The sequence below is a fragment of the Physcomitrium patens genome, chromosome 24, assembly GCF_059467195.1.
Source record: "Physcomitrium patens ecotype Gransden chromosome 24, ASM5946719v1, whole genome shotgun sequence".
Classification (NCBI taxonomy): domain Eukaryota; kingdom Viridiplantae; phylum Streptophyta; class Bryopsida; order Funariales; family Funariaceae; genus Physcomitrium; species Physcomitrium patens.
The window spans coordinates 13,638,095-13,703,484 of record NC_143433.1 but is presented as its reverse complement, the minus strand read 5'-3'; the positions used below and the strand labels follow the sequence as shown (position 1 = coordinate 13,703,484).

Genomic DNA, 65,390 nt, shown 5'->3' with positions numbered 1-65,390 from the left:
TTTTTTTATAATTTTACTTTAATACATTGTCTTTTGACCATAATTTTTTGATTTCGGAAAATATCAAATTTTATGTACTTATATTGAAGATTTATTTTAAAATCACATATTCTCTTTAAATATAAAATCCCAAAAAACCTACAATTAAACTTCTTTTAACAATTTAACATATCTAATAATGATTTACTAATAGGAATTCTAACATAATTTTAAAATTTATTTATTATCAAATGGTGTTTGAGTTTTGATTACTCATATATCAAAATTTTAAATTTTCAGATAAATATAAGGATAAAAAATTTTAAAAAATAAAAAAAATTATATTTTTTATGTTTTTTTATTTTTTTTATATTAATCATTAATTTGACTAGAACTTTGGTTTCAAATTTTTTTATTTTTATGTTTTTTTAAAAAAATTCTAACTAAGCCATCTAATCCTTAATATTTTAATATTTTGCTATTTAATATTTTGTTTTAAGGTATTATTAATTCCACCACAATTATTTCTACTATCATCATAGCTTGCCACCTACTTGACATATTTTTTTAGTTTATTTAAAAATTCAAATAAATAAAAATGTCAACATTTCTTTATATATATGTATTTATTGTATTACAATGAAATGGTTGTAGTGACAATAGAAAAATTTGTGGTGGCATTAGGGGGAACATAGTTTCATACATCTTTGAATACAATTCATTGGTTTTGAAATCTTAATTATATTCCAATCTTCCCCTAGATTCATAACACATCTAAAAAGTATTAACAATAATATCTTCTTTCTGTATATATATTTGTTATTATATAATTAAGTGATTTTAGAGTTTGTTTTAAATATTTTTTTTGTTTGTTTGTTTTTTTGTGTTTTAGTGTTTTACCACATGCAAAAATCATATATTTTTGCTTATTTCTTTTTAAATATGTGTTTTTGATTGATTTTTACCATATACTACTCTCTCAAAAACTAATTTTTTAATTATTCAATAGACAATTCAAATGATGTGATTTTTTAATTTTTTAAAATTGTATTAATCAATGTAAATTTTTTATATGTAATATTTTTATTCTAATTCTTCTGTTTTTTTCTTCGTCAATGTGTTTTTTTTATAGTAACAAAAAACTTGCATATCATAATTCTTCATTATATTTTTGTTATTCTTACCAGAGACAACTTCCTGCACTCTACTTTAAATTTGCATGATTCTACTGATACAAAACTTCAAAATAAACATCAACAGCTACATATTTCACTTTCTATGGCATAAACTTAGTTTTCTCTTCAAATAAAATAGCAGTAAAAGAAGCCGTTAACTCTCAAAGTCCACCTTTAAACCTAATTTATCATAATGAATTGTATAATGCTATAAATGTACAAAAACATGCAAATTAAAAGGGATACTATCAAAGTATTCTTCACCAGTTAGTCAATTGTTTATATCCACAAACCAGATATTTTCAGAATCATGTAAATTAAAATATAGTATTTCTATGAAGAAATGTTTAAACAAATATTGGCACATGATGTGGGTTCAGATACTAAAACTGTTGTAAAAGGGGGGCTCATTCCCAGTTTGTTTGATTAGTACACTTGAGAAGCAGCTGATTGCTTGCTTGGGCCCTTTGTGGGGAACGGCCATGCCCATCACATGGTGTACCTACAAAATCAAATCCATGGATCTGATCCCCATATCTAACTCATGTGAACTTCATGTTCACATGCATGGGAACCAACCAACTATTGATGTTCCCATGTTCTAAAAACATGAATACCACACGCTTCACAACCCAACATTCCAAGTGGCAAAATTACAAATTGGAATTAGGGTTTTGGATTGTCTCCCCCCCTCCCCCAACTAGTGAAACAATTCTTTAGTAATCCCACTCACTTTTCTATATGGCCACCCATGTTCTTCTTATTTGTCAAGGAGTTGTTTGTTGGAGACATGTTTCAAACAAGTTGTCCCATGTGTTGAAGGTTGGATTGAGCAATTACTTCATGCATTTCAAAATGATTGTGATTTGGTAGTGAGTGGGGTGAAGATCTAAATGCAAAAAGAAAAAGAAAGTTAGAATGTCATTTTTCCTTTCCACATTTGTAGAACCAGACATAGTATATGTATATATATATATATATATATATATATATATTTTATTTACATCAAACTCTCTGCATTTTCGTTCGGTCTTACGTCTTATTTTAGTGCCCTCAGTTACATGATTGATAGAAAACATAATAAATATTATTTTTTGTGGATATATATATATATATATATATATATTTGTAGTTGGTGTTAAGGATGTACTTAGAATGATGCAGATAAGCAATTTTAGTCACCAACTCAATTTACAATGCAATGACAAAATCATTACATGCAAACTGTAAAAGATGCATCTTGCTCAACTAAAGAAAGAAATCGATGAATCAAGTTTTGAATTTCTTTAAACTCAATGTTAAATTAATTCTTGGACAATCTAATTCTGATAGGGTATTTTTAATTTCTACATCCCACGTTGAGAAACAAACAGACATCAGTATAAGTAAATGTAAAAAAAGATTTTTTTAGATTTGTAGTGAAATTTATCGGAGTGTTAAATAACCAGATCTAGTTGTAAAAACAATGATAAATCCATTTTTTTTTTAGAAATGTGTTTTCACAGAAGATTTATTTTTTCTGAGTAAATTTTGCATTTATCATTGTCTAGCATATTATGATTCTCTTGGTAGTACATACGTATAAAAATAAATTAAATAATAAAGAAAGGAAGAGCAACATATTCTTAAGTAAACATCTTTAAAGATGCATTTATCATTGTCTAACATTTTCTTAAGTAAGATTACAATATTTGCATGCATTTGAAAAACCAAATTTTGATTTTCTAAATATCTATGTGGAGGCAATGCTAAAACCAATATCAACACATACTCTTTCTAAGTCTTTTGACAAGCTTTGTTTTTTTGGACTTGAATTTTTTTTGTACTTTCATATGCCTCATCAATAATCCTGATAGTGGTTTTGTTTTAATTATTTCTTGCAACAACATCTTAATTTTTTTTAAGATGATATTTATTTTATATAGAGTACTTAATAATGTAGAGTATCAAACAATATTTTAGTCAAATTTTGATTTTATAATATTTAAAAAATGCAATAAAGTATTATACATCTAAAATAATACACAACATTATTACCTTGTTGAGGACTTTGTGACTTTGGATATTTTAATATACTTTACTAATTTATAAATTTCCTCATGAAAGGGAATAAATCTAATTAGAATTTATCAATGATATTATTGAAAGGAAATTAAAATATGCAGTTGAAAGCCAAGAATATACAGAAAAAGATTACAATTTTCATGTGTAAAACATTTAATTAGTGCCAATCAGTTAATATTTGTTGCAATTATATTATTCATTCCATTTGAACTGTGTCTTTATGGATTATATTTAGTTAAAAGATAGAAATAAAAGCAGATCATACATATCTACCTATATATATATATATATAGCATTACTCCCTTACATGATACAAACATGAGTTAGGATTCTGAATAACTTTTTCTTGGTGAAATGAATACTCTTAAGTTCTATTTATTTATTTATAATTTATATGAATTATTATAAAACGGAAAAAAAATCTTTATTGCAAATCTGTTATTAAGAGGTCAATAAAAAAACTAAAAAAAAAACTATATTCTGACCCATGTTGTAACATTGGATTGAAGTCTCTGTATACATCAAGTTTATATTACAATTGAATAATGTTCTTTATGGAATTGATATTAAAAGCTACTAAATATATGTGTGTGTGTACACAGTTCACAATACCACGTACAGGTATTACAGCACAAAACATGGACGCACCTAATATATATATATATATATATATATATACACACATATATTCATATATGTATATGTATAATTTTTTAATCGAAAAATACTGTAAAAATAATTCAGTGTTATCAATTGAAAAGTGCTGTTCTTTTCGTGAATTTTGTTACCTTAAAGTCGTAATTTGAGGCAGATTGACCTGTAGGCATTATGTGTTTATTTATGTGTTAGTGTTTTCTAAATGATATGGAAAGATATCAGATTTTCAAAACATATAATGTTCGGAACAATGTGTGTATATACATTGTAATTATTGGTTAGATTTGATGCTTGTCAGATGCTTATTTACAACAATACTTATAACAATTGAATGTAAAATAATGCTTCTTTCTTCTTTTCCCTTTTCTGAAAAGTGTTAGCATGTAAAACATTCGAAAGAAATATTCAAAAACAACCTGTATATTGGTTGAAAAAGCATTATAACATGAATTTTGGAAATAACCCATATAAATAAAACCCATTAGATTATTGAATAAGCTCTATTTGTCAATAAATAAAGCAAAGAAAATTAATGATTATGAAAAATACATTACTTCAAGAGTTTTAGGCAAGTTTTCAACTTTGTCGTTGATATGCGAGTATTATTCTATAATTAAAATATATCATATAATAAATGCATGAGAGAAACAATATCAAGTGGTAGACAACACTTCAAAATGTTTCTTGATAACAAGGATTTGGAAATTTCTGTGTATTGTAATGACGTTTTATTTTGTTTTATATTATGGATTTTTGCTCTGGATCTGACAACAAACCACAACCTAATTCATGTGTAAATGCACAAGAATCATCTAATAAAGTTCTTCAATATTAATTAGTATCAATTATATTAATTAGGTTTAATATTTGATATGTCTTTGTTTTTGAATGAGTCACAAATTAAACAACTCATTTATTATACAAAATCTACTTTTTACGTGATTTTATTTTTCAATGATATTATACGTTCATGGCATGTCAGAAAAAAAATTAAATTGTTTTATAAAGCATGGTGCTAAAATGAATAGTGCTCGGCTCAAAAAGCCCAATTACGTGTTCATGAAAGCCATTGTTGTCCAGCGTGGCAGCGCCGACGTGGACCAACAGGGCTCAGCTCAGCTCGAACCTCCCACGTTTCCAATGGCTCGGAATGGTTCCCTGACTTAGGGAACGTCTCTCTCTTGTGTGCCGTGGAGCTCGCTCCTCGAAATCCTAATTTTTAAATGAGGAATGCTGCTTTTTCCTCGTCAATGCTTCTCATCGGATCCGCGAGGGGTCCGATGGAGCTCGTAAACGCCGCCGACCGTGCTCCATGTCGCATGTACCTTAACTGCTACGCCCTTCCTCTCGCGGGATGTGATGCGGGATGGAATTTTGAGGCCTTGTTTGGGTGAATTTGAGAAGCTTCTCGGTTTTTCCCAGGACGTAGACTTGTGTCAAGAGGGAATTGAGTGGTGATTGGCGAATAATCGGCAGAAGAATGAGATTTTATGGTTTGGATCAGTACATTTACAGCCGTGTACTCCGTCATTGATCGCGAATGTATGTCAAGGTTCTGGATCTGGTTCATCCTTTTCCAGTCTTGTGATCTTGCATTCAACGTGTTATTCAGTCTGATTAGTGTGTCAAGTTTGCAAATGTAGGCTAGTGAATCGTTGTGCTAACATGTTCTAGCGTGCAAAATGTTCATTCCTCGAATGTGTTATTTTTTTCCGTTTATGGAAGCATTTGGAAATGTTTTGGTTCGAGTACAAGTGCGCCTTCAAGGTTCTTAGGAAATTCCGATTGTAATGGTTGGAAGAAGGGGTACGAGTTGTGCTGGATTGTGATGAATCTAACTCGTCTATGATATCATTCTCTGTTCTGTGCTTCAGGATGAAGTGCGAGGCCGGGGTTTGAACTTGTGAATCTATTATCCAGCTTGGTGTAGTAGTCAATCTTTGAAGATACAGAGAAGGAGATCAAAATTTGGTGAATTGGCCGTTATGTCGCAGCCTGCAAGCTCAGTGTCGGGTGATTCGGTGCCTGGATCGCCGTCCTCTGTACCTTTACCATCTCCTGCGTCAAATGTCACCCTTTTTTGGGGGGATGCCGTGATTCCCTTGGTTAACAAGCTCCAACACATTTTCTCTCAGCTGGGCAGTGCTTCCACTATCGACTTGCCTCAAGTAAGTATTCTTATCCCTTGGATAGAATGAACAATTTCAGTTCGATTAGACGTTATATGCCACTTCTTGCCCGGGGCTATTGTAGCTATTTACCAGCTAAATAATGCTGCATTATCTCCCGGGTTTAAAGGCTATTGAGAACTTCAACGAGCTTTTAATGTTGTCTGTAGATTTCAGCAGCATTCTTGAGGTTCGAATCCTCAATTATTTTAAGCGGGACTGAATTCTTTAGCTTCCTCATTTGTGGCTTAGGAATCTTCGTTTGGAACTACACTTTATTCCTCTCTTGAATTGCTGTTCATTGTTTCGATCAACAAACCTAATTTCTTTTATGAGCGAATTAGCAGTTTAGAAGTCTCACGGAATGCAGCTCTCTCTCTCTCGATATGTGTGTGTGTGTGTACATGGTGAGTAATTGTGCCGCACGTTCATAGTAGATTTTCTTCGTATTTCATACTCATTCATCTCAAGGGAGTTGCAACTTGCAGGTAGCAGTGGTCGGCAGCCAAAGCAGTGGAAAGTCTCGTGTCTTAGAGGCACTTGTAGGACGTGATTTTTTGGCAAGAGGTTCAGACATATGTACTCGACGGCCTGTAGTGCTACCGCTGGTACAGACCTCACGAAGGCCTGAGGATCGGGCTGAAATGGTAGAATGGGGCGATTTCCTTCACATTCCCGGTGGGCGCTTCACAGACTTTTCTGCTATCCGGAAAGAGATTTAGGTAATTTGGTCATATTTCTTTTCACACTTTGCGTAGGTTTTAATTTCTTTTAGTTGTTCAAAATTATAAATAGTTCATTGAGACATTTGTCGGCAAAGACTACCTAGGTATACTAATTTTATTTTGCTTGTTTATCTTCTTGGTGTACAGGCTGAGACTGATAGGGAGCTTGGAACAAATAAGGGAATTTCCTAGAAGCAGATTCGGCTTAAGATTTTTTCTCCTAACGTTTTGAACATCACACTTGTGGATCTACCTGGAATTACCAAGGTATCTGTTGGTGATCAACCCAATGACATTGAGGCCCGCGTTAGGACTATGGTTTTATCTTACATAAAGCACGAGACTTGCATCATACTGGCAGTCTCCCCAGCAAATGCAGACCTGGCAAATTCAGACGCACTGCAAATGGCACGCATGGCCGACCCTGATGGTTCGTTTGATCTTCCTTTTTTTTTCTTTGACGTCAATTTTCATCGCATTTCCTTAAGGTTTTAAACTGTGGAAATCTGAGCCAGTACCGCTAAGCGATGATGTTCGTGCTGCTCAAAATCAGAATGAGTGCGAGCGTATGCGGGGTTTGTAATGTGCATTAGTTGGATCTATTTTACATTCTTTTGTGGGACACCCAAAAAATATCCGCCTTTGTTGATATTGAATGCTACACTTTCGTGGTATAGAAAGTTATCGACGGCAAGTACGTAACTTACACAATCCATAATTCTCACTTGTAGGATCTCGGACGATTGGGTGATCACAAAAGTATGTCTTTTAAAATGATCTCATTATTTCTTTTAAGCTTTAGTGTTCTAGTATACGTTTAGAGGGCCTTTTTGGGAGTGTTTTTTCTTCTAAATGGAAGTATTTACATCCAAGTTACTGTTGAAATGATTTCAGTGGTAACCTTGAATGTGCAGTTGGATATAATGGACAGAGGAACAGACGCCCGGAATTTCCTTCTTGGAAATGTTGTACCATTACGGCTTGGCTATATTGGAGTCGTTAACAGGAGTCAAGAGGTACTTGCTTCTCGACCACAGTAATCCAGTGCACGCAAGTTACGATTTTAAATGCGAAGGTTGCGCAAACTTGAGGAGCTGTGATTAGTACCAGGATGCTTTGGTGTTTTTTATTTTTATTTTCATCACGTTCAATTTTTGGTGACACGACATGCAACTACTGAAGGACTTTCTCCTCGCTTATATTTCCACAGGATATTATTGCAAATAAGTCCATGCGAGATGCTCTAGTCTATGAAGAGAGTTTCTTCAGGAGCAAGCCTGTAAGTTTACATCACACACATACACACACATACACATACACACACACACACACACACACATATATATATATATATATATATATATATATATGTATGGCTTGTGTATACACTCGAAGAATTGACTCGTAGGCATGGGTAGGTAGTCTCTTTCAGATGATATTGTCGTGCTTCTTAATGTTCTAAGTGTTCTTTTTGGTACTTTGTGATTTTGGTCTTAGTTGTTTATTCTGTTGAGATATTTTGGGGAGTTATTCATATTTGAATATGCCTGTCTGTCTTGAGCGTCCATCATTTAATTTGTTTGTGTCTGAACGACCTTGGTTTGGGTAGCTTGTCAACTTAATTCTGCCGGATGACACTGAGTTCTTCGGAGTCTTATTTATTTATTTATCTTTTATGTTAGAGCCTCCAATGTATTTAATGTTAATTTATTTATTTAATGTTTAGTCAGGGCAAGGGGCGTTGTTGCTTAATATTCTCTCAAAGTATTCTCATGGTATTTAATACTACGATTATTTGCTGTGTTCCCAAAGTGTCTTCGTATTCTCATTAAGGCATTCATGTTGACCTCGTCAACCCTTGAAGATCTTTAAGCTAAAAAAATATTTTGTTATTCAGGCTTTCAATCTGCCGTTGACGGGAAGAACGAAGAAATGTCAACTACAGAACTCTCCGGGGGAAATTGAATTCATTATGTTTTTCAAGCTATTTTTGTAAGAAGTTTAGAGGTAAGCATGTTCCCAAGATTATGGACTAAATTCTTGTTCTACTGTCCAATTTCTATGATTGTAATTGGTGATGTGTTATAATGGACAATCTTCTTCTTTCTTTCTCTCTTCTTCTTCTTCTTCCCCTTTTATTTTTTATTTTTTATTTTTTATTTTTATTTTTTGGTATGTTTACTGCAATTCTAGTCCGTCAAATATGGTGGTTTGAAACTTTATTTTAGTTTATGTTATTTTTCATAATACTACATTGTAAAGCTTTCTACTTTCTTCTACTCTTGCTTCTGCTAGGGTACATGCGTCTGAATTATGTGTTTGCAAACTTATCATGCGCAGTATGCTGATTGACTTCGGCGTCTGACAACCACATTTTCAAATGTTTCGTGTATTCGATTAACTGCAAATATACCATTTGCAGTGAGACGGACGTTGTGCATGTACTGTACCATGGTTGAGGTGTCCTATTTGTGCATTTCCAAGGATTTCGTTTGATTTATTTCTAGCATTGTTCTCACTACAAATGAGTAGTGATGCTGTTGCTTATTCTTATAGGATCAGTGAACTTTGTTCTCATTTCAATTATGGCGGTTACAATGATTTTCGTGACAGGGGGTGGATCCAAATGATGATTTGAGTGACGATGATATACGAACAGCTATACAGAACGCAACAGGGCCCAAAAATGTACTTTTCGTACCAGAGGTAGCAATATTCTCTATATTTATTGTGTGCGCTTGTAGCATGTGGTTTTTCGACTTGTGCACGTTGTATAGCTTAAAATAATGTTTTGGGAAGGTTTATGCGCGAATGTGGATGTAAAAGTTTTTAAAAAGTTTCTGTGAAACTTTTTATCTCAGTTTTGTTTTGAGATAGTAATTGCACAATTTCTAAGCTGTTAATGTGCTGAAGTGCACATATTTGGCAAGAATTGGGAATAAAGTAAGATAGATCCATAATGAAAAAATAGGACTGGTCACGTCACCAAGGCTTTATTTCTTGGTCTTGTTGGTTTGTGCCATTAAATCATAGTTGTGCTTGATTCAATTATTGTACTCTGGCTCCTGCAGGTGCCATTTGAGGTGCTAGTGCGTCAGCAGATTGCTCGATTGTTGGAGCCTAATCTACAGTGTGCTCAGTTCATCTATGATGAACTCGTGAAGGTAAATCCTGGATTGGTAGTTGCAGTTCAAAATTTTTGCTTTGATGTTTGTTGCATGGATATGTAACCATGTACGCAAAGGCAACCTACTAGTTGTTAAGCAATTAGTTCTTGTTTTACACCTACGGTGTTCGAATATCAACAGCTACTGATGCCGCTCTTTAATAATGTTCAGCTATCTTTACTAATCTACTTTGTCATACCTTTTTAATGCCCTGCATATTACTGTGATATCATCACTTTTTAACAATATACTTTTTAGGATGATTTATGCAACATTTATATTTCACATAGATGTGAAACGCTCGAGATTCAAAGGTTTCCACATTTGCGAAGACGTATTGAGGAAGTGGTGGCTAGTTTCCTTTGTGAAGGTTTAGCTCCTGCAGAAACTATGATTGGCCATCTCATTGAAATGGAGGTAATTGATACTTCATTGCTAAGCACTACTTGGGGCTGTTATTCTTATGTGATTGCAGATTATTCTGTTTCAGTTTTAAGGCATGTCTTCACCCTTGTCCCGAAATGTAAAAGATATCTTGTAAATTACGGGAAGAAGCAAGGTTTGATCATGCTGTACTTGGCCAGTGCTGAGTATTATTTTACATTTGCATTAAAACTAATTCCGTGAAGGATATTTAATTACCCTTTTTTTGGGGGTATTTTCTGGTCTGATGTGTCGATTTTTCGGGTGGTTGGCCTATGTGGTGGTTGGATTACATCAACAAGGGAGTAGAAATAGCTTTGAATCAGCAAAGGATTGCTAAGACTCCCAAGGTAAGCATCATCAATCTTTCGATTCTTTTTGATGTATATAATGTTGTATTGTGAGTCTTCTTGTAAATTGGCTTAATGGTTCATAGAGAATTGTGAAGTTCTTACATCTTTCACGTGAATTTACTTCTTCACCAAGCAACTGAAACTTTTGTTTTGGAATTGGAAAGCTTGTTATGTGAAGGATTTGCATGAATGGAAGGAGCCAGGACCCGAGCGACTTCCTTCCTTGGGAGAGAAGCAAGCAAAGGCACGAGCAATTCTGGCTCGAACTAATGCTGCATCAGTAACTTCCCATGAGCCTGTAAGTGGGTATTCGGTTGTACACATATTTCCTGAAAGTGATTTTCTGGTTGAACCCTAGTGAACTTCAACTGTTTTACTATATGAGTATTCACACAAGAATATTACTCTATTTCATGTTGTGCAGGTTGCACCTAAGCCTTCAGCTGGATCACAAGAGAAGGCCAGCACATCTGATAGGTTTTCAAAGCCAACTATTGTCACTTATCTTTCTTGGATATTAAGCTGAATGTTTGAACACTAGCCCGTTGGTCATCTATGTTGATGAAAACGTCAATGTTGCACTGGTATCTGTGTTGTAGCTCCATTTGTTGAGTGTGGTTTCAAGTTTTCTGATGCGACCATACTGTTCGAATTTTCGTCTTATCATTGAATCATGATTGCTCAGAAATCCTTTTCTTTTCTGCTCAGGCTGTGCTGGATCTGGAAGCACCTGGGGTATATCTTCCATTTTTTCCAGCAGTGAAACTCGCTCACCTGTGAATAACAATAGTAAGGAGAATTCACCTATTCGAAGTTGCGCCGAACCTGCACAGGGACCACTGGAATCGTCATTTTCAAACATTCAGTTACGTGAGGTGGGTATCCTTACTAATGTTTTTATTTTGTTTATTTGTTTATTTTTTGTGATCATGTGCTAGTTTCGCATTTCACTTCGAAATTTATAACTTATTTCCGTTTCTTGTTATGGAATTATGACCAACATGTCTTTAGGCTGATGGTGTTTTAACGTGGACTGTGGGATTACAACTCTGTTTTGACTGAATAACAGCCACCAGCTACTCTTAGAGCGAGTGATGCCCAAAGTGAGCAAGAGACTGTAGAAACTGCTGTTACTTGGCTTCTATTAAAGTCTTACTATGACATCGTGCGGAAGAACATACAAGACTTAGTACCAAAACCTATCATGCATTTTCTGGTTTGTCTTTATTTTCTACTGTTTTTCTGCTGAATAGAACTGCTTCCAACCTATCGACCTGTCTTTCCTAGCATTTGTTCGATATCATATCTGGTTGTTTCATCTATAATTCACTTGTAAGTGGAAACTAATAACCATATTCTTATCCTAGGCTAGCTATGTGGTATTAAAGCCATTACACGTGCACATTGGTTACTTAAACCTATTGTTTTCTTTATCTTCCAGGTCAACCATGTTAAAAGGGAGCTTCATAGCGTATTCATTAGGAAGTTGTACAGGTGAGTAAACAGACCACTCTAGTATGCAGACTAGTCGATTTGGTTTATACTTGCATATTGCCAACTATTTATCCATCGCTGCTGATGCTCAGCGTTAATTAGATCTGAAATTTCTATCTTAAATCAGTCTTTTTTTCTTCTCATTATCATGCTCAGGGAAAACCTGTTTGATGAGATGCTTCAAGAAAAGTGGATATTGCTGTTAAGCGAAAGCGCTGTAAGGAGATTTTACGAGTTTTGCAGCAAGCTGCTTGGGTATCCTTCAGTTCATCCTATTTTCGAACTTCTGTTTTCGGTAGTCATTTAATAATAATTTTTGAAGAAATGCCTAACCTAAAGAAATAATTAAGATTCATGATCTCTTAGTTTGAATCCACTTCCGAGGAATCAAGTATAGAAGTAAGATAAGATTTGAGTCTTAAGAATGCTAAAGTTATAAGCAATGAAGGTGAATATGTCGGATTACCCTGCTTTGTGTTGGGCTTTGAGCTTGGGTTTGTCCTGTTCTATAGTTTGGCCTCACAAGGAGTGTCGTTATGGTTGACTCAAGTTCCTGATTGGAGTCTGGACATATATGTCAGTAGAACTAGTAATGGTCAGTATGTTATGAGTTCCTCTTCTATCAGAGTCAATATGTGTAACTGAGACATATGGGATTAATAACAAGCTATTGCTGATGGACCGTTTACATTTTGAGTGCAGGAATTGGAGAGTACTTTTTTATTGATTCCAGGAGTTTATACCACAATTTTGATACGGGACAGTGTAGATAATTTTATGAGATTGTCCTTCACAATCGTCTGGATATCGCTGGCCAGGCTCTAATAATAGAAATGAATCCTGCAATAGTTCCTTGGTTCGATTCCATTGTCTGTCCTGATGAAAGTGCATCCTTGGTTGAATGTCGAATACGGTAGAGCCTTGCAGGACTTCCGGTGAATCTGACCCATCTGATAATTGTTTGCTCTGCTTGATGTCTAATAATATAAACCCTAAACAATTCCAAGAATTATGTCTCAATCTAAATAAGAAATCTCAACAGTCTTACATCTTTCATTTAAAAGCAAAAAATCTCCAATTTCTTTTTAAGAATACTAATATAAAATTTAGAAATCGAATATAAAAGTGGATTTCTTTGTGCTCACTTCTTCCATACTAGGAGTAGTAGACTGAAAAAATGGAAGACAGAATTTACTAAAAAAATAGACGAACAACCCCGCAATAAGTAATAAACATAAATCAAAACTTTGAAATCAAATGATCATAATAATAAAGCTTAGGGCATGTTAGAGTCTTCCAATAGAAAGCGCTACATGTCGACGAATGAATCGTCGAAAACTGCTGCGCTCCTCAAAGATCGCCCTCATCGAGTCAGTATAGTTCTTTCAGTTTCAGAAGACTAAAAGTATTTATTCGGGTTGTCGGTGACCTCGTGAAATGTGCCCCAAAGAGTACATAGCCCTCCTCAGTGTCGGTTCATGGGCGGCGGATTGCAGTTCTTCCTACAGTTGTTCTTTCAAAGGCATTCCTCATACATGAGGCCAGATGCAGCGGGTACACTGTATTCCATTCTACCACAGCCTCGACTTGCCGCCATGTTCGAATCGACCTCTCTGCGGGAACCACAATCGCGCTTCCCACAGTTTGTAGCATTTCCATACCATTCACAAAAGCTGCTGCAGCGCGGGACATGTACCGACGGTGGGACTGATCAAATGGCTTGTTGAGCAGGCTGATGCTGGAGCAGCACCTCAAGAGCCCCTGCAAATTCGGTTTCTATTTCCACTCATGCATCCACGTGATTCCGCTCCGACCCCAATGTAGCCGAAGCCAGCAATCCAATCCCCGACTTGATCTCGACGATACCAAACCGGACCGACACTTATTGCAACTCCCCCGTGGATCTTTCCAAGTTCGTCTCGAAATATGAGCAGACGCTCAGATTTCGTGGCTTTGCAATAAACCAGTAGAATTCTTTTAGTCGTTCATAATTACAAGTTAGCAGCCGTGAAGCTGCTGCCTCTTGGGAACACAACACCCCCTACATTCCGGCAGTTGACTGCAGAGGATTGTCGATCACCAGGGCCTGGCTAATTGTTGTGTGACGGACCTCAAGATACTATCTAAGCTTGAGCGCACTGGGATTCCGAATTCCGGGGGCCGGATCGCCGCCCAAGTCCCTAAGCCCGGGCAAGTCGCTGCGGAGGTCGCTGGTTGTGGAAGTGTGTGCAAGAGCTGGGCCGAATCGTGGTTGCTCCTCGTAGAACTGGAACACTGCCAGATCCTGTCGATTCGATTCTGTGACCTGACTCGATTACCAGGTAGCTGTAGTAGCTGCGAGGACGAGTTGATTTACTTTAAACTCGGGTGGATAGGTCCTGGCATCGGCGTTGGATCGGTTCATGCTGCGGTCGATAAACCCAACCGACCGGAACTTGGTGGGAGTTCTGCGAAAGCCACAATCCGACCTATGCTCAAACACATCCCGGTTCAGCTCCCGTCCGTACCTGGGTGCCGCTTGGATGGGGTCTCCACCTCGACGACCCGTCATCGCTCATGGGACTCTTGCTTGGCGGCCTCCACTTGGAGGAGCCACCATCGCCCATCGGGGTCCTGGCGGGAGGTCGCCATTTGGTCCATCGCCCCTGATCGCCATTGTATGCGCTTCGTGACGTTTCTTCACACATCTGGAGAAGCCTGAATGGACAAACTCCGACAACGGTTCTTGAATCTTGCAGAGAGGGGCTGGTATGTGATGGCTGTGATGAAGTTCGTGACTACGTCGAATGTCTGTCTCGGTTGCTGTGAGTTGAGATGAGATTGGAGGCGGAGATGGAATGATTTGTTACATACCCAACCTCGGAGACCTTGTTTATAAGGTTTTGATGCACTCGCCTTCATTAGATCCAGGCTCCAAGTCGCTGGGGGAAACACGGTCGGGTTCGTGTTACGCGGAGTACATAGCTCCTGCGTCAAAGCCCACACCCCTTAGCCGACAGTCTTCCACCCACTGAAGCGGAGCTCAAGAGTTGGGATTCCGGGGCTGGAGGGACCGAGGGGTTGAATATTCTCGATGCACAGAAACACGAGATCAGGCGTCATCCTAGACGATCAGAGACCACAAGCGCAGTCTCCAGCACGAGCCGGTCGCCGCCTTCTTGGTCCGTATTTAAATAGCTAGATCCATTTCTTCTACACCTTGAACGAAACCTGATTAGTAAACAGGTTGAGAGAGAAGATGGTGGAACGACGTTGTAGTAACCAGTTCCGGTAAAGAGTCAGTCCGACAGCCGCCGGGATGATTGTCAACGTTCTGGTATTCCGTTGTGATGACACATGATGCTGTTGTGGCTGCGATGCAGCTGCCGGGGAAGCAGTCCGACACTTTCTGAGCAGCTTTCAAATGCTTCTGAGATTGAGTTTGCGTAGTTTAGGTCGAGGTATGAGTTGACGTTTTCCTTTCGATCATAACGTCTAACTTACTGCAGGTCCGAGTTCACTCCGTAAGTCAAAAGAACCTCACGAACGTCTGCTGTGACTTCGATTATATATAATAGTTTATCCCAGTTTTGAATACCAACATAATGAATGAACACGAATTCCAAGGGACCTATTTTTGTTGTGGGACCGATTTTGTTTCTTTACTGCAGGCTATTCTGAAAGAATCTGGGTCAAAAACCGGATGTGTTCCCAACCAAGTTCTGTGTCGAAATTCCGGAGTAACTTTGTTGTCAACTGTTGTTGACTCTTGGTGGCACTTTCGCAGGTCTAGCTCAGGCCTGCTTTGTGTCGTCCAAGCTCGGAATGGAGGGAGCGCCTGTCCCATCATGTCATCTGGGCAGTGTCGCCTAACCACCTTCACTACGCGAATCCTTATGTGTTACGCTGCGTAAATTGGATGGGAGTGAAATGGGTGAAATACTTAGAGAATGAAAGCAGGGAAGATTGTGGCTCCGAATCTCTGCAGCAACGGCATGATTCCTTACTTGCACATCAAGAATGCGGCGGCAGGGGGCAGGTTTGTCTTTGTTAGTGTGTGTATGGTGTGGGTGGGCACGTGGGTGATGAATTGGGGTATATAAGTAAAGGAATATGCATCTTGGAAGAATGAGGAATAAGCGTGGTGCCGAAAAACTCGGAGTATGCTTTTGTGGTGCATGTTTCAATTAGTCGAAAGTGGGGTTTGTTGGTCTTGGTACGGGTCATCTTTCTACTAGGGTACTACTTGCAGAATGAAGGTTTATGCACCATGGTTTGAGCTACAGTATGCAGAACTTTGTTCACATTGCGTGTCCATACCTCTGGATATGACAGTCTCCAGGGCGATCGACGAGTTCAACGCAGGATGTTCACATGGCGAGCTAGTTTGAAGCTGTGAAATGAGAGGACTGGATCTTGGAGGCGAAGGTGGCAACTTCAGGCACCAGATGCTGATGCCACTAATACCTATTCAAACGCAAATTTCAGCTTTGATGATGGTTATTACTTTTCTTCTCTACTTTTGAAGGTTAACTACTACTTGTGCTGAAATGCCTCCTCTGGACAACAAAGTCTTTCCAATGGCTACCAAGATACTTGAGCTTGTTAAAATGTAAAGGATCAACAAACTCCCAGAAGTCGTCCCATTCTAACACACCGTGAAGTCTCCAATTTTACATAATGTAGTTCGAGGCTCCTACAAGCCTATCACGTTCTGAAATGGCAGTTCCTATCTCTAAGGTCATTTTGACAAAAGTAATTTTACAGACAGTGTTGAAATCCCTGTATTCATTCAAAAGCATAATATCTAATGCACTAGCTAAGCACTCACCATAGAGTACTATAATTCTAACATCTCACCCTAGAGAGTTCGAAGAGTTCAATCAGCACACCAAGCGCTCTGATATCATATAGTTTATATGATTAACTAAATAGGAAGAAAAATGGGTTTTCTAAAGTACACAAATGATGAACAAATGAATGGTCCAAAGATAAGACGAGTGGGTTACTATTAAACAAACTTAATTTATCTCATCTGTAGCTATGAGTGGCTAAGTTTTATAGTTGAGAAGCTGTTATTGAGAAGGTGTACAATGAAGTGTGGACTCAATGTCATCAAACCCAAAGCCCTATATTGACCCGAGTAGATGTTGAAATGCTATACAAGATGCTTTGAGAACCTTAGAACCTCATCAATCAGACCAAAAAAACTCGCATTAACTTGATACCCATTAAAAATAATTTCTTTTAGTACTATTGAACCAAATAGTTTTATGCGCAGCAGACCAACAAGTGTAAAAAAGAAAAACAATATTAGATTAGAATACAATACCTTGACATTCAAAAGTAATTGTAAGTAAATATGTAATAACAAAATTCAAGACAAAAATAAAGATAATCTTAAGTTAGTTTTTATATATACAAATTGTAAATTTTGATGCTATTAATGAGTATTTTTTGTTAGTACACATCTATTATCTCAATCTTTTACAAATTTTCAAGTTTATAATTAATTTTTTCCATTAGGTAGTATGATATATATATATAATCACTCAAGTGTTATGTGATTTTTTAATTTTTAAAGTTAAGTAATAAAAAATTGAGCAGATATTAAATATGAAATGTTTTTTATCTAAATTTGGAATTTCTTAGTATAACATAAAACAAAACTTTAAATATATTCTATCATTGGTATATCAAACAAATGCATCATAAGTCTTCTTTTAGAACGTAATAACATTAGGTTCTTTGAAGATATTCTAAACATTCTTAGTATAATAAGAAGCACAAAGAAGAATAACTCAGTTTTGCTAATACAAGTATTGGTATATTTTAATATTTACCTTTCTAATTTTATAAAATAATCTTATTACTAATGAAAAATAGCTTAATTTCTTCTAAATTTTAATCTATCGTGCTTTGTTTTGGGATGTTTGTATATATATGCTTTTATTCAAGAAATTACAATTTTTCTTGAAGGATGTTATTATAATACTATAATACTATAATAAGTTTGGAGCAATTTAGGTGTATACATATATAGAACTTCTAATCAACTGGTTATCTGTAACAGTACAGTAGATTTTTAGAGGGATTCAGCACTTTGGATTTTCATGATGTTAACTGAATTGCAAAGGAGATTTCCATGGTTTCATCTGGAAAACTAATAACCATGGCAACGAAGATATATTTATGGGGGGAGTTCCAGTTAAATATTTGCTTCTCTGTCGTCTTTTTGCGTCTAATATTCATGCGAAAATTTAATTTATTTTGGTAGGGGGAGTTATCCACAGCACCTGCAACACTTCTCATCCTTCTTTCTACACATTTCTGATGATCAACTCCACTATTGTGGTAGACACTCATTTAAACGGTTGAGCAAGACAGTCCAGTTGCAACCAGACTGAACCTGCCAACGGCCTTTGCAAGTTCTTCGACTCATTGCCCTCAAAGGTCTTCCATCAACTTAACAGGATTTGAGTATACAGCTATGTGCTTCAGTGTCTTACAGTGCTTTTATCTTCGCGATTAGTGTACCAAATCATGTGGTTTATTCTTCAATCGATGGAATCACCATATAAAACTATTCATGGCTCAAAGTCCAAATCTGGAGAAGCCCTCAGTCATATGCTGAGGGCGGATGGCAACGCAAGGCAAAGGGAATGAATTTTCTTACTGTACTTTGTGATAGATGTGTTACTAAACAGTGGTGTGAATGTGCACCTATACATTCTGTTATTATGTATCTTGCTGCCATGATCGGAATTAAATTTTAGATAACTGCCTGTGTACAAAATACATGTGCCAAAGTCTTCCCACCTCCCAAGTACAAGAGCCTAGCTTAAGATACCTGTAGAGATTACCTTTCGCTATGTCCACATTGCTGTACTAGTCATGAAACGAGTCACAAAGAAGTGTATTGGGAGAGCAAAGATGTGCATAACAGTGCACACTGCAGATCTCTTCGAGACCATTGCGAAGCCGTCTGTCTAAGGACAACCAAACCATTTCTATTCCAACATGCCAGCAAGTACCACAGGTTCAGCACCAACCTGCTCGGATGAAAGTGAGATGAGACCTACCTATCCTCATCTTGCCGACAAAATGCTCACAGCATCACTAACACCAGAGTCCTAAATCCTCTCTAGTGGCTAGTTCAAACAGGAGAGCCTCTAAGTGCCCCGAATGCCTAACTACATTGACAGTCGTACCCTGAAAAGAGATAAGTACATTCATGTAAAACATAAGAAATCGTTCACCCGTACAAGCCCTCTCGCTCCCACACATCGACCAAAAAGTCCACCATTTCCTGATAAAAGCAAACAGTTATTTTCAAAGTGTCCATATCGTGTCTGCAATCTGGTCACATACCCATAAAAGAAAAAGACAAAAAAGAGGGACGAGTATACGATTTCAGACGTACGGATAAAGGCACAGGCTTCACAAAAGGACGGCTTGTGCCAAGTAGCTCCTCATAGGTTGCGTTCCATCTGCAACCCCAGACATAACCGCATTCACTTTACAAATGAAACCATACAAACAGTTTAAGATCTCTGATCTTATTTAATTACACATCAACAAACAGGAAAGGTTGATTACTTCAAAATCGAAACCTGAAAGATGTTGGTTGTCAATCCAACATAAAACGACGGATATTATCCAAAAAAACCCAGGTATTTTTCACTTACGATTCTACGTGCAGCGCCACACCATAACTGCACTGGCCGGGAATTATATTTGCACTTCACTAAAGATTGATATTTACTAGTGATGTTGATTATACGTTGAAAGGTGCATTAAGAAGGAACAGATTCGCGATCTGCTCTGAGGTAGGCTCATGATACACCCCGTATCTGTGCTCATCCTAATCAAAAACAACACATCACATTATACTTACTGTCTGCTGCTGATCCAGCCTCAGCGATGTCATACCTGATGACAGGTTCCCGCAATTTCCGTGGTTGGGACTTCTGGCTGCCAACCCACTCCTTTCGTTGTTTTTGCCAATGAGTCAATGCTGTCGTGACCCACCCATCAAGAAGCATTAAAACGGACCCTTCCATGTAGCGATAGACTCCGTTGCACATACCGCAAGACAGGTTTGGCACGTCAAGGAATCGTATATTTTTGTTTTCATACGGGTTCTGCAACATCAAACTACTGCATTCATAAGATAAAATAGAAAATTCTAATTTTGTATGAAAGAGACTGGGGCAAAAATCTGTGCGTACCATGGTTCTCAAAAGATGATTTGCTGCTATTGCTACTAGCTGACCCAGATGCATGACTCTTGTTTAAAGCTCTAGAATAATGCCTTAATGCTTGAGAATCAAGAGCACCACCATTATCGCCCATGCCGTGGGAACTAGACATCCACCAGTCCTCAGAAGAGAAAGCAGATTGGGCCCGAACCTGCCGGTTGGAATTCTTCTTATATGCTCTATTTACCTTTTCTGGTAAGGCGGCAGGAGGAGGCCGCACATATCCTCCAAGACACCCACTGCACTACAGTTGCAAACAGACTCTTATCGGTGAACAATCACAAGTCGGAAATGAAGAAAGCAATCCTTTATACACAACATTCACATGATCTTCCAACTAAACATCGTGAGCTAACTTGACCTTCAGCACAATGGACTTATATGTCCAATTGGGATTGGGGAAACACCGTACCCCATACATGCGCTTGCGTTTCTTCTCTGTTGGTGAGGGGCAAAAATCCAGTATCTACGTAGAATTTGCATGAAATAGGAAGCTCTAATCAGCACTTAAAACTCCCACACGAACAATTCAATCAACCTCAAATCTTCAAGTTGCCTCCACCAACTGCAATCCACCTTTTGAGAACAAATCACTAACTTAAGTGAAAAAAAGATAAGAGCGTATGATCATCACAAGACCGTTTCAAATCGAAATAAACGACGGGAATAGCACACACAGACTGTTTAGGTCAAAAAGAGGCTGACATACAAATGCTGAGAGTTTTCCGAAGCTGTAGATACGGATTAATCTTACGTGAACGGCCACGGTGACACAAGTTTCTCACAAGAAAAACCAGCTAGGTAAGGATTTAAGATATTCTCAATAAACTGGTATGCTAGACCATCCTATCCTGGATAACAAAATTTCAAAACCACACGCCGGGTTGTATACTCTCAGAAGTTAAATTCACCAGCTGTAACTAAAAATGCAGCTGCCCAAACAAAAATTGACCCACGAAACACAACTAGATCGCTCCTGCATAAAAATACTAATACTAGATTAACAAATAGCTCTCCTCTCAAACATGCCGGCTCTCACAACTATACCACTTGCAAACCAATACACCATTTCCTCAAATACACGCACTATCTAACACTCGCTACCGAATGATGCAAAACAAACCGAAGACAGCAGTTCAAAAACGTCTCACTACACAGACGCTGCGTCAATCAGGCGATAACCCACCACTAACCTAGACTATAGTCTGCGGTTTCTTCTCAACAGAAGAACAGGGTGCTTCGATTCAAACTTGGTACATATCTCTGATCTGTGAGTTGTGAGTGTGAAGGGAGTGACCGAAGAAATTTACGCTAGGGTCCTTAAATACCAGGAGGAAACCTCACATAGGGATGGGCAGAGTGAAGACTCGGTGGAGGCGCCGTGAATAGCACGAGAGTGTTCCTCGCGAGTCAGCAAAGCCCTGCGCGATGAGATGAGCTTTGTTAAGAAGTCCCAGTTTCGAAACGAGGCTAGTGTTGGAATGATCGCTACTGTGATAAGTTGCCCATAAAGTTAATGGATATGGGATGAGTCATCAATCTGTCCAAAGTTCCTCATCTGTTAAAATATCGTTTCTCAAAGTGTCTTGTGTACAGGTGGAGATAGCCAGGACAGTTGGGGAACAGAATCTTAGAGAATCTGCAGTAAAACCTAGAAGAACCTTACCACGCAGTACTCGATTCGTACGATTGTTGTCTGTCAAATATTAGGTTCTATTTAGGACGATGGAGGGTTTACGATTTAGTTTTTTGCGTGGTCTCATTCGTTCAACTTACGGATACCAATACTTTTAGGTACAGAAAATAAAAGAATCGCAAAATGAATTGTTTTCACTGTCTCTTTGAAGGTGAATCCAACTTGGAGGCATTCAAAGATAGGTTAGTAGAGCACCCTCGAGGCCGACCTGAAAAAAATTAATTCACGAGTCTCATTAACATAAGTGTACCAAAAGTGGATTGGATCGGAGACTCAAATTCCTTCTCAATTCTTCATTGCCACAATCGCGCGTTTGCCAAGGCCTCAGCTCTCTTACATCATGGGTAAGGAAATTTTCCTAGCTTCTGTTTCTCTAGTGAAATTCTGTATGCAATTCCGCTTCCTCTACTAAGATAGAGTTTTGAAGCTTAAAGAGTACAACGTTTCTTTTCAGTTTTAGGGGCTAATAGAGACATTCAGGTGCTGCGGAGGAAGAACCAGTCATCGGATTTGTCTTCATATTAATAAATACGTTGGAATAGTCATATTTTACAATCTTGCTAAGCTTGTTTTAAGTTTCGAATTTCGAAGGACATCTGAATTCTTTTGATGCCCCGAGGATGTCTATCTTATTTTCAAGAACATATGAATGAGGGTTTTTTAAGATAGTATTCGCCACTCTTTACAATTGCCACGCTTCTTACAGTTGTAACCTCATGTAGTCTACGTGTGCGTGTCCGCCGTGGAGGCAGGAAGAAACCAGTTCCTAGCTCAGGGTTTTGTGAAAGGGAAGCCCAAGAACCAGACTCTCACGCCGCTCAAATTCCAGCATGATCTGAGGTCTGTTGCTAAGGAGCGTGCAGGACGTAAGCTCGGAGGTCATAACTCAGACTGAATCAACCATGTTTTTTCACTAACACAATTTGATGTCAACTTGGTTTCATTGCACAAGTGAGAGTGGTTCTAGTGAAGTTTTGTAACTTGGCAGTATGCCGAATGCAGATATGTGTTTAAATTTATCATTTGCTGCATCATGTGATTTGATTCAAGCTGCATAGTTCACGAATAATCATGGATTGGTTGTTAGCAAAATCTTTTATTCGATGTATGTTTCAAGCAAAGGTGGTACTTTAAGACTAATATCACCAGACTCCGTCTTTTGTGCGGGATTCCACTCACAAGTACTTCGAGTTGGACCCACAACACACTGATTCGGAAGAACCCTCGGAACAACTGGATCGTGAACCTTGTCCTCAAGCCCCGAAAACATAAGAATTATGGCTTATGGGTTATTTTCTTATGTTGGTCATCATCAATTTATGAAGATATTGATCTATCACAATATTGCTTCAGTAATCCTATATTTCTTTCCTTTCTCATTCATTCAATGTGTTGGATATGGTATCACCTACCACGTTCTCAAGTCTTGGTAATTTTACTAGTTGAGGAATAGGAAATCGGTAAACAATTGAACCACCGTTTAAACAGTATTTTGTTTAAAACTTTAGTTTTCTTGTGATAGTGTGAGCTCTTTGAATTTTTATTTAAAGAATTGGATGTTAAACTATTTATTTTTTCAATCATTAATTGGTTGAGGATTTTTTTTTAAATTGAATAAACTATCCTTTGAGAAAAAAAATATTTGATATTGTAGGTTGTAGATTACCTTCCCTTAATTTGACTTATAGATTTGTTTAAGTTATTTGTTATAGAGATGGAAGAAAAAATTATGGATGCTATATTTGGCAGAAGCAATAACAAATTTGTAATTATTGCAAATCTTTACAAATTTATCAACATTATTAGGATAGAAATTTCGTGTATTACCAACATAAATTATGGAGGTATTATTTACATATCTATGGAAAGAATCAATAATAAAGTGCAATATCTATATTAAGAAGTAGTGCAATTGAAAGAAATAAGTAGATCAACCTCATTATTCAATCGAAGAAGTCTTGGTATTATAAATATAAAGAATCTAAAGATTAATATATTAGAGAATTTTGATAGAAGAAGATCAAAATTTTGAAGATTCATATAATAAGACAAGTTTTATTTAAGGTTTTATCCTTTCCAATATTTTAATAAATTTATTCAAGTTGGATTTATAGGCATAGTCCTATCTTTTAGTTTGCGCTTTTGATAGAAAAAGATTATAATTCTTATGTAATCTACATTTATTTTTGGAAGTATTTTTGGCCACATTTAGAGAAAGTGATTGAAAAAAGATAATAGAGACTAAATTCTTATTTTTACAATAAGGATCTCGTTTAGCTTCCATATATACTATTGAATTCCAAAACTTTGTATGTAATGTGGATTAAAATGACAAAGTCCTTAGTAATCAATTTGATATATATAAAAAGATAATATCAAAGATTTATTATTGACAATGCCATTAACAAACTCATTTATGCAAATTATTGTTCAAATGATTGCATGCAATAATTTATATTCTAAAAGATAACAAGAACAAAGATTTGATTGAAGAAGAATAAGTTAAGACTTGATGACAAATCCTAAGTTTTCAAAAACATGCTCATCAAGGTTGGAATCTATGCAAATTAATATGATATGTTTTAAACCTCTCATTGAGCAAGAAAAGACTTAACATTGTTAAGAAGAATTGTGTTTATATTGTATAAAACTTAAGTATATTTTTCAACATTGTCTAAAGAAGAAACACAACCAAAAATTAAAGAACGTGGTTACCACGTTGCATTGAACGAAGATGCATTGAAAAAGGAATTTATCCAACTTTAATAGGGACCATGTGGTTAGAATCTTATACAATATTTACTAAAAGTCATATTCTCTCTTTTGATTTCTTACTTGGTTTTATAATAGATGTTTGTTTAGAACCAAAAAATTACAATGCTTCCACCTTATTAAATTTAAAAGCTTCAATTTGTTTTATAAATAAAAAAATTCTTAAAAATAAAAAAATTCTTAAAAATAAAAAAATATTTTTAGTCAAGAAAACTAAGTTTGTACATATATATGTCATACATGGTTATTTTTGCCTTAAAGAGATGGTATCAATAAAATGTTTCTTTTAGATGTAGCAATTAATGTTCATAATATGCCATTCAAAATTTCCAACATGATGAGAATTTGGTCAAGAACTTCATATGCCATTCAAAATTTCCAACATGAACTCTTATCTTATTTGTGAAGAAAAAAGATGCATCATTGTAGATAAGTGGGAATTATTGAAAGTTCAACAAGAACATCATCAAGAATAGATATCTTCTACTTTTGTTATTGGGACTTTTTAATAAATTGAATCAAGCAAAGATCTTTACAAAAATAAATCTACAATAAATATACAATTATTTTTAGTTTTAAGTGGTTTTTATATGAAACTATTAAAATAGAATTAAAAAAATAAAAAATAAATAAAAAATAAATTTAATATTAATAAAAATTACATAATCTATATTTAAAATAATATTATTAAATTTTAATAAATAAACTTATAGATATAATTTTTAATATTTATATAATTAAATTATATATAAAACTTAAAATAAATATTTTAATTTTTTAATTTTAATATAAAATAATAATTTAATTTTAATTATTTGTTTTAACATGTTGTATCTAAAAAATCCTAGAAATATACAAAATTATTTAATTTTATATCAAAAAATAGATAAAAATATTTTTAAAAATAAAAATTATAAATTGAAAAGAAAAAAATCAAAAAATAATAAAAATACTTTTTGAGTGTTTTTAACTTAAACATGGTAATAATTATTTATAAAAATAAATAAATATGTATATATATATATATATATATATATATTTATCACAATAATGATGCATATATATCTAAACATTATATTATAAAATAAAAATTTATGTCTAATCGTTTTTTTACTATAAAAAATATATTTTCAACAAATAATTACATCCATTATAAAATATATTTTTTATTTCTTGGATTAAAAATAATTTAGTATGTCTATGATTTTATTTCTTATCTATATATTTATAGAATTCTAAAAGAATATTTGCTAAATTTAATCTAGAGTTGTTACTTAAAATTAAAATAAAATAAAATTTATAAATTAGTTTTTTACTTTTAATTTATCAATTATGTATCTTGTAGAATAAAAATTTTGTGCAATACAATTAGTACAAAATAAGCTTTATTTTATTTTTATGTGATTTTTTGCATTATTATTTATCAAAATTAATTTTACCCAAAATTTTAGTTTTTAATGAATTTAAAGAATATGTCTTGTTATATGCTCAATATAAACCATTATATTCAAATTCTCTTCTTTTAGATGAGGTGATTTTAATTCTCTCTCATTCCAACATGTTTCAATACATACAAGCAAGCAGAATTAGGTTTTTAATTTTAAAGGTAGTTTTAAATTAATGTTTCAACTTAATATCATTGAAGCAAAACAATAATACTTTTAAGTAATTCTTAAATTGGACTTAATAAACATACTTTGTATCCACAACTATTTTAAGTGGCACCATTGATACATTATCATTGACCATATTGCTTGATCTTAGAGATAACAAAAGTAATGGTTTATGCAGCCATAATCGATGTTAAGATGTTCTTGGTTAGGTTTACACCATTCATTATATAGTTGTTTTATATGACATGCAATAATACAAGTCTTCCTATTATAACTGACATGTATAAAAAATAATCTTAATTAATAAAATAGTAATATAATAGGGAGTGATTAAGTTCATAGATAACGATTGTATCTATATAAGTATCTATGTATATAGAATACTTAATCTGGCCATTTTCAATAAAAATCGTGTAGAATAGTCAAATTTGGTTTAAATTATTACTTTCTTGAGCAGTTGTAATTACTAAAAAAATATTCACAGTATTTTTTCTATTTATATATTTAGCAAAATAAAAATCATCAATTTAGAATTTTTTGGCTTTGCAATCAAAATATAGGCTACAATAAGAAATTATACAAATACATGTATAGATTTTCCCAACTTGTTGCAAATGTTTGTAGAATCCATTAATGTTTAGTATGGAAAAATGATAGGAACTTTTCATTTGAATTACTTTGCACTAATGTTTCATTTAAAAGAAACTTTTGAACAAGGACATTGATTTACTTGTACAATGTTACAATAGAATTATCACATGGTGAGGCAAAAATATTGACCAGAACTAGTGGAAGTGTACATCAAAATTCTTCTACGTCTACCCTTTAATGTAACATTGCTCATTAAGGAAATTGCATTGATTTCAGCTACATTGGAACTATTTGAAAAATTCAAGGGTATCAATTGGGCCACTATTTATGCTTGCCACAGCATCCTCTGCATCTTGCTAAGCCTAATCGAATGGGCTGATGTTTATACCCGGGCTGATAGCCTCCAACCCAGGCACACGGTGGGCACTACGTTCATTTTCACTTCTCCCGCCACTGAATTGCTGGTCCCATTTTGCTTCGAACAGTTTCTCGCTTCGGCTATGGCGGGTCAAGGGCCTTCAGAGCCCGCTCTGTTCACGGAGCTAGAGGCAAGTGTTTCCATGGCTTGATCGGTGCCGTCGGTCTGATTTTTGGCGTGTTTTTCTTTAGGGTCAGTGAATTTCTTGTCTGGAGGTAGTTGCGAACTTGTGTGTAGAAGTTTCAGCCTCTGGTTGTGTGGTTTACGAGTTGGATCTGTCGAGGAGGTCATTTTCAATTTTGGTTGGAGATTTGGCGTAGCGAATGATATAATGGATTGCGTGTTTGTGTCTTTGTAAGTTAAATTTCGGTTTGATTGGAGTGAGACGGAGAGGACAATGCATTGGTAGAAAATATAAGTTCAATGTTGTTTTCAAGAAAGGGTACGCGTCAAAAATGACAGTATCATGTATATTTGAGTAACTACTCTATAAAATGTGTTTTTTTTTTTTTTTTTTTTTTTTTTGAGCTTCCCGGAATCAGGAATTGGGACTTGATATTGGTGTTTTTATTGCGTGTATATGTGAATCGTACAGAATGCTAGATTCAACACTTGGCGTGCATCTGACATGATTCGATAGCCTACATTTTTTCAGTCTTGTATTCTGACTTGCAGGTGGAGTTTATGGCTGAGGATGAGCCAGTAAATATTATTCCCAATGTTCGCATGGATACGCTTCACATGATTTGTGTAGGTTTCATTCTCACGTAATCTGGACCTTTTCAAAGATTCCTTCGTTGTAGCCATAGCCCCTCTAGGATTGTTTAAAGCTACTGATAGTAAGGGAGGCCATAGTTTTGGTATGTAGGGATTTTGGTATAGTTCTGTTGACGACACATCCATTTAATAGTTCATTTAACGTGGTATTGAAAATCACAGGGAGACTATGGACCTTTCAGACCTCAAATACCTATCACAGTGCCACTTTGGCTTGGTATAGCAATGAAGAAAAGAAGCAAATGTCGGATCCAACCACCAGGTTGGATGTCGGTCGGTGAGTTAACCTTTTTGTCTCTAACTAAATTGCGAACGTGGAAGCATTTAAAGAGGACTGTCTGATATGGATTGTATCGGCTACTAAACTATCACTCATTCTGGTGCACAATTAGGACCTGTCCTGGATTATGGATTGGGTTTTAGAATCCATGGATTATTGATGCTTGATCATGGAACATCTCAATGGCACAGAAAGGTTGACCGAAGTGCTGGAGATGGAGAGAGAAGCTCCCCGTGAGTTTCAACCACTGCCTTTTCACTACGTCGAGATAGCCAAGTTGCTTCTTGACAAGTGAGTGACTGTTCCCACTCTTTAATAAACAATTTTATTATGGAGATGGAAACGAATTTGTTCCCAGAGTTCAAGTGACTGATAGCTAAATGATTATGTCTGTTGTTTTGTCAATTCAATCCGAAAATTCTCCGTTGGACCTGTGTCTGTTATGTCACTTCATCTCAAACTCTTATTGAGTCTTACACACAGTCATCTGTATTAGAATTATGTTGCGGGCGTTTGTTCGAAGGATGATATGAACAGATACGTGGTCTGCTTAGATTTGAGTCATGTTTAGTAATTGCCCTCACATTCAATTTGAGGGCATCCTTCCACAAATGCTCTTTTAATTTCTTCAGTTGTTTTTTTCAAGCTTAATTTTTTTTTGCTTTATCTGGTCAAAGAGATTGAAGTAACCTCCTCTGACCCTGCCATTATTTTTGCATGCTTGTGTGAAGTGCCCGGGAAGATTTTGAGAACAACTACATGGTAATGATTCATGAAATGCTGTTTACCGTTGGATTTTTCTATCTTTTATTTTGATCTGTGTTTTTCTAAAACATTTTCCCCCGTACGCTATATGATGCCAATGGAATGCTTGGAAAATGAGAGAACTTCCTTGGATATATATCGCTAGACAACGTTCGAGGTTGACAATTTTTCCAATTGAACAGGTGCAATCACTGTTAGAGGATATCAAAGATGTAAGGTGGGACAAAGTGGAGAAAGGTTTAAAAACGCTTTCCGGTCGTACTCACGCTGTGAAGGTCACAATCTTGCTATTGGACTTTCTACACACTTGGTGATGTGATCATGCTTACTTGATATTAGTTTGTTTGTCGAAGCATCATTGTGACAGTCGTGCTGCAACTACTCTAATTGCTTTCATTTTTGACCATGCTCATTCGTATCTCTTTGTTTGGATGCGCTTTGGGAAGCCGTTTTTGGAACTAATTTATGAGGGTTGTCGTTGTCTACAGCTGAAAAATCTTTCTGCTATGGAAGTTAATAGAATGCGAACATTCACTGTGAGAGCTCTTCAAAGCTTCTTCAAACATGACAACGACGATATGATGAAGCAGACACCTACAGACTCAGATAGTCAATCAACACCCACGTCTTCAGATCGGTTACCTCGTGTATGTTCTCAAGACTTCTTCACCCGGAGTTTTGACTTCACGTTTTACCTCTGTATGTGATGTTTAGACTGTTGGCGATATAGCACATCTCAAGCATGCAAGATTAGAAAAACTGTATGGAACGGTTGTTGCCATTTGTGACGCTGGGTAAGCAGAATTCGAGCTGGGTTTGTGGAGTAAAAAGGTCGAACATGCCAAGGTTCCGTGACTCGCAATTCGTGGATGATAAAAAGATAGACATGTGTGACTCTAATTAAATAAATGTGTAATGTGAAAAGTTGTTTACATTGCTCATTTGGTATGAAACCGGATTACGTCCGGTGTGTATCCGAGGATGTATCTTTCTTCTAAGCCTTGTGCATTTTGGTGTACCAGCGGACACTACGACCACGTTGACGGTATGCTCTTGTAGCGTAATTTGACGACTTAATGAGAAACAGTAAGTTTCCCTTGAGCAACTTTTAGTCTTCATGATAATCTACTGTGAAAACAAATGGATACTTGGAGGACACAAGCACCAACTTCTGCTGGGCTTTGCCATGCCTCTGGAATTCTACTAGATGTGGTTTGCGACCTTCTTAGTGCATCTTGGTAGATTTGCTGTTATGCTTTTTCAAGGGGTGGTCACGCCTTCAGCTTTTATACTGTTTCTGATGTGTAGGAATCCCTAGCTAGGTCCGTATTCTTCTTTTTAGTGTCCTTTTGCATTTGTATCGTAGCAACGGGAATCTGATCAGAAGTGGTGGTTTGAGATGAGAAAACAAGTAAATTTGATATGAGACAGGGATATGCACATCCTGGTGATGGTCGGGTTCGTGTTACAGGCATGACGATCAAATTAAATATTTCTGAGGCAGTACATGCCAATGACTTCATGCTGAGCAGAGAAAATTGTTAAAACATGGTATGCTTTGGACTTAAATGTACCAGTGTTACTTGCATAATGTTAAGTCAAAATATGTATTATGGCAGTATCCAAATTATGCACATAATTGTCTATGTTTAGCTACAAGCATGATAGCATTTGAATGTTTATAAACAAATGGTGTAGGCTAAATGCATTTTTATCAAAACACCGAACTTACAACACTTGGAGCATTTTTATTTAAAACTATAAAGATATGCCTATAAATGTTATCCAATCAGAAGTATTTTAACAGTTAATACATTAAATCAAGATGGAATAGAAGTCAGTTTCAGATGAATTGTCAGGTCTAATTCGTTACACTCTTTTCCGAACCGAAATAAAAACCCAACGAACAAAAACAAGTGTCAAGAAGAAATTAAATAATTTTATCCACTCAAAGATCAAGGTTTAATTTTTTTGAATTCCAGTCCTGCACTATACACGTGCATGCGACTTCAAACTTTTTATCTGTTATTACGGACGCAGTGGATAGGAATCCATTATGTTAATTCGGGTGGAAAAGAACACAACGTAAGCGTAATACTTGATTACATTAAGTCTACTTGGACTAATTAATCAAGTATCCTTCTAACATGGAACAGTCACCTTGCTCGATAGTGAATGCCTGATCAGGGGAACGGCCATAACCCTGACACCTTAGCTTTAAAGCAAAAGCATCGAGGCACAGGAGGGCATGTTCCACTTCGGATTATGCTTGCACCACTAAGATTCCTCTCAGGATCATGTCTATGGCTCCAGGCAAGCTTTACTCGGAATGATGCTTCGGCTACCAGGGAAGATTCCACCCTCTCTGGAGGTTGACGTGGAAACCAGCAGCATTAAGGCTCGTGACATGGACAAGTGGAATGAGTGTAGGAACGTGCCGAGAAGCACATGAGCACCGCCGTGCTTGGTCCCACTCTCACTCTGGTTGCTGCAAAAGCTCAACCCCGACGAGAGCAGCGTAGACATGAAAGGAACCGCATCGTGCCTTGTAGCGACGGGGTGACCATTGAGCCTGACATTGTGCGACCTGCTTTTCTCTCGTGCCTCTTTCGTGTTACGCAATCCTCCTGTCGCTCTCTGGTCTTAAACTCCTAATCCTTTTTCGTGCTTCGACGATGTGGTAATCTCAAGGTGCGGTGTAGTTCTTCCTCGCCGAACTGCAGGCTTCCTGTTCTTCGATTCGAAGGAACGAGATTCTTGTGACTGTTGTGGCGAGTTTGCGTTTGATTTTGTAGTTTTTGAGTCTGTGAAATTGTTTGGGTTTCAATTGGAGTGTGTTCGAGATTATTGATAATTTTCGGGGGAGCGGGGGAGGAAGTGGAGCATGAGTTCGATGCGTTGCAAGATTTAGTGGTGGTTTTCATTCACAGGATGGATGTGTTCCAAAGTGAGGTTGTAGGGATAGCAGCAAAGGTTGTTTCGAGAGGTTGCTATTCGTATTGATTTATTTGTTTGTTGTTACAGTAATGCGTTTGGACGTTCTGCACTGTGTTCTTACGATTACGTGTCCAAATCTTTACCGAGCAGTAATTTGAAATCGCTTTTTACACTCCTTTTATTTTTTTGGTGTCTATTTGTGCAAGGAGCGGGGTGATTCGGTTGCATTGTAGCGACTACTCTTTTAAATAGTTTCTTGTTTTTCTTGAGGATGTATTTACTTTGTCAAATTATTAATCGGTTAGTGCTGTTAGATCGCAACTGAGTTCTTATGTTTGTACATTTTTAGGGGTCGGATTAACAGGATTCGCATCTCGAGCAATTGACAACATTTGTATGGAGGGGAATTAGTAGGAGTAAATAACCAAAACACATGTTCAGGAATTATCGTGCTTGAAGATTGTTTCTTACCGTTTTGATCAGGACCTGACCAGACACTGCTACTGAATTGCTTCTGTACGCAGTGTACGCAGATTTGCTAGTCAAGGGTCGGAAAGAGCTGCTCTGCGTGATTGCAATCATATGACACCGAGCTTCCTTCAACTGTTCTCTCGTCCGGCTTGAGTTTTGGTAGTTCAGGAAGGAGCATCTATTAGATGAACTGGAAAAGGTCTATGAGGAAACGGATGGAGTTTAATGACTGGTGCTTGAGAAGCCCATGAATGAGGCAATGGTGCCACCTACTGATCCATTCCGACTTCGAGGTCTTGCAATTACACTCGATTCTTCTCATATGTCGGAGACTTAGGATGGATTCCATCGATTAGGGCTGTTTGGCGGGATACGGTCTGTGACGGGTTCGCTAGAGGGACGCGCTGCCATGGCTGACGCTCCTTTAAGAAATGTGGACATTACAGAGAAGGCTATTTCCGCTGCGGGGGCCGCAGTCATATCCGCAGTTATTGTTAATCCTCTGGACGTCGCCAAGGTGTGTCTAAAACCCTCTGTATATCTCATTATAGTAGGCACTTGTATCCAAGCTTACTCGAACTTATACTCGAACAAGAACTTCTTCTGGAAAAAATCAGAATTTTTTCCTGACATGTATCCCCATTTCCTTTCACTTTCAATGTACTCCAATTCGTGTACATAAGTCTGAAGTGTTTAAGTTACGTCCTGGTGGATTCGCCACATTTTCCTAAGCAACCGTTGACTTTTACTGTTGACAAAGAAATGGGACATATGACCAAGTGAATTGTGGTGACACTATTCATCTTGGGACACCAAAGATTATAAGTGGGATGGAGCCTTTATTCGTCCGTAAAATCCTTTAAAATTATGTCTATGCAGACAAGACTCCAAGCGCAAGGAGCCGGAGTGTCTTATCACCAAGCAACTTGTGAAATGGAGGCTTCTAAATCGTTCAAGGTAAGGTGGTGCAATGTTAGATAAGTAATAGTTCTTATTTTGTTTTACTTGTCGATTATAGTCTGAGCTTTATATTTTAACGATTCTAAAATGTTGCGCAGTTGATCGAAATCTCAGTGTTGCGAAGTTCTCATCTGTTGCAGCCCTGGCAGAAACTTTTGATAGCGTGCTAGTTTTCAGCATATTGGCACTAGGTTTCAGAAAATCAGGGTTGGTGGTACAGCGATTCGGATGCCGTAATGAGTTAACGTGCCTTGAATAATTTAAACAGGTGAGTGTAGATGGAAGGTGCGCACCAGCTTGTCCCAGAACTAATGTTGCAGGGATATCCCCCGATTGCCCTCCTCCTAGTCAGCATTACAAGGGAACTTTGGACGTTATGCGAAGAGTTGCACATGAGGTGATAGCTTTTTTTTTTGTTTATTTTTTCCTTTTCGGGATTACAAGCAACCAGTATGAGTTCCTAGTAGTCATGAAGAAGATTCCATCAAATTCTGCTACAGACATTGACACATTGAGATAAGTTTGTGTTAGGATTATTTTTGCGGATGTAAAGATTTTGTCGTTTAGAGTTGCTTATGCTTAATAATACTTATTTTAAACTCACAAACATTTCTCTTTTGGGAATTGATAAATGGCGCTCTTGTTTGCAACACTCTATCTACAGGCACGTCATTTGATGGTCTTAATAGATTGTTGAATGCAGGAGGGCTTTATTCGGTTATGGAGAGGACTCAATGCCTCTCTTGCAATATCTGTACCGACAGTAAGTCATTTTACTGGTTCATATGCTTCAATAATTGTTAGATTTGATTTTATACTTAATTTCTATTTTCAGTGTCTCAAACAGACAGTTGATAAGTGAGTTTAATTGCACAGGTTGGGATTTATCTACCATGTTACGACGCTCTTCGAGAAGCTATTTGTCGGTATTCTGATGAGAATTTCTTGAATATGAAGCCATATGCACCATTGTTAGCTGGTTCTTTAGCACGATCTTTGGCAGTTATTGTATGTTCACCTCTTGAGCTTGCCAAGACTCGTATGCAGGTAACGCTTCTTTTCAATTAATACTTATGAATTCTTTTGTTCCTGATTGCTTGTGCGGCTTCAATGATTTTAGGAAGAGATCAGCTCAGTGAAGTATTGCTGGTATGGTCATCTTTTATCCCTGGAGCTTCTCAAACACATATATGTACACACACTTTTGTATGTATCTGTACAAATCGAATAATTAGTTACATTTTTGGATTATTGCAGGCTCAAGTAGATCGAAAGAGTGGAAAATTGCCTGGGATTGTTTCGGTCTTACGTAGTGTGAAGGAAACTCATCGAGGGAGTGCAGGCCGATGTAAGATTTTTTCTACTTTTTTTGGAAGTTTTCAGTGGTTCGGTTAGACTTTACTTCTGTGATGACCTTGGGTTCCTATACTCTGTTCTCCTTTTTGTGCGCATTATGAATGATACATCTTATTGTTGGCAGTGCAAGGAATGAGGGTAATGTGGACAGGTGTGGGAGCACAGCTTGCTCGAGATGTTCCATTTTCTGCTATCTGCTGGAGTGTCTTAGAGCCTGTAAGCACATTGCATTCATGTTATAATGTTAGCTCCATAGTGTTTGAGTTAAAAACTGTAGCATCAGCTGGTCTACCTGTTGTTATCTTATGTTTGAAATTTATGCTCGTCCACCGTGTGTATAAAAAATGCTCAGATGAATGTTATATTATATTTCTTGTTTTTTGATTTGATTGAGTAAAAATTCAATTTACACCTTGAAATACACATTTATATTAGACTGAGTTATATGATGCAATAGTTCTGTGCATGAGGGTACGGATTTTCTTTGGAGAATATGATGCAGTAGGATGCATTCCATGCGATGCATCACGTTCTCTTTGTCTTAGCATCATTCATTGGTACTGGGTTATGTGCAGCTCCCTTTTCAGCTGCTACAAGAGCAATATACGTTCTTATTCTATGAGCTAATTAGTACACATCTGCAGGCACGAGACTTTCTCCTTGAAGCTGCAGGCTCAGATCCACATATAGGAAGGGTATTAGGAGCCAATTTTGGCGCAGGCATGATTGCAGGTGGCATTGCAGCAGCTGCTACTTGCCCGCTTGATGTAGTCAAAACTTGGCGCCAAATCGAGGTACTTTATCTTGTCTTTTCTTATTCTCTAGAGCTGGTTCGTTAAGGGAGTTTCTAATGAAAAATTTGGGGAAATGCGAGATTTCACAGTTCTTTCACTTTTTTCTGCTAACTTTCAGTCACAAAAACTTGGTGCACGTTGCAATCTTTATGTTTGAGTTCTTTTAAAATAATGTCTTTGGCTTTCCTGGCTCATTTTGTGGTTTTGTCGCACAGAAAGATCCTGCAAAATCTATGTCCACGACTCTTCGGCGAACGCTATCTGAAGTTTGGCAGTAAGTTGCTCATTCGAAACACACAGGAAATTTTTTTTTGTGTCGAAAAATATCGGTAGTAAGGTTCTAATTATTCTCTTATTGATATGCGTTTTCTTGGTAGAATTAAGGTATGTATTTACATTCTCGCTTTAGGTTTACTAGTGTCGTTTATCATCATTCCGGGACTTTAAGAGTACCCAAGGATATAATGAGTTTACCTACTATGTTTTATGTGTGCCTTTCTTGGTGCAGGAAAGGAGGGCTGCGTGGACTATACACAGGAGTTGGTCCTCGTGTGAGCCGTGCTGCTCCTTCAACAGGAATAGTGATCTCACTATATGAGGTTGTCAAGTATGTTCTTCACAGAACTTAATTTGTTTAAGACGGAATACTAAACTGCATTGTTCCTACAAGCTCCCGTATGCGGAACAGTAGGTGTACTTTCAAGTTTTTTTGATCATATAGCTTGACAATTACCTGGGGAGAAGTTTTGGGCACTTGTACAAAAATTATGCTCCCTGTAACGGGTTTGCAATGCTTTGGAGATGGGCCATAGCTGCACTGCGTCGTTACTCTTGCAACAAACAGGAGGAGATAATGTTTTCAAGGCTTTGAATAAGTAGAAATCTTTCGAGCAACCTGTTTTGACACTAAAATTGGAGTTCGGAGATTTAGGTGGGGCTTATTAGTGGTACTTGGAATGATCACCCTGAGCTCATGGACCGCATGCAAATGGAACTCTGAGCGATCATTCATTGTTCTTCCTAGAAGCTTAACAGAGACTTAGCACGTCTACAAGCGTTTTAGAAAGGTGAATTACACTGAAAGGATCTGTCAATTTTATACGATCCTTGTATCACTAGTTAGAAGCTTCAAAAACCAAAATTTGGACAGATACTTGCAATATGAAGATGTCCGCAGTTGGCATTTCTTTGGAATACTGTGGTTTCATCATTGGAATTGTCATCAGCTTGTTGGATTGAACATGACAAATGCCACCTACTCCAGTTTAAAATGTATGTAAGACTTAGCAATTCACATGTATTTTGAACGTGTTATTGACCACGACGAAATGAGGTAATATCTGTCATACTTATCAAAGTGTACTTCCTAAATTAATCATAGTTTTACAAAATCATTTTTTATCTACATGTATTTATGCACAATTTCGCCTCGATGAAACACTTTCATATTGAGTATGTTGTGACAGCCAGTTTAATTGTGACAAAAAAACTGTTTTAATTCAATATTGTGTTGGATGTTATGTTTTTACAAAGATATAAGATTATTGAATGCACATATACTAAATATAAGAGGATAAGTATTTTAACCATGGAAAACTACATTTTAATCATTGTAGTTATGAGGAGATTATTATCTAAATTTAAAATTAGTTAAAAATGGATCCAAATAAAGATTGAGTTTTCTTTGATATGATTCCATAATAAATTCATGAATTTAAGATTTCAAAAAATAATATATATATATATATATATATATATATAAACATACATCATTTAAAATTTGATATTAAATAAAAATACATTTATCTGCCATTTTGCTCAAATAGGCCATCATAACAGTACACATTGCATCTTTTTTCTACATGCCTAAAATGTTTTGCTCAAAAAAATCAAAAAAGGTCTGTTTCTATAATAAAAATGAATATCTCTGTAAAAATTTCAACAACGTATTCATTTTTATAATTTCAGTCAATTTTCCACATTTTGTTTACCCAATCAATAGAAAGCTAGGAAATATATATATATATATATATATATATATATATTTATATATATATATATTTATATATATATTTATTTAGATACATCTGTGTGTTATTTTTAGGAGTTCCAATTGTATCATTTGCAAAATTCTACCTGGTCAAGTAAGATTTTAAACAATTCGTGCAATTTTATTTCTGTAGAAACGATGCAGCTCAGGACATATTTACTATTCGAAGTAATTAATTAACGGATGGTAAATATAGGCGGGTAAGGAATGTGGCATTGACCCGTTCTCCCCGATTTTTACTATTGGTCCCGGTCAGATCAATAATCGAGGTCTGACGAATGAGCCCAGAACCCCAAGGATAAAATTCTCTCCACGTTCCCATGGCATAAATAACCCACGGGAACGGTTGCATTTGTTGTGTTGCGAAGACGACTCCACAAGCGGAGCCCCTCCGAAACTGATTTCGGGACTTCCATCGACCATCGCGGACGCGTGATCACGACCTGATAGTGCATTGTTCTTCGTCAGTAGCTCCTTTTTCTTTCAATCGCAATCTCTTTCACGCATTGCGAGCTTTCCGTGGACATCTTTCTCGCTCGAACTGGCTCTGTACTGCGTGGTTATGGGACTTTTCCGTCTTGCCCTAGTCGTCCCGTGAAGGTTGTGCATCGCTCGTTGTAATTTTGGTCTCTTGATTGTAGTTTTGCTGCTTTATTCATTGACTTCATTGATTTTCCGGATCATTTACGCTCGGGTTGAGTAGGTTTGGCTGATGACTTGCAGCGTATGTAGGATTTGATTTTGGCGAATTGAGAAACTGTTTGGCGATGCGACTTGGGAGTTTTTTAGGGTTACCGTCGTTGTAGTTGGTTACGGGAGCTGCAAAGTTGAATTTGGGATTGTGACGTTGATTTTGGTATTGCTTTGAGATAGTCGGAAGGTTTCGAGAGTAGTCCATGAAGCTTCTATGCTCAACGGATCTCTTTCTAATCTAGAGACTTTGCATTTCTTGTTGTATCAGTCACTGGCATGTTGTAATGTAGGCATTGATTTGACGTTATTGGATTTACGATTGGATCCTGTCATGTTCTTTGATTTTCCTGAGGTCGGTAGCACATAATGCCCTGAAGTGTCGCAGCGGATTGTACTATGCCTGTTGCTTGGGGTAGTTTCAATTGAGGGTGCGTGCAATCTTTCTGCCCGAGAGCATATGTTTTAGAAAATAATCAATGAGTCAATTTAGTTGGTCATGCGCATTTTATTGCCACCCTTCTCGTGTTGTTTTCAACGATCGTTACTCAAGTTCTCTGTAATTGATTGTGCAGGATTGTCATCAACTGACTCGATGTAAGTGATACGTGACCAGTCTGTTACATCTTTGCAGTCGTAGCCATTTCATACGTTACGAATACTGTGCACAATAAGCTCGGTCATCTGGTGGCAAACACGTGGAATTCATCATGGGGGCGACACGGAAATTACAAGGAGAAATTGACAAAGTTCTGAAGAAAGTGCAAGAAGGCGTCGATGTCTTCGATAGTATCTGGAACAAGGTGAATAAGTCTAGTATCTGTCCAAACTTTGTTGAGTTCTGTGTTTACACAGAGAGGCTGTGATATGGCTGTTTTACATCCTTTTGGTGCTTATTCTGCAGGAATGCTGTTGAGAATGGGTCTTACTGCATTTCATGATGTTGTGAAGGGGGCCATATCTAATTATGCACAATCTTTAAAATTAGTCGTGAGTTTAGAGAAAATTATTTGTTGACTTCTTTAATTTTTGAGAACTGATTTTTATAAGCTACTCAACAGTGAAGCAGTGGACATTGAATTACTCAGATCATGGACAATTAATATCGTCGGTGGTTTTTCTGGTCTTTCTCTCCGTAGTGCTGACGAAGAAACACGTTGAGGTGTCGCAGGTGTACGATACTGAAAATGCAAATCAGAAGGAGAAGTTCGAGGCCGATTTAAAGAAAGAGATCAAGAAGCTACAGCGTTATCGTGATCAAATCAAGATGTGGATTCAATCCAGTGAGATTAAAGACAAAAAGGTATTAAAGAGAAAAGATCATATGTCACAACTAAATGTCGTGGTTTTTTTTTCGTTTCGTTTCTCTTCGTGCTTTTCGATCCCCTTTTTTAGTCCTTGGATGTGTTTGGGTATCCTCTTTTCAGCGTATGTCAGATCTCTATCTAAACCTTTCAATCACAAAATTATGCTCATATCTTTTCATTTGTTGAAATTTTGTGTTGATGACTTTTGTAGTATAGTGACATTTAATACTGATGGTCTTTAATAATCACCGTAAACTGTGGAGTGATGACAAACTCTACTTGATATCGGTTGTTGCGACTCGATTTTTAGTTTTAGTTTTTATTTTTATTTTTTAGTGTTTGAAGGATGGATTGATTCTCTCATAATTGAAAAAGTTTAGATACTGGAATAGTGGGGTGTAATGTTGTTAATAGTATTCCTGTGTTTTCTTTGTGGTGTAGGCTTTACTTGAGGCTCGGAAGCAGATAGAGAGAGAAATGGAAAGATTTAAAGTATGTGAGAAGGAAACCAAGACAAAAGCATTTTCCAAAGAAGGCCTGGGTCAACAACCTAAAACGGTTTGTCTCTACTTTCGCGTACATACATTCCGATTGTATGCTTTATCGAATTGATCAGCTAGAATTTGCTTGGGAATTGCTTCATATTGACTTAGTGGAATGAGTGTCTAACACTAAAGAATGTCGAGATGGACTTTAAATATCAATCTATGAGTGACAAATGTTGATAATCCTCTGGGTTGTCTAGTGCATTTTTGTTTACCTTCCGTTCCGTTTGTGAGTATCTCTGTTTGTTTTACATTATGAGTTGTTTTGTGCTGCTTAATTGTGGCTTCGGGTTCTTTTTAGTAGCGTTGTTTCACAGTTTTTGTACTCTTTTCATTTAGCCCGGTGTAATCAGCTCAATCCTCTCTCTCAAGTTGGTAGTGTATATGCCTGCTTGTTTGCAGGATCCACGAGATAAAGCAAAAGGGGAGTCACGCGATTGGCTTAACAATATGGTATGCTATAATTGTTGCTTATGCTTTGCGAACTACTTCTCTGTGTTTCTTTATGTAGTTTGTGCATAGGATTAAGGAGTCCAGTCTCTTCTGGGATAGTAGAAGTGACTGCATCATACGTACTTTACCAGCTTGATATATTGGAAATTTATTCCTGCATTGGCAGGTTAGTGAGCTGGAATCTCAAATTGACTCTTTCGAAGCAGAGATGGAAGGCCTTCAAGTCAAAAAAGGAAAGGCCCGGCCTCCCCGTTTGGTATTGCATCCGTTTCCTATATTCTGGCTGTATTCTATTTATGTGTCAATCAACTGAGAGTTTCATGTATTGTTTGTTCTCAAGATGTGTTTTACACCTATGTATTTTCCGTCGATATATAGAAATTGAAATTCGTCAAATTTGCAGACCGTGAAATTTTCTCTGTTTTCCTGTTTGAATGTGCAGACTCATCTCGAGGAGTCAATCAATCGACATAAATTGCACATCATAAAGTTGGAACTAGTGTTGCGTCTATTGGACAATGACGAACTATCTCCTGACGAGGTGATGGAAGTAAGAGATCTAGTTGAGGACTACGTTGAACGTAATCAGGTGTGGTTTCTTTCATCGTTCATGTGGAATTGAGTTATTTTAATTTTATAACTGACATTAAAGTCATGAATCATCGGCTCTAACTTTTAGAATTACTCAACGAGTCTTGTATGTGGCTGATAGTGATAGTGTCTGTTTGATAGTGATTTTGAGTGTGATGTTTGCTTTGCTCTTAAGGAAGTCAAACATGATATTGTCGAAGTCTATCGAACTCGTGTTAGAAACAGTCGTGTTCATTAAGCTCGTCCGCGGCGGCACATAAAAGTCGAGATGACACTGCTTAGCAGTTTCTCGATCGTTCATATTTATTAAGTAAATAAGTGATTTGACGTGCAGGATGATTTTGATAATTTCGAGGACGTTGACGACATATACCAATCTCTACCTCTTGATAAGATTGAAGCACTGGAAAATCTGGAAGCAATACCAAATGTTGCTCCTTCTATTGTCGTCAAAGAGAAGGTAATTAACCCTGGGTCTTGTTTGTAATTTATCTCAAGGAACGTATGTTCTAAGAGGATAACGATTAATTTAGTCATCACTGCCCTACTTTACATATATGCCTACTTACATGAAGAGCAGTTTCAATACGTGGAACTTTTGTTCTCTTGGTAGACTAAGTATTTTAAGTTTGCCACATCCAGGCTGCAGTTGCAGCAGCTGCTGGAGTTGGTGCACCTCTTGGTTCTGTTCTGAAACCCACTATTTCTTTGCCAGTTGTTCAATCCGTAAGTGTGCTCATTTCAACCTAAACCCGTTTCCATTATCAAACTCGCCAATTCCATTAGCTTGATTACTGCACGAGTCCAATCGCTTGTCCTTAACGATCAGAATTTTCTAGAAATTCCTTAATTTTTAGTTTTCTTGTTTACACTCAATGACAAGACCGCTTATTGATAATTTTAACTTTATACAGGTCACTGCTTCATCACTAGGAATATCCCCTCTTGTCTCTCCATCATCACAACCGCTTGCCAACGATGACATTTTGACTTCTTCAGAATCATCTGCCGAGTCTCCAGGGCCCCGGACACGAGGTGCCCCTACGTTAGCAACGTCTCCCACAAGTAGTATATCAACTTCAAGCTCTTCTGCAGCCGTACTTAGTGTTAGTCCAGTGGCAAGTGGAGGTGTTACTTCACCTTCAACTGGAGCTGGATCCCTGTCCCGCCAGCTCGGCACTTTGAACACTATGGGTAAGCGACAATGTGAAGCATTTTCAGTAAGTGAATTAGCTGAGGGAGCTGTGCAATTTCTCCTTGGGTTGAATATCTTGCAAACGATATGCGTGGCTATCTGTGAGTACGCGGATGAACATGCCATGTGTGTTGTTATTTTTTAAGTTACTTTTAACTTTTAATTTTCTAGACGATTTAAAATTGAAAACTAAGAAAAAATTCCCATGCTTTCAAATCACTTATTTATTTATTCTTCAGGTACTCCAACCGTTATCTCCCCTGCAAGGCCTGTGTCAGTAAAATCTCTACCTACAGCTTCTGCTCTTCAACCCACTCTTTCGCAAGGTCGAATGAAAGAGGAGGATACAAATGTGCTCCCAGGACGGCGTGTAGGACCAGGATTGAGTGAAACTTCCATTCGGGGACAGTCCCCTCCTCCTGTTACGGCACCTGGGAATGGAAGCCTTCTAGTGTCTCCCGCGATGGATTTGAGTATGAGGCTTGGTGTCACTGGTGGTGATGACAGACCTCCAACAGGTGGCGGTTTGTCACAGCAGTTCGCTGGGACTTTAGGTAACTCATGTCTCATATTGTTTACGTCTTTATTGTGGTATTTATCTTGTTGTCAAGCTGAACTCGGCTGCCCTTATGAGAGACTCCTGGAGACTATTGATTTTGATTAGATCGCGCTGTTTTAGACTCATCATCTTTTCACATATGTCTTGTAAGCGTACAATATTTTCTATACTCAATGGGAATTGATGGTTTTAGGTGGTGGGAACCGTGTATTTGGACCGGGAGGTCTGGGTGACACTGGAATAGGGGCATCAGACACCGGGCTCTCGGGCACTCGTTTGTTTCCAGGTCAGTTGTCCAAGTGCATGTCCTTGCGAAAGAGTAGTTTGGTTACGCACATGACTGTTCCATCTTCTCTTTTTATCGCTACTTATGCACCTATTAGGCTACGGACCTTCTTCTTCTTTTGAAACGAGTCTATATTTTGCAGGCAGTGGTATGTCAACTGGTGGGCAGTGGCGTCCACATTCTGCAAATACACAAGAAACGGTAAGACATGTTTTGTAAATTGTGTCCGTCATTTTTCTACACAAACCTCGTCATAATTTGGAACTTTGTGTGTGTTCTTTTGAAACTGTTTCCGCATGCTCTAGCTTTAGATGGCTACGATGATGAATGGTTCATCTTGTGACTTGTCTCTAGTAAGCAATGACTTTTACTACTTATCCCGCTTCTGCCCTCTGCCAGCATATTGCAGAAGAATATTATGCAGCTCATTATCAGATACCGTAGCGTCTGTCTTATTTACTCTTTTTATTTATTTTTCTTCAGGGCCCATATCATGTGCGATCTGAAATCATGCCGGATCAGAAACAAAAATTCTTACAACGGTACCAACAGACACAGCAAGGTCACTCTGCTGCTTCTCTACTTACAGGGGGATCTCAGCTTTCAAGCTCCTCACTCAAGCAACCTCCTGGCCTTTCTGCTCCACAGGCGAATCTTCTTCAGCAGGTGCTGTATATTCTCTTGCATATCTTCATTGTCTCTTGTTCTCACAAAATTCACCTCCTATGCATGGAGTCTTCAAGTTGCTGTGACGCAACCATGTGGTTAATTTGAAACTTGTGCAAACAATATCCAGTGAGTAGATGTTCGAGCATGCTGGCAGACGGTTTCTTAACCAGATGTGATTTTAAGACATGGCTCTTACTTTTCATTCTCGTTGTAGGCCCAGCTACACATATTGCAGCAACAACAGCAGCAGAACTTGCAAAATTCAATGTTAGGAGCTTCTCAGAACTCATCCACTCAAAGACAGACGTCACTTGGTTTGGTTACAAGCTCGCAGTCATCTTCTCCTTCCTCTACACCTGTACCAGCACATTTGTCGCAGGGGTTGTCAACATCCTCCCCACAACAGTTTGCACAATTGTCTTTATCGTCTACGACTTCTCCAACTGAACATGGTTCGTACCTTCTCTGGTTGAGTTTATAAAAAAGTTTCTTATTTACATGTAGGAATGTTGTTCTCCCTTTTCGTTTCCTGACAGGTTTCACTTTATGAAGTACACTGCAAACTCAATTTTTCCGTTGCGGAGATATGTACATGTGTTTAGGCTAGTTCATGCCATTATCTTCAACATGAGCATATCGCTCGTCATGCTTCTGCATCCTAAGCTTGAGTTTTTGATATTGCTGTGTATTCTCCAATAGATGCCAGCAGTAGAAGAATGGAGTCAGCACAGCAACAGATGCCTTCTCAGCTGCTTAAATCATCAGAAGACTCTGGTGCTGATGTCGCATCTCTGGGATCAGCCTTCAGAAGTGGCATGACATTCAGTGATGATGATCTAAAAAATTCGGATACCTTCGATGTCTCCGTAATGCCCCTCACCTTTTCTGATGATATGTTTTATTTTCTGTTATTTATGTGAGCAATCTTGGTAATTTCTGTGGTGCTTCGAAGACGTGTCATGATGTTGCACTTGTCGTTTGATGTCGACCCTCTCGAGGCAATGATTACCGGATTCGGAATCAGGAATATAGAGAAACATGAATTAACAATCAGTTCATTGTGAAGCTTTAAAAAATATCAATGAGTTAATGAGGAACAATGGGGCATCAGTTACCATTAGGGAAGTGTTCTAGTGATTTTGAATTTCGGTTTTTTTGTGGGCTCTGCATGAAAATATTCTATTGTTGAACCCCACGACATAGAAAGTTATTTAGGTCAGATGCAATATCTCTTATCCTCTACGTAGGTTACTTTGTGAGTCCTATCTGGCATGAATGCAAGTGATGTCGTGGTTGATTTTGCAGATGAAATGGACTAGATAAAAGGAGTACTATGATAGAGAAACGTCAAAGAATTTAAACCAAGCTTTAGGGATCAACTGAAATTCTCCTCTAAGGAATTCAATGAGTAATGAACAGTCAACAAAGAAACTGAAATGACTAATCATCCGTATAATAGTAATAGCTAAAACTTAACCTATTTTGTGGCTAATGCTTTAACTTGGTAAAGAATTTCCTGAAGTTCCCCGGTCCGCCAACTTCGGAGATGAGGACTGCCAATTAATCTAAAGATATCATATTGATTAAATGTATTATAAATGCTAGTTAATCTTTGGATGGTGATAAGGAAAGAGACTTCCAAGAAGATAAAAAAACAAGTTGAGCCAACAAAGAAACGAAAAACCTCTGTTGTGATGCAGGGACCCAAAGAAGGTGACAGTTGGTATGGCAAATCTACTCTGCAGGTCGGGACACCGGGCTCACTCGCTGACTACAGTCAACAATCTCGAGATGCTGATCTTGCACCAGGGCAGCAGAGTCACCATCCACAATCCTCTATGAACCCAGGTGTTATAGGACGGCGGAGTGTTCCAGATCTTGGCGCAATCGGGGATAATATAGTCCCATCTTTGGGACGCGAACATTTTGTAGCACAACATGAAGCTTTGGAGCATGCTTTCAGAAACCTACCACTACCAAAGGATTCAGAAAGGCCTAAGAGCTACACTCCGGTAATTCTAACTTTCGATTGGTTCAGGCCCATCTAGCCTTGTAATGTCTTTGTTTTTCTGTTGAATAGCATTTTGGCATCCTGCTGTTCTTTCTGTTTTCTGGATGGGTATTTTTCTTAATTTTTCACTGCTAATCTGTTGTCATTTCGCAGAGGCATCCAACCATTACTCCTGCTTCGTATCCGCAAGTGCAAGCCCCAATTATCGATAACCCAGGCCTTTGGGAACGACTAGACAAAGATGTTCTTTTCTATGCCTTCTATTATCAACAGGTGTTTTACATATCATTATGTCTACTTTTAGAAGAGTTAACCGAATTCTTCAGACTGTACTTCATTTATTATTATATTTTAAAACATGGTATTTATATAATTCAGAAATCGTGAAAACCAGTGGATGTTCCAGTGTTTTCTCTTTTTATAGTTGTACTGCTCATATATTACTTACTATTGTGTTCTCTTTGTTCTGCTGGACTTCCACAACAGGGTACTTACCAACAGTATTTAGCAGCTCGGGAGCTAAAAAAGCAATCATGGCGGTACCATAAAAAATATAACACTTGGTTTCAACGTCACGAAGAGCCCAAGGTTACTACAGATGAGTATGAAACTGGCACTTATGTGTATTTCGACTTCCACGTCGTCCACAATGACTATCAACAAGGCTGGTATGCTTGTTATTCGTCGTTCTTTGCTTCCTTGAATATTTTTTACGTGAACTTTAGAAACATGATGTTTGAAAGTGAATTTGAACGCACATTTTTGCTGACGTCAGTAATCACTCTCTTGCAATGTCTTGAGGGTCTAGTCGCTGCTGCTCATTAACTACGGCATTGCAACCGTGCAGGTGTCAACGAATCAAGACAGAGTTCACGTTTGAGTACTGTTATCTCGAGGATGAACTTGTTGTTTGAGGCTTCCATGTGTTCGTGTTTCATTCCAATCAACAAGAAGTTTCTTTGTAAATAGCTACACATGTTGTGTAAAGACTAACCATTCTAAGTGACAAGATGTATGCTTATTCTTACCCGTGTAGCATTCAAAATATGGAACAAATTCTTGCAATTGCTTGACACATCAGTGTAATCTTGAGTAAGTTCTAATTGGTACAGTGCTCATATCTGGACCTTAAACTCAGGTTGTTTGTATAAATGAGCTTGGAAGGTGGGTACATCATTCTACCCTACATGATCAAAGTATGTTGACCAAGAAAATTTACCAGAACTTGTATAGAATGTTTACTTCAGTACCTGCTGAAATCAATCAAATGATCACTTGAGGTGTTTCTAGAGGAATGGGCTTAGAGATGAAATCAGAGACTAACTTTGATAGGATTCTGAATAATGAGTAAAGAACATATATGATTGTGGAGCAATGACAGTAATCCCTAAGGGATCTTCAAATTGTTCAATCGTACAATTTGAACAATTTGCTATCGAATCTTCAAATTGTTCATCGTACTTCCAATGAGGGGTTGCCATTGGAACAATGAGGATTCCTACAGCTGTTATAAGCCACACACCACCAGCAAGCCACTTGCTAAGATAATGCCATATATATTCCAATGGCCTTGTGCATTGTTGGTAGGTTGGGATTCCATCCAAGGCTGGCCCACCTGCTCACGCTCGTGCCTTACATTGATCAAGAGACAGAGGATGGCAAGCAGTCGGCAGCGCTTCATTCATCTTTTCGGGATGGGAGCGAGGGACCTGGTCCTAAGCCCCCAATTTTGGGGGTTGTGCAAGAAATGGGTCTTAGAGCTAGTATTGAAATAAAAAGCAGGACCTTCTATTCTGAGCTCTGAGATGATACTGCAATATTGTAGGTTACATGACGCATGGAGCCCATTTCACATCGGGGTCATTGGGATCTGCAAAATGTTCTATAATGCGTGTTGAAGGTTTGCACTTAAGGTTGTGTGACTCAACCTCATGTTCTTGGAGTTGGCCTTCAGACTTGTGGAGAGAGTTGCATACAAGCTTTGATTGTGTTTCTAAGATTCAGGTCGTTTTCTTTTGGTGGGCAGTTGCAGCCTAGTTGTTGATTTCGGGGGCGTCAATCATGGTATTGGTCCAGCAATACCTTTTTCCGACGCTTTATCTTCCTACTCTCTCTTGTGCAGCCAAGCTTTTTTTTCTTTTTGCTTATTTCTCTTCGTCTAGTTTTCTCTCTTCTTATGTTTTCCTCGCACCCATCTGTCACTTCCAGTTGGTCGCACAATCCAGGTTAAACATTTGTTGTTTTAACTCTTGGATTGGTGAGTTTTAGGTTTGAATTTCGTCAAGTACAAGCGTCTTGATATTAGCTTTTAGACAAGCCAAGAATTTTTGAGTTAGGAGATTGGATGAGTTTTTGGCAACAATTTAAGTGAAAAGTGGTCCATTGCTCTAGCAGTTTGAAAAACCCTACGTCAAAGAATTGTATATGCTCAACTATTGAATTACTACGAAATTTGTTGGTGCTGAATTCACGTATTGTGTGATTTGAACAAGCCAAAGGTCATCAAAATTGGGAAAACAAGGAGATATGGGCTACTGGTTGAGCGAAGGAAGGTCCTTGAGCTTGTAGTACGTTCTTAGGCGAGGGCATCCTACTTTTGTTTGTTTTATGCCATAGCCGCCCTGTTTACACTAGATATTCTAGTCCTACTTGGGATTGGTTTCGAATGGAGCCTACTCACGATGGACATCAAATTTTCATTAACCACCAAATATTTTTGTTCATCCTCAATTCAGGAGTTGCCTTCATTTCCTTCTATTACTATGGATAGAAACGAAATTACAAGAAAATAATTGAATATAAATGTAAAACAAAATAAAAAACAAGCTATCAAAATTACAAGAAATTGAAATTATAATATTTTGTATGTATTAGCTTTAAATAATATAAACCTGAGGTGGTATCAATGTGCACAAATTTGATTGGTGGTTCCTTACAATTAGTTAGTACTTGAATTACATGAACTTATTAAATTCACAAATATATTCTACAGCAATAGTTAGTCATATAGCTCTAAAAGAATAGCAGCCTAAAAATAAATATTTAAAAATCAAATCTATTTAAAGAAAATATTTTCAGCTTTGAAATAATTTATTGTAATATTCTAACAGAATATGAATGCAATCTTCTTAACACATATGTTCCAAAAGATGTAAAAAAATAGAATATTAAGTTTACCAAGAATTAATTGTAAAAAACTTTTATGAATAATTCTTGAATAGTGTTTGATTGTTTAGAATCCTTAAAAAAATCCAAAATAAATTAAAAAAATTAAAGAAATTAGTATTGGAAGACTTCATAAAAATTACATTGATCATATCATGAGAGTAAATGAAGTAGCAATTATTCAGATGTAAGTTTTATTTAATTATTTATATATTGGATTAAAAATATTTATATGTGTATATATATATATATATATATATATATACATATATGTATAAATATTAGCATATTAAAGATATAATAGTTTTAATAAATATGTCTTTATCATTTAGGATATATTTGATTTATAAATTTCCAAATTTTTTGAAAACTCCCAATCAAGTTTACAATCAATAATTATGTGATTAGAAAATATATTGTTTCTAAATGATATGGTTGGTGTGGTTGCAATACCTAAATTAGGCAAGACTACTTTGATAAGGATTTTTTAAGTTTATATTAATAAAAACTTGAGTAACAAAAACAAGTCTTTATTGTATGGAAATGGTAGTTTTGAAGAAATATCCTTTGATATTAGATCTTGTCTACAAAATAAAATTATGTAAGATCTGAATAATAAGTATTTAATAGAATCAAATAAGATTATAAATTTTTTTAGATGCAAAAAGTTAAGCAAATTATCTTTTGGAAGAAAAAATATTATTAAAAAATAAATTTTAAGATAAGAATTATCTTTTAATTCTTGATGATGTATTTAGTTTCAAAGTTTTGAAACAACTAATAGATGTAACAATATTTAATAGATAAGACAAACAATTAATTCATGTAGACTATTTTAAATATTTATGCAATTAAAGAAGGTAAAATTGGAATTATTTTTAATAAATGAGAGTGATGTGAAAATATTTTCTAAGTATGATTTTAAAGAAAAATATTCCAATCTATTATATTCACACAAAGTATCTATAGAGGTGGTTAAAGCTTGTGCTTGACACTTTTTGAATTTAGAAATTGTGGCATCTTCTCTGAATAGACAAACAAGAGTTTGTGTGGAGGAAGAAGCTTTGCAAAGATTAAAAAATCAATAATATATCACAAGTCTAATGATATGTGGACAAGACTAAAGCCTTATTTTTAAAACTTTAATAACGACAAAATGACATTGTTTTAATTGTTGCATTTTTTTTTAGTAAAGATATAGTATCAAAAAAATATTAAAAAACTAAAAATCATCTATTTTTATAAAAATGATATTTTAAGCTTAAAAGATAAAGTATTCATCAAAATTATTGAATATAGAATCAGAAATTTTCATGGTTTGTTATGTGATATAGTTGAAGAGTTTGTAGAGATGATTTGGAAAAATTTAGAAGATAGAACGTAAATTTGAAATTATTTTCTAATTTTAAAAATAATATATGATATAAAATCTATTAAACTATCCAACTTCACATATTTGTAAGAACATAAGGTTATATATAGAAATTATATTTATAAATTACTAGTTGATTGAAATAACAAATATTTTGAAAAATTTTAATTTATAAATGAGCATTATACTATAAGAAGTTGTGGATATATGAAGATTTTTTTTGTTTTGTAACATATAGATTATTTGAAGTGACATATTAATAAAAATATCAATTTATCTTATATATTTTTATTGAATTTTATAAAGTATAGATATTTAAATATGAAAATTTTATAAATAGAAAAAATTAATCAGCTAAAGCTGTTGTAAATTCAATTTCTTGAAGAAGAAAACATGATGATTTCTAAAGATAATATAGAAATATTTTAAGAAATCATAAATCATAACTTTATAAGAAATTTTTTTGTATTAAAATTAATTATATTTATATTTTTGAGATTATTTTCTATTAATGTATCTATTATAATGAATTTAATAACTTCATATTCAAAAAAAATTTAAAGTTTAAAAACTCAAATATTATTAGAAAATAATACATCAAATTAAAAAATATTAATTCAAAAGGATGTGCAAATTCAAAAGATATTACAATCATAATTACAAATATATATATATATATATATATATATATATACATATATATATATTGAAATTTTAATTCTAAAATATTATATATAAATAAAAAGTATAAGAGATGATATGCATGTAAAATTTTCTTTACTTGAGATATATTTGGAAGAATATCAAAACTTATATATAATATGTAAAGTCTTCAAATACATAAAATTTCTTAATGTGCTTATAGTACTAAATTATATTAATTTCAAAAAATACATGAAAATTTAGATAGTTTAAGAAAGTTAAAGATGTTAAAGTTAATAGGATATACAAGTTCAAAAGAAGTGATATTAAGATTGATCAAGCTATCAAAGTCAAAAAATATTAGCTTTAAAAATATTAAAAAAATATAACAACAAATGATGCATTTGAAACATTAACATTAGTACACATAGAAAATTAGAAGTAGTACTAAGAAGCTATGATTACTTCACATGCCTTAAAGAACTTTATTTTAAAGATTGCATCAATTTGAAGATACTTGATATAGTATTTAATGGCATGAAAGACTTGTAAGCATTCCTATTTAATAAATGTGTAGATTTAGAGAAGATGCTTTTTAGATTGAAGAAAGTATTAAAGATAAAAAGATTGAATTTTGCAAATTGTATAAAGATGAAAAAATTAAAAACCAAGTTATTATTAATAAATTATGAAGATTTAAATTTAAAAAATATTTAATAAAAAAATTAATTGAATATAACTATCGCAACAGTAATTTGTTTTATAGGTGAAGAATTTGAGCATCACCAAGGCTCACAAGTAGTGTATAAGGATGTCTTAAAGAGGCTAGAAGGCCTTAATCTTATTCTTCTACCTATATCTAAGGTGATGCAATCTATATAGAATATGTGCATCTCTTTTTTTATAAGTACTATACTGGATATTGATCTTTATATTTTTTTATTATAGAATTTATTATAGTGTTTAAAAATACCTCATTAGTCTAGGACCATTATAGAACTTTCAAATCTTGCTACAATTCTTTATAATGGCCTCTCAAGGTGTTAAGGATATGAATCTCAAAGAAAGAAAATCCTTAATACAATCATGTATCACTGAAAGGAACTAAAAAGTCACTCAAAGATGATATATTATTGAACTAGAATGGCTATTGCCAAAAAAAAGAAGACTAGAAAGTCTTGAAACAAGACTAAAGACTACAAAGGCATTAATAAGAGTAAAAAAGACTTTATTCCTGCTTCCATATATACTTTCTAATCAGGAACTACATGGCAATATTCTATAGGACTTCCAATATATGTTGACTTTACTAGCTACATGTCTTAACTTGCAAAGCAAGTTATTTATGTATGCACCACATAGTTACCTTATTCCACAAGCTATTATACGGAGTTAACTTGTTCTACTAGCTACCATCACATGGTTAACTTGTTGGCCAAGTTTTCAACCTACAAACATATCTAAAATTAAAATCGCATCTATAAAGCTTCTATGAAGCTTTTTTAGAAGATTTTATGAAATTAATTTATATTTATCTACTTCTATCTAATCTTATAAGTAACTATTGGAGTAAATATATATGTTTGTGACATTATCCCTCTTTCTAAGGACGAGTTCCATGAAGAGTTGTCATCATCTTTCATAGATCTTGCAATTCTTCATCTTAATTTTGAAGGATGTAGTCAATGAAAGGCCTCAACCTTCTTTATTGCATTTGCAAGATTCTTTCTTAACTTCCATGTGCATTCACTAATATCATATCCACACCAATGAACAAGATATTCTAATCTTTTTTGGTGCCACTTTGAATTTAAGATTTCTTCTAGCTCAAATTTTTGATCATTATCTATTTTTATAGAAAGAAGTGACATTTATCCTCTTTCCAAAATATTTACTATCTTATATGGTTCAAAAAAAGACATGTGAAATATAGGGTAGATCTTCATATATTCTGAGAGATGTAATTGATAATCAACAAGATTGACTTGTTTACTAACAAAAAAAGGTCCAAGCGTACAATAGTCTTACTTGTCACAAGGATGAATAATCTTGATATTGCACCAAAGTAACCATATCTTATCACTCACATTGAATTGTGATTGCTCCTTGTAATAAGTATGCGCATTGGTCTTTTTTCGCTCTTGAGCTTCCTTTAATTATGTCTTTATTATTATATATAGCTCTGATAAATGATTTGCTAAATCTTTGGTTGTAGAATTATCAACTTTTGAAAAGTCAAAAGTATCAAGTTGTAGATGATAACCATAATTGGCAAAAGAAAGGTGTTTATTGAGTAGAAGAATGTATCAAATTATTGTATACAAACTCTGCCAATGACAAAAGAGTTGTCTAATCATCTTGATGATAGTTGATGTTCCACCTCAAATATTGCTGTAGAACTTGATTCATCCATTTTGTTTGCTCATTAGTTTGAAGATGAAAAGCCAAAGAGAGTTTTATATCCACCTTTAAAATCTCAAATAGGATTATCTAAAATCTTGATATAAATTGAGTCCCTCTATCCGATATAATATCTTTTAGAAATCTATGATAGCAATAGATATTGTCAATGAAAAGCTTAGCAGTTTCTTCACCCAAAATAGATTTTGTATATGGTACAAAATGTACCATTTTGGTGAAGCAATCTATGATTATGAATATTGAATCATATGAACTTGAAATTAAAAGATTTGTAATAAAATCCATAGAAATAGAAGACCATGGTTGTTTTAGTATAGGCAATGGTTAGAGAAGTGTATAGGATCAATGGCAAAGAGTTTTTGAACTTGAATAAATACCACATTACTAGACAAAGTCTATTACCTCCTTCTACATTTATAGCCACCAAAAATCTTTAGATATATGCTCTAAAGTCTTGTTGTATTCTAACTGGCATGGTACCAGAAAGTCTTAATGTGCTTAAAGAACATGTAAACAAGCTTGTCCTTTTGGAACATATAAGCATCCTTCGAAGTACAGTAGGTTGTTCTTGAACTTGAACTTTGAAATATTATGAAACTTAAAAGAAAGATTCTTGATATCATGAATAAGAGGATCAGAGGACATATTTGATTGAATTTTTTTGACAAAGGTTAAATCAACAATCAATGTTGATTTCATTGCTTGAAGATGAAAATGCTCTAACTTCAAGAGTTTTTTTTTTTTTTTTTTTTTTTTTTTTTTTTTTTTAATTAAAAGATACATCTCCTTCTTTTGGTACAAGATAAAAGTATTTAGAAAGAGCATCTGATAAACCTTATTATTTCTTAGGTAGATATGTGATCTTGAAATTAAATCTTTATAATAACATGTTCTAACAGATTTAGTGATGATTCAAAATACATGCCAACATGAAATACTTGAGGTTCTTGTGATCTATATATGTATATAATGACTAGATTTAAAGCACCTTCTAGATAATGATGCTATTTTTGAAATGAATCTACAATTACAAGAAGTTCTTTGTCATGGATCTCATAGTTAATCTTGACTGCTAAAAATTTCCTAAAATAAAAAGTTAGTGGATAGAATTTGTGATTTGTTCCCATTTGTGACAATACTACACCCAAGGCAAAGTTTAATACATCTACTTTGATAAAAAAGTGCCTTAGAAAATTTGATGCGATACAAAATTGGTACAAAAGTAAATTCTTTCTTCAAAGCAAGAAATGATGCTTTGGCTTCTTTATTATACTCAAGATTATTTTTACAAGTCAAATATGTAAGTAGAGCTAAAACTTGAAAAAATTATTGATAAAGATTCAATAATAATTGGCAAAGCTCAAAAAGTATTACACATCTCATATTATTTTTAGGATCTTTCAATCTATAATAGTTTGGACCTTCTTTGGATCCATCACAAGGCCGTCATTGAAAATGATGTATCTCAAAAAGTCAACTTGAGTAGCATGAAATATATATTTTTTCTATCTTTACATATAATCTTGCATCTTTTAGTTTTTGTAATACACGACAAACATGAACTTCATGCTCTTTTGTATTTTTAAAATAGATTAAAATATCATCTAAATAATAGACAATAAAATCATCAAAAAACTCATGAAAGACATCATTCATTAGATGTTGAAAAGAAGTTGGTGCATTTGTGAGTCCAAAAGCTATGACATTATATTCAAAATGTCCATACCTAGTTCAAAAAGTGGTCTTCTATTCATCTCCTTCTTTGATGCAGATTAGATTATATACTCCTCATATATCTATTTTTATAATACAAAGATTTAATTACATTAAATATTACTAAACTATGGTGACCACTAATTGCTACTTCTACAAGAATAATTTTATATGTAACATCTCTAGAAGTTAATGAACGTCAAACTATTACTTCTACATATATATGTTTGATTTTCTTAACAAAGGATATATCTTATTTTTTGACAAAGCCTTCATGTATAAAATAGGTTGAGGCTCCTAAATCAAATAAGGCTAAGACTTTTTGATTTTTTGGTCCTAAATAGACTCCTATTATAATACAAGGTGAGGGATTGGAAGAGAGAATAGGACCTTTGCTAGATGTTGCACATGATTTCAGCTGCATAGTTCTTATTGTAGCTAGAGCAACTCGTTTTTAAACACATTGTCTTCTTTGACAATTGTCCTTCTCATTTTGTAATTGCGTTGTTTCTTTGAAAAATATTGAGTTGTATATTTAAATTCTTCATAATATAAGCATAAGCCTTCTTGATGCCGTCGACTCTTTTCTTGCTCTGTGAAGGATTTAAAACATATCTTATGAATTTGCATAGATTTTGGCCTTGATAAATAAGTTTTTAAAAACTTAGGAGATGTTGTCATTATTTGACTTGTTCTTCTTTAGCCATATCTTTATTCTTGACATCTTTCAAATAATTGATTGTCACATATAATGGCTTGAGCAATAAATTATTCCAAAGATTTTATCTTTGACATTTGCAATAACAAGTCTTTGATATTATCCTTCAATTCATATCAAAATTGATTGATAAGGGCTTTGTCTTTTCAGTCCACATTGTAGGTGAGGTTTTGAAATTCAGCAACATATATGGTGGCTGACCGTGATCCTTATCGTAAAGATAAGAGCTTAATCTTTGTTACTCTTTTTTATTTACTTTCTCCAAATGTTGCCATAAACACTTGTAAGAATGAATTCAAATCATAAAAAATTCGTGAATCTTTATCTATTAAAGGTGTAAATTAAGCACCAACATTTCTTGATAGAAGTGTGCCTATGAATCCAACTTGATTAAATCCATTGAGATATTGGAAAGAATGCAACCTTAGATAGATCTTGACTTGTTGCAAAAATCCTTGAAATTTAATTCTTGTTTCATCAAACTTCTTAAGCATACTAATTCTTGTCTCCATCATACTTGTAAAAGCAAAACTCCTTGGATTTGGTTGTGAGTTTGATTTACTTGCTTCTTTTAATTGTACAACTTCTTGCTACAGACTCTGAACTTTTTCTATAGGTATAGGCATAGTACCTCTATGATTCATATTGGAAATACATGAGATTTCTACTCTTAGAGTATTAAAAAGGTCATGAAGATTTGCAATAGTTGCAAATCTATTCTTATTTTTGCTAAAAATAACATCCATAATTTCTTTCAATAAATAACTCAAATAAATTCAAAAAATTAAATTAGAGGAGGATAGTTTGTAACCTTTAATAAAAATTTCTACAAAAAAAGGTCATCCACATTCTTTAAGAAAAAAATTAGTATTAGAAAAAAATTTATTTTTTGTTTCAAGGTGGATAGTCTACAACCTTCAAAATATAACAATAGAAGTGAAATAATCCACTTACTTCTAAAACAAGTCAAAAATAGTAGATTAGCACTCTTGTCAAACTGTCAAGGACATGAATTTCAAAGAAAGAAAATCCTTAATACATTCTTATGTCACTGAAAGGAACTAAAAAGACACTCAAAGATATATTATTGAACTAGAATGGCTATTACTAAAAATAAGAAGATTAGAAAGTCTTGGAACAAGACTAAGGACTAGAAAGACGTTGACAAGAGTAAAAAAGGCTTCACTCTTGCCTCCATATATACTCTCTAATAAAGAATTACGTGGTAATATTCTATAGGACTTCCAACATATGTTGACTTTTCTAGCCACATGTCTTAATTTGCAAGGCAAGTTATCTATATATGCACCACATAGTTAGCATGTTCCACAAGCTATTACATGGAGTTAACTTGTTCCACAAGCTACCATTATATGGTTAACTTGTTGGCCAAATTTCCAACCTACAAAGACATTTAAAGTCAAAATTGCATCTATAAAGCTTCTAAGAAGCTTTTTTAGAAGACTTTATAAAATTAATCTATATTTATCTACTTCTATCTAATCATATAAGTAACTATTAGAATAATTATATATGTCCGTAACACACGGTGGTAAAAATTATTTTTACTAAAGTGTTAAAAATTGTAATAAAAATTCTTTAAAAATTCTATATAAATTATAATTTTTTATAATATATTTAAATTATAAAAATAATTTAGATTTTTTTTAAAATTATTTCTATATTAATAAAAATAATTTAATTTAATTAAAAATATTATTTTGGCATAAATAATTAATAAGATATGAGATTATGTTTCATATTTTTTTTACTTATTGACTAAAATTTACTTATATTTTATGTTTTCATGTAAATATAAGTCCAATGTAGATATTGGTCTCAATAATTAAAAATTAATTCTTACAATTATAAAAAGTTACTAAACTAATTAAAATATCCACTTCTATGACTCATTAAAATTTTGTTTTCATAACTTTTATTCTAATAAGGTTCTTTTAACTTATAAATCCTTCTAAATTTCAATAAATACTTTAATGATCATATAAAATCTCTACTTCTAATATTTTTGTATTTTAATAATTTATAATCATATTTTTAATATTTTTACCAATTAAGATCTATTGATAGGATTTATGTGGCTTTGTAGAAACTTTATAAGTAGATTTATAAGCTTAAGGAAAAAATATAAGCTTAAAATCGCTATCACACTTAGAATCTATTATGAGTTTTTTCCAAATTCAAACTAAAGTTTGGTTGAGTCGTTTAATAAGACTATTTGTTTAAAGTTAATAGAAAGTAGCTTTCTATGGTTGATGGTAAATAATGTGGTTAATTTTTTTAATAGCCTTATTTTAAAATGAATAATATTTTTACTTACAAGAATTTTTGAACAACCAAATCAAGCTATAATGTTTCTATATAAAAATATAATAGTTTACTTAGCATTTTTTATCTTGATCACTTTTTCTTTTATTAAATATTATATGGCTACAATGATATATTGTATTTTAAAAGAATATGTAAGACAAATAAGTCTTATATAATTTATACTCTATTTTTTTAATCAATAAAGTAGAAATGAAAGATTTAAAGACATTACAAGATTTAAATTACTATATACATATTGTGAACAATTATTACAATATATTGTAAAAGATTCTAAATTAAAACATATTATTAGTCAAAAATATCCTATTTTAAGAACTTTTTAGATTGTTAATTATTCAAAGAAGTGTTCACCATAAGTACTTGAATGGCAAACTCTTAAAATAAATAGTATTTCTTTGTATATAAGATAACATCTTAATATATACCATCAATATTTTAAAAATATATTTTCTTGGGTATAAAAGAAAAATTGGTACTATTTATTTTAATATTTTATTTTTTATTTTTTGATAAGGTATTGAAGAATTTTTGAATATTCAAAAATTTGGTAATACATTCATACTATATAAATGCTACTATAACATGGAACAAATAGGCATCTAAAAATTTATTATCTATATCTTGAATACCTATAATTCTAAATAAGTTTAAAAAATTGATGACCTATTTGTATTATTTTTTAAATTTTTATTATATTATATAATCAAATTTTATTAAAAATAATATCCATCTTATTAATCTATCATTTAAATTTGGTTTCTTTATAATATATCTAAAGGCCATGTGATCTACAAACTAGATGATTTTGTTCATCAACAGATAATGACATAATTTTTTAAGACTAAAGATGATAACTAAATATTCTTATTTTTTGGTTTTATAATTGGATTCAATACTTATCAATTTTTTATTAACAAAGACAGTAAGATGAATCACACCCTTATCATTTAGGTGATATAAGGCACTACCTATTGCCATTTCATAAGCATCAAAATAGACATAGAAAGGTAGATTCGAATTAGGTAGTAATAGATAAGAATTAAGTTAGCAATTTGTCTTTCATTGCATAAAAACCAACTTAACATTTAAAGATTTATTCAAATTTGGTGGTCTTCTTCAAAAAATTAATTAATGGTGAGACATATGTAGAATATAGTACCAATCCATGTATTTCAAAATGTTTTGAAATTCTTTTTTATGATTCACAACTAAATTTTTTTCATGATTCACAACTAAAATTATTCATAAAAGTTGATATAGATTTTTTTAAAAAAAATTGAAAATGTATAATTAATGAATTTTTGAAAAGCTAAAAGAATATTGCTAAAGCCAAAAGATATTATTATATATACAAAACTTTTTCAAGTGAATATAAATAGAATTTTGTACCAATATTCAAAAGCTATTGATACTTAATTTTTACCAAAGTGTTCGGCTTTAAATGTAAGTGAGTAATGACTTGCCACATTATCTATTATAGAAGTAATGAAAGGTAATAGAAAATGGTCATTTTTAGTGTACTTATTCAAATTTTGTATAATTTTTACACATTCTAAGATTATTTTGACCCTTCTTCTTTATCAAGCCAATATGAGACAACTAATCTATAATTTCTATTGACCTTATAAAACTTGCTTGAAGTAGCCTTTTAAATTTTTTCTTATACTAACTTATATCTTGAAATTGAGTCTTCTATCTTTTTATCTAATATGTGTGGTTTTCTAAAAGAAATAGAATATTGTGTAGATAAATATTAAAAGATGGTTTAAAAGATGGTTCACTTAATATTTATAAGAAGGTCTTTATAAGACCTATATAAGACCTTTATAAGACCACACAAATATATCAAAATATTCTATTACAAAAGATTTCTATTTCTTTAATTCTTCTTTATCTAATTAGAAACCAAACTTGACATATTTGATTTTTTTTTTTAATCATAATTGACTTAAATTTTTAACCAATCTTATTTTATCACATGCATTAGATCAATAGATCTTAAAGTACCAATTTTTAGGTATTGATTAATAAGTAGATATAGCATGTCTAACTTCAATGTCTTCGGATGTATTTTTGAAATATAAAAAAAAATACATTATAGTTTCTTCTTTCATAATAGTATCAATGTCTTCAACTCAAGTTTATTAATTTTTAAGATAAATATTTTATTTACATAAATATTGACTATCAAGATTGCAAGTTCTATACAATCATTATTAAATTTCAACTAATCAATCACATCTATAAGCCAAATGTAGATGTTTTCTTTCTTATATTATTTTTTTTTCTAACTACTTCACAAAATCATCTTTATCTTTTTATTTTTATCATCCAAGATTAATATATTTTATTCAAAGAATAATTAGAATTAAATTGAATTGATTAAAATTGATTTTATTGGACTCTAAATTTGATAGTATTTTTTTTCTAATGGACCTATGATTTTAAGTTTAAAATAATTAAGCACTATGCCTATTGGTTTTTTGGCACTCATACTTATGTTCACAAATAAAAAAAAAGTGAATATCTATTATTTAAAGATATCTTCTTTCAATTCAACTGCACCAAATTGAATTAAGAATCTGTATTAGGTTGAACCACTATATACCTAACTTCTTGAAAATGTCGTAGTTATTGATTTTGGTTTTGGTTATATATTAAAGATTTTTGTATTATTCCTTGATTGGTTTAAAGTGTCATTATAAGATGTTGACCATTGCTTAAATGTTTATAATACAAGTTTCATAGACCATTTGGAACAATAGAATTTGCAAATCTAACTCCTTACATACTTCTTCCTGCTTAGTTGCTACAATCTTTTGAAGAAGAGGTTAAAGGAATGACCTTATTGAGATTTGAGTTACCTCAATCATCTTTAAATTAGTCACAAGTCTAAGATATTAGAAACCTTGGCAAACTTTGGTATGGAAAAAAATCACATTTGCAAAAGACATTACAACAAAGATGAAAAGATAAAAAAAAATACCATGTGGTCATCAATAAGAAGAGTATTTATATAGACATATCATGCAAATTTCCTCTGTCTCTACACAAAGAACAACAGAGTACAAACAACAAGTTTTTCCTCCTGTGCATGAAGACTACTACTCCCTTTGAGAACAAAACAGGTGGATGAGAAAGGAATCATCCCATGCAGCGCAACGTATGAACCAAGATCTTCGCCCGCCACCATCGCTATTCAAACCAAGGCATGAAGACTTGAAGGAGTGAGAGAGCCCAGAGCTGCAAGAATGAGGAAGAAAGGATGAATGTCGATGGCAACAGTGCCGGAGTCGTTGCGAGGGGTAGCATGGTCATGTGCTGAGCCTGCCTTCGCACGCCGCCCCCTCGCCCTGGTGCCGCAGCTAAACATTCTTTGAAGGCAATGAATGAGAGAGTGATGGTGATGATTTCAGCACCTCCTGCATGCAAGTCTTCTTCCCTGCCCTCAAGCTCGCTTCCCACGTTGATCAAATTCGCCACCCCCTCATAGGATTTCCCAGGTTGTTTGAAGCTCTTTGGCGAACTTTTCATCAGGGGGTTTCGACTTGGCATGACTGTAGTTACGCTGCGTCATTTGGACCCGCCTGGAACCTTGGATCGGTATGGGGAGATCATGCACGGAGGTGGCGTTTGCTATGCGATCCTCGTTATTTCAGACTAGGCGGTTTTAATTAATCTAATCCGATTCGCGTCCAGGGTTAAAGAATTGAAGTTTTGGTGAATTCTTGGTACGCGCTGGTGTGTGGAAAGGATTCTGCGCTAGAGTATCTTTCTGGAGATTTGGCGATGACATTTGCACCGCACAGAGAGAGCCCATGCACATGAGATGGGTGTGTGAGTGAAGTGGTGGAGTCGTGGTTCTCGTTGAGCAGGGGGTGTTCAGCAAGCTATGGCGTCTATTCGCCTGGCTGCTATTTGGGCCCACGAAGGTGCCAAGTTAAACTTTACGGGCTAAGTTTTCACTTATTGGATAGATTTTCCGGATTTCGAACGCTTTTTCATCCAGAAAAATGTGAAGAGAGGAGAAGGTACCTTTGTACCCTGCTTTGACTAACTCGTCATTAAATTTGCGCCCATGTTTGCAGGTCCTCCTCGCAGCAGACATCCACAACAGATTCGAAGAAGAATGCAGGTGCTCCAATTTCATTGTTCCACGCCACTTCTAGTGCAATGAGTAACTGTTGATGTTGAATGGGCTGATCCTTGACATTTTATTGCTGATATAGCATTGAATTGCCACTTCTCTTGCCATTCACAATAAGTTTCCAACCTAAGTATGAGGCGATGAAAATAGTTCTTGGAATAACTTTTGGCAATTATAGTCTTAGCTAGACGAGTGTTTTAGAGGCACTTTTGAGCACTAGAAGGTTCTCAACCTCCGAAGTAAAGGGTCAATGTTGAAGTTCAATAATCCACCTCTAGTCAGTTCATTATGTTCTGTATGTGCATGGATGACATGTTTACTATCTGAATTTCAGAGCATCCAGCTTTAACGAAGAAAACTGTTCAATTTGAGTGTTTTCTTTGACATGCAGTGAATGCAGTTCAAGAGATTGGTATGCCATCGCTTTCCGTAACTAAGACTCAGGTGGATTTGATGTTGGTCAAGGAGCTGAAAAATTGTGAACATCAAATCCACCTCTCAGATCTTGAAATTCCTTGTGTTCACAATTTTTCTAGATGAATCGAAGCGATGTATACTTCGAGAAGCTGTACTCACCGTCAGTGTTGTTTGAATTGAAAGACTCATTGGTGTACATGAATGCTGTAGTTCATTTTTCCCCTTTTGTGCTGTGCTGGGTAAGATTTGTAGATGGCGTAAAAGGGAGGGTGATGAAGAGTCTGCCGGGGATATCTTGTGTGAGATTGAGGTGGTATGCATAATCTACTCTGATATCCTCACGTTGAATGTATCATGTCATTCAAGATGAGTGTTCTTACTGACTTCGGGTGGACTGAAAATGTCATCGGAGGAAGAAACTTGCAAATAATCGTCACATGTGAGTCCCTTGTTTGTAATCAAAATAAATCAACACTGGAGATGGAAGCGATGGAGGATGGATTTTTGGGCAAGAATGTAGTTTGCAAGAATACTAACAATATTCCATGTGGTCAGGTAATTTTCTGACTGGTTGTTTGATCTCGATAAAATATACGCCACTAACAAGGTATTTTAGTTTCTGATTGGGCTCGTCTGCCTAAATTGTCTTTGTAATCGGAGGATTGAGGATATTAGTAATGGGAATTGTGATTGAATGACTCAAGATCATTTAAAATTCTCTGCTTGAATATTTCATGTTAGACTTTTCTTCTTTGCTGACATTGTTGCTTACCAAGCCACCTGTTCGATAGTTGAAAAAGAAGACGAGTTGAAAACTATTTGGAACTATAAGTCTTACTAATGGCGGGTCTTCGCCTCCTCCCAAGAAATCTGTTCTTTCTGCGGGAACTCCTCCTGGCACTCTCCGTACTCCTGGTGCTATTTCTGCTTCTACTGGAGCTCGGACAATTTGAATGTCATCTTTTTCCCCTGCCACGACTCAAGAGTGTCCAGTGTTTCTCAAGCAAACTACTCGCTGATAAGTGAGCATCTTCTCTTGGAAAATTTCTTCTGACCACAATTTTCCACTTCAAATGAAGAGACATTCAGTTTTTAGAAGTGCAAGAACCATAAGTGCTGTCTCAAGAAGATTAGTGGTATACACCAAAATTCATCAGTTACTGCATAACTGGGTTCAGGGTAAAATTATAAATTGGTAAAGGCGGGTGACGGTGTCTCGGCTAGGGATACTCTCTGCGTAATTGAGACAGTAGTTCAGTTTCTCTTTGATGCGATTTTTACATAAGCATGGAACCTTATCCGAAGTTGATTTTGCAAATTGCAAATGAATGAGAGAATGAATGGAGCGGATGTAAATCTGTCTGGCCTTGTTTTGCATGTGATGTTTCGCGTGAGGAACTACGAATAATTTGTTTAAGTTCAGATTGCAGCAGAGGCCTTTACATGAGCATATTGCAAATGATCGTGATCACATGCGAACATATTGGGTCGATGTGTACACTACGTTTTCAAATGATATGAAGTTTTAATTAATATTGTAGGTTTGATGCACTCAGGTTCTAGATCTCATTGCCTTGTGGTAGACTTGTCTTTTTAGCTGGCTCTCTTATATGACAGGTCATCTGTTTGATGATCGATACAGAAGATCAGTTGGAAACTATTGGTGATTATAAGGTTGCTGTAGAAGGGTCTTCGGCTCCTTCTCAGCAATCAGCTCCTGCTGCTGTTCCTTCTCCGACCCCTGCTCCGCATTCTACTGCTTCGAAGCCCTCTACGGCTCTTCCTCATCAGCCTGATGGTGGTTTTCAGGTTTCCATGTCAAGTTTCAAGGGTATTGGCCTTCAGGGAAGCGTAATATACTGATATTCAGAATTACTTATTCAGAATTCCTTGCATTTTTCTGTATCTGTTAGTTACTTTGGGTGTGCGCAGTGTTACTGCCTTCTTGGATATTTCTTTTTTTACCGTTGTATCACAAAAGATCTGCAAGTCGCGATTTGTGCCTTGGTGCTAACCTTTGTGTTTAAATGCGGTAATAAACAATACACATCTTCTGAATGTGGAGGGTATTTAGATCTAGTCTGGTTCTTCTCGAACACTCGCGTCTTTACCAATCCTATTATGTAAAGATATGCGTAATTATTTGACTGCGATGTGAATAACTGAGGAGTGGGTCTCTCAGCTGATATGGTGTGTCTACAGCCGCAAAGCATTC

At 35.2% G+C, this 65,390-nt stretch overlaps 5 protein-coding genes, 1 long non-coding RNA gene and 1 pseudogene across 12 annotated transcripts in view; 6 read left to right on the top strand and 1 right to left on the bottom strand.

Annotated features, from left to right (window-relative positions):
- The first annotated feature begins 5,169 nt into the window (after nucleotides 1-5,169).
- Nucleotides 5,170-14,906, top strand: LOC112276626 (dynamin-related protein 3A-like; annotated as a pseudogene). The gene is made up of 21 exons (XR_016500527.1): nucleotides 5,170-5,417; nucleotides 5,750-6,043; nucleotides 6,532-6,765; nucleotides 6,916-7,198; nucleotides 7,500-7,515; nucleotides 7,700-7,784; nucleotides 7,979-8,047; nucleotides 8,266-8,317; nucleotides 8,666-8,775; nucleotides 9,382-9,474; nucleotides 9,840-9,932; nucleotides 10,194-10,352; nucleotides 10,890-11,017; nucleotides 11,136-11,188; nucleotides 11,420-11,586; nucleotides 11,781-11,927; nucleotides 12,153-12,205; nucleotides 12,362-12,460; nucleotides 13,702-13,847; nucleotides 13,937-14,117; nucleotides 14,271-14,906. The product of XR_016500527.1 is annotated as a dynamin-related protein 3A-like (transcript).
- Nucleotides 14,907-18,940: 4,034 nt separating this feature from the next.
- LOC112276720 (uncharacterized) lies at nucleotides 18,941-21,848 on the bottom strand. Its single transcript, XM_090246974.1, has 6 exons — nucleotides 21,790-21,848; nucleotides 20,858-20,911; nucleotides 20,416-20,689; nucleotides 20,117-20,201; nucleotides 19,608-19,674; nucleotides 18,941-19,493 (listed from the first exon to the last, which is right to left on the bottom strand). Exons 2-6 carry the CDS (start codon nucleotides 20,864-20,866, stop codon nucleotides 19,440-19,442), a joined length of 489 nt encoding a protein of 162 aa, XP_090103100.1. The 5' UTR covers nucleotides 20,867-20,911; nucleotides 21,790-21,848; the 3' UTR covers nucleotides 18,941-19,439.
- Nucleotides 21,849-22,104: 256 nt separating this feature from the next.
- LOC149986450 (uncharacterized) lies at nucleotides 22,105-23,063 on the top strand. The gene is made up of 2 exons (XR_016500712.1): nucleotides 22,105-22,485; nucleotides 22,894-23,063. It is a non-coding gene; the product is annotated as an uncharacterized LOC149986450 (long non-coding RNA).
- A 5,052-nt stretch (nucleotides 23,064-28,115) lies between these two features.
- LOC112276967 (DNA replication complex GINS protein PSF2) lies at nucleotides 28,116-30,978 on the top strand. 2 transcript variants are annotated; one of them, XM_090246957.1, is made up of 8 exons: nucleotides 28,116-28,285; nucleotides 28,475-28,589; nucleotides 28,784-28,883; nucleotides 29,324-29,354; nucleotides 29,540-29,632; nucleotides 29,846-30,004; nucleotides 30,380-30,443; nucleotides 30,829-30,978. In XM_090246957.1, exons 1-7 carry the CDS (start codon nucleotides 28,220-28,222, stop codon nucleotides 30,398-30,400), a joined length of 585 nt encoding a protein of 194 aa, XP_090103083.1. In that variant the 5' UTR covers nucleotides 28,116-28,219; the 3' UTR covers nucleotides 30,401-30,443; nucleotides 30,829-30,978. The 2 variants fall into 2 exon arrangements, with proteins under 2 accessions (XP_090103083.1, XP_024364588.2); XM_024508820.3 differs by having other exon boundaries at nucleotides 28,118-28,285; nucleotides 30,380-30,978.
- Nucleotides 30,979-31,849: 871 nt separating this feature from the next.
- On the top strand, nucleotides 31,850-37,069 carry LOC112276965 (mitochondrial carrier protein MTM1). Of its 2 annotated transcripts, XM_090246956.1 has the most exons (12): nucleotides 31,910-32,048; nucleotides 32,382-32,443; nucleotides 32,819-33,282; nucleotides 33,645-33,722; nucleotides 33,994-34,122; nucleotides 34,429-34,488; nucleotides 34,602-34,772; nucleotides 34,983-35,073; nucleotides 35,206-35,297; nucleotides 35,726-35,875; nucleotides 36,091-36,149; nucleotides 36,384-37,069. In XM_090246956.1, the coding sequence occupies exons 3-12, from the start codon at nucleotides 33,175-33,177 to the stop codon at nucleotides 36,502-36,504; spliced, it is 1,059 nt and encodes a 352-aa protein (XP_090103082.1). In that variant the 5' UTR covers nucleotides 31,910-32,048; nucleotides 32,382-32,443; nucleotides 32,819-33,174; the 3' UTR covers nucleotides 36,505-37,069. The 2 variants fall into 2 exon arrangements, with proteins under 2 accessions (XP_024364584.1, XP_090103082.1); XM_024508816.3 differs by lacking the exon at nucleotides 32,382-32,443 and having other exon boundaries at nucleotides 31,850-32,048.
- A 1,210-nt stretch (nucleotides 37,070-38,279) lies between these two features.
- Nucleotides 38,280-47,304, top strand: LOC112276707 (uncharacterized). 3 transcript variants are annotated; one of them, XM_024508283.3, is made up of 20 exons: nucleotides 38,280-38,525; nucleotides 39,191-39,418; nucleotides 39,787-39,918; nucleotides 40,364-40,480; nucleotides 40,870-40,920; nucleotides 41,087-41,176; nucleotides 41,363-41,509; nucleotides 41,846-41,971; nucleotides 42,154-42,237; nucleotides 42,426-42,705; nucleotides 42,946-43,260; nucleotides 43,459-43,551; nucleotides 43,694-43,752; nucleotides 44,035-44,217; nucleotides 44,435-44,672; nucleotides 44,920-45,086; nucleotides 45,966-46,232; nucleotides 46,385-46,504; nucleotides 46,718-46,899; nucleotides 47,079-47,304. In XM_024508283.3, the coding sequence occupies exons 2-20, from the start codon at nucleotides 39,326-39,328 to the stop codon at nucleotides 47,143-47,145; spliced, it is 2,811 nt and encodes a 936-aa protein (XP_024364051.1). In that variant the 5' UTR covers nucleotides 38,280-38,525; nucleotides 39,191-39,325; the 3' UTR covers nucleotides 47,146-47,304. The 3 variants fall into 3 exon arrangements, with proteins under 3 accessions (XP_024364051.1, XP_024364048.1, XP_090103002.1); XM_024508280.3 differs by having other exon boundaries at nucleotides 45,921-46,232; XM_090246876.1 differs by lacking the exon at nucleotides 38,280-38,525 and adding an exon at nucleotides 38,927-39,046.
- A 13,543-nt stretch (nucleotides 47,305-60,847) lies between these two features.
- Nucleotides 60,848-65,390, top strand: part of LOC141044887 (dihydrolipoyllysine-residue acetyltransferase component 2 of pyruvate dehydrogenase complex, mitochondrial-like) — a 7,484-nt gene continuing 2,941 nt past the window's right edge. The window contains exons 1-3 of one of the 2 annotated variants that reach the window (XR_016500669.1): nucleotides 60,848-62,543; nucleotides 62,700-62,746; nucleotides 63,150-65,390. The exon at nucleotides 63,150-65,390 is cut by the window's right edge and continues 1,398 nt beyond it. The gene's annotated coding sequence lies outside the window, so the exon portion shown is untranslated. Of the gene's footprint in view, nucleotides 62,544-62,699; nucleotides 62,747-63,149 lie in introns of those variants that run through there. The other variant, XM_073530961.2, reaches the window with a different exon arrangement.

Excerpts from the sequence above, each read along its gene's own strand:
- LOC112276720 (XM_090246974.1), bottom strand. Across the intron at positions 20,202-20,415 it reads ATCATCTTTTGAGAACCATG|CATTGACTCATTGGCAAAAA; the intron begins GTACGCACAGAT and ends GGGTCACGACAG. Across the intron at positions 19,494-19,607 it reads TGAAGCCTGTGCCTTTATCC|GAAATGGTGGACTTTTTGGT; the intron begins GTACGTCTGAAA and ends TGCTTTTATCAG.
- LOC112276967 (XM_090246957.1), top strand. The coding sequence starts at position 28,220 with ATGGCTGAGGATGAGCCAGTAAATATTATTCCCAATGTTCGCATGGAT. Across the intron at positions 28,286-28,474 it reads ATACGCTTCACATGATTTGT|GGAGACTATGGACCTTTCAG; the intron begins GTAGGTTTCATT and ends TGAAAATCACAG. Across the intron at positions 29,355-29,539 it reads ATTTTGAGAACAACTACATG|GTGCAATCACTGTTAGAGGA; the intron begins GTAATGATTCAT and ends CCAATTGAACAG.
- LOC112276965 (XM_024508816.3), top strand. The coding sequence starts at position 33,175 with ATGGCTGACGCTCCTTTAAGAAATGTGGACATTACAGAGAAGGCTATT. Across the intron at positions 34,489-34,601 it reads TTGCAATATCTGTACCGACA|GTTGGGATTTATCTACCATG; the intron begins GTAAGTCATTTT and ends TTAATTGCACAG. Across the intron at positions 34,773-34,982 it reads TTGCCAAGACTCGTATGCAG|GCTCAAGTAGATCGAAAGAG; the intron begins GTAACGCTTCTT and ends GGATTATTGCAG.
- LOC112276707 (XM_024508280.3), top strand. The coding sequence starts at position 39,326 with ATGGGGGCGACACGGAAATTACAAGGAGAAATTGACAAAGTTCTGAAG. Across the intron at positions 43,261-43,458 it reads GCAGTTCGCTGGGACTTTAG|GTGGTGGGAACCGTGTATTT; the intron begins GTAACTCATGTC and ends TGATGGTTTTAG. Across the intron at positions 44,218-44,434 it reads AGGCGAATCTTCTTCAGCAG|GCCCAGCTACACATATTGCA; the intron begins GTGCTGTATATT and ends TTCTCGTTGTAG.